Below are 72089 nucleotides of genomic sequence, written 5' to 3'. Positions count from 1 at the left end.
AAGCGAAAAGCCTAAATGGTTGGTTACAAGAGTACAAAATTCGTAACAAAACTTGGCTAAATTCGCATAAATAGGAGATTGTAAGAAGAGTTATGTATGTCAAGGCTTAGCTCTCATGTTTTGCCTTCACAGCTAAGGTCACAACTCTGAACCAAGTCGCTGCAGCCATAGCACCAAGATCAGGAACTGTTGAAAGAATCTCTCCAGAAATGTATGTTGAATGACTGGCCTGCATATGCATTGCTACCCATCAGATCCACTTATAATCACAACACCAACACATTAAAACATCCACAATCATTTTCATGCCATTTGGATTCATACTTTAGGGAAAAGGTGTCTACTCTATAGTGCATCATCTTCAAGAACATAAATACTTAAAATCCAATTAAGAATAACATTACAAATAGTGCATTAATCATATGGGAGGGTTAAAAGAAACTAAACAAGAAAAACAAAAAAATAGGCAATGTAGATCATAAACTTACTTTTTGATGTTCTCAAGAATTGCTTTTGCACCTCTAGACATCTGCAGAAGAAAATCCAACATCACATCGATAATATATATATATATATATATATATATATATATATATATATATATATATAACTGAAATATTTACATAAATTACTTTAAGAGCACAAATTGCATATACCTTATCAGTTGGTCTCACAGGCACACTACTGTCATTATTATTGTTATGGTTTGGAGGGGACTCTATTGAGAAATGAGGCATGGATGTTGATGAAGTTCCTGATGAGAGATTCACCTACATGTTAAATGTACCAATTCTGTTTTATTACAGGGGAATAGAATGTGATGAACAAATTACAAAATGAAAACCACAAAATTTCTAGTAGTCGAGGAATGCAGTGATCAATTCTTTAACCTCATAAGAAAGATTGATGCTAGTATAAGCTGGCTGGCGTAGAGTAACAGAAGAAACAGTCCCAGTTCTAGTTAAGCTGCACAAAGCCCTTGGCCTCTGCTGTGAAAATGAAAATAACTTTGCTACAATGTCCTAAAATAAAGAAAGTCTACAATCAAGTAACATTTAAATTTAAATTAATGTACAATTATAAATAAACTTGAGATTGAAAAGAAATAATTCTTGAGGGCTTGATTGATCCCTCTCATAATCTTCTATTTATAAAAAAAAATTGATACAAGAGTACATGATAATTAGGGTAACCTTAGACACAATATAATCATGATAGGGTAACCTAGACACAATATAATCATGATAAATAGGATAATCCTAAACACAATATAATCATGATAAATAGGGTAACCCTAGACATAATATAATCATGATAAATAGGGTAAATATTTTAACACTCCCCCTCAAGCTGGAGCATACAAATTGTATGTGCCATGCTTGGAATAAATAAACTCAGTCCAACAAAATCAACTTGTCTAAAATGTCGAGGCAATAGATGTGGTAACTCTGGCTTCGAATAAGATGTACATATGCTTCAGACCATCAAGAGAGAATGTTTATAAACCAAATTGGACTCACAAACCAGCATAACCAAAGAGACTCCTCATAAGCTTATGGAGAATAATATTGGACAACCACGAAACTTCATCTAGCACCATGAACCTTCAAGTAGGATGACTTTGACAAAGTTGATTTCCATCAAAAGTGAATGATGAGTGGTAGACAACGAGCCATCACTGACTGATGAGGCCTGTAGTGGCTGGAAGCGACAAAACTACAGGGAGTGCCATCTTTGACTAATTAGGGCATGCAGTGGCTGAAAGCAGGGACTGTCATATCTGACTAGTTGGGGTCTCTAACTAGTGGTTGGAAACATATTCCCCCTCACTGCAAGGACTAAATTGTCATTACTGACTGATGGGGCCTGCAGGGACTAAATTGCCATCACTGACTGATGGAGCCTATAGTGGCTGGAAACATACTCCCCCTCACTGCAGGGACTAAATTGCCATTACTAACTGATGAATCAATACCCTTGAAAACTTTGCATCGCTCATGCAATGTCACAGCCTGCATAATGGAAATTAATTAAGAATACGAATAACATAGATAGTGTAGCGATACGCATAATACTAAATTTACACAAAAATTTCTGAAGTGTAACAAGATCCGTAAGGAACATCTTCCTTTGCTTCCAACAATGCAGACATGGTTCCAAAAGGCTTTCTCGTTGTTTGTGTTGGAACAGAGCTCAAGAGATTCATCATTCCCACCCCTTGCCTTGCCTTGCCTCGCCTCACCTCCTCATACTTCACACCCTTCTCATACATTAATATCCTTAGAAAATGCAAGACTAATCAGAAACCTAAAACGTGTTTTTCTGCCGTTTCAATTCCAAGAGTAATCATAAGTTCAAACACGTAGAGTGAAAATGAAAGGAAAGAAAAACAAATGAATAAACGAAATGTAAATGAAGTGACTTACGTAGATGCGAGGAATTTCGAGAGCGAACACGACCTACGCAGCCACAACGCCTAGACGCCTCGACGAAGAACACAACGTAGGGGAAGACCAATAAGAAGATGGTGTGGGGCTTGGAGGAAAATGATTATGAGGAACTTTTGGAGGAAAATTTATGAAGGCAGAAATGAATTGAGAGAGAGTATAAAGGTTTGGGGAAAATTAGGAGCAGAAATGATGGCGTGATAGATATTTTTGAAAGGATTGTGTCAGTGAAGTATTTTAGGGGAAGAGAACGAGTCAGATAAATATTTTTGAACGATATATGGGCGGTTTCTATTGTAAACCATCGGGAATTTCCCGGGATTTACAAAACTGTAGGAAAAAACCCCTTCTAAAACTCATTATTTTTGTAGTGATTCTAGATTAATCAATCGAGAAGAAAAATAATAATTTTGAATTATACAGTTTTTCGAATTGCAGAATTTCAACATAAAATATTTACTATAAAATACATTTTTAGATTGTAAATTTAAGAGTGAAAAAAATAATTTTTAAATTTTAAAATACAAGAGTAAAAAAAATTGCGTATGTTATATGCCCCTTTTATCATCATGTCAATTTTGACCGATATTGTGTCATTTATGGTTCATGCTAACTTTTCGAATTGCATAATTTGATATTGAACAACTTAATTGTGAATCATGTAATTTAAAATGTATTTTTAGATTCCAAATTTCGTCAAAAAAATAATTTTGTTACTATGGGCTCATAACCGACCGAACGGTAAAAGTGCAGAAGAGTCAGCTCAACCGATGATACCTCTCAAGTCAGTGAACCGATCGGTTAAGTCAGCCGTTAAGGTAATTAATAGTAATAATTGTCGGGGGTTAATGAAAATAATTGTCATTTATTGACAATTAATATTGTCATTCATTGATGGTTAATGAGTCAGACCTAACGGTAAACTCATTATAATTTATAAATATTTTCATGCCAAATTTCATTTATATAAGCAAGTAAACTTTGGTTGTCATTCGTGGTTTATGTCTCTTATTCTTATCATAGTGTTGTTGTCAGTAATTTAACTATAAATTAAAAAAAAAAGATATGACTAAATTAAAAGTATTTAAAATAATGAATCTAAACTGAAAATATAGTCTTAATGGTGAAAAAAAATAAGTTTTGAAACTTAATAAAATATTTGAAAACTAAATTTTAAATCTTTATTAAAATATTTTCACAGACATATTCAGTTCATATGACATTTACATCATTATTCAAAATAATTTGATTCTATCTATCTAAAAAATTTAGTTAATATATATGTACAGATTAATTAATTAAGTAAATTCAAACAAAAAAAAATTAGTTCACATGAAATTAGTTTACCAAAGACTTAATTATAAATATATTAAAATTTAGTTAAAGTTTAAACTTAATTATTAAAAGCATTGAGGGATTAAGTAGTAATTAATAAAAATGAATTAAGAAACCATTTGCGATTGATGTGAAATATTTAGGGATAATTTTATGCTAAATAACTTTTAGATTTATAAAATTTATTTGAGTAAATGGAATTATAACAAGCTTAAGATAAAAATCCTCAAATTTTTATACGAGTAAAAGGTTAGTTAATTTCACACTTTCAAATAATTAATTTAAACAACTACACCCGTGTTACAAAAATGGGATGAACTTGACATTATGCGACTTAATTCGGTGTATGTTATGTGTACATGATTTAGCTTCTGTGATAATTTCATCATCATGAGTCTCTTTAAAGCTATTTATATATAATAGGAATTTGATGTCATTTTGATTAGGTTTAAGGAGGTTTATATTTGGTTAAGCTACAATTAAAAATAACTTATGTGAAATTACATATCATTAGCAAAAAGATTCAACTTGGCAAACCAGTACGATAGTTTTAATTTAATAATTCAACACAATTTGTTTCGTTTAACTCAACAGTTGCACAGATCAGTTTGGTCAACTCAGCCAACTAAGTAAGCTAACTCGGCCAACCTCTTTTTTCATCCTTACATATAATTATATAATTATGTATCGATAGAAAATAAAATACTCAACTAAATCAATTTTACTAAAAAAATAATATCATCTATATTTTACATATAAAACCCAAACTTGGTGCGTTCTTAAACCTATTGAATTGTGTATAATAATTCAATATTTAGTATTATTCTTAAACCTACTGAATTGTATATAATAATTCAATATTTAGTATTATTCTTGTATAAACTAATATGGAGATTTATAGAATTAGAAAATAAAACGAAACTTTCTAAACAAATTCAGGGATCAAAAGCAAAATTAAGAAGAAGAAAACAAATCAAAGTTTGAACATGAAAATCTTTGGTTATTTAAATATTCAATCCAAGTTTGAATAAATAAATCGACTATATGACTTTATACAAATTAACTCTCAATATCATTCAATCTAATTCATATACAAATATTAAATGGAGAATCAATTGATTCATCGTTTGAATTATAATTTTAGAAACGCAAAACCGAAATTAGAGAAGTAAAAAAACAAGCTTGTATAAAAAAAATCACTAAAAAAACTCAATTTCTGTTATTTAATCTTAAACACGTGAATTGATCCTCACAAGTTTAGTTCTCTATTATTCAAAAACATAAAAGACAATCAAATATAAAAGAATATGAAAAGACCAAAACGAAAATAGAGAGTAAATAGAGAAAAAGAAAAAAATTAAAATTTTGAAAGTTTGACAAATGAATTATTTTTTTAATATATGAAATTGGATTAAATATATTTATAGTTTCTAAACTTCGAAATGAAAATAAAATTTTTGGCTAAAACCTTGATGTTTGGTCTCCAAACTCTAAAAATAAATGGTCTCCTAACCTTAAAAAAATTACATGGCCTTGCAAGTTAACATGTTGAAATATTTACACCACATGTAAAAATATTAAAAAATTAAGATAATTGAGTTAATAAATATATTAATTTATTTTTAAGTTTATGTACCAAAATATATAAAAATTTAGTATAAAAATAAATTTCAAATTCAACAAACATATTTAACCTTACAAAATTTCGACAAATCAATCTCAACTTCTAAAAACAATAGAAAATCACATAAAAGTTCAAAATTAGCAAACTATATATTTATTTTAAAGTCCTATAAATTTAGAATCCAATACAACTAAAAAAAAAGAAATATCTACTGTAAGATCCCAAAAATACAGTATAAAACTATATAATAGAATAATCACATGTTAATAATACTACAGATTAGTCTTACAAAAGATAGGACATACGCTTATGGCCGAACAACCTTACAGAATAACGAGAAAGTTAAAACTGTACAAATAAGCAATCTAGACCGAACGATTTACAAAAGACCTATACCGAACGGTCATACAAAAGAAACAGGGTAAAAGATGATCGAACGGTCATCGTACAAATAAACTAACTACTGACCGAACGGTTCTACTGTTCGGTCTTAACTTCTACCTCGACCAAACTTTCTTCTTCTAGCACTTCTTCCAGCAGCTCTTCTCCTTCTGCTCACATCCACACGGATGATCATTATGACAGGACAATAACCGAACGTACAAAACGAACAAGACAGGAAAATAGGGTAAGCTTATGTAATTTAATTCATGTATCAGCATATATTTCACACAATCAACTAAACAAGATAAATCATTAACTCCTTCATGCAAAGCCAAATACTAGACTCTGATTGTCCGATTGTATGAATTCTGTGTAGCTATGACGTTCGTGCACCTGGGTGGTGTAGTAATTGGGATACCCTCAACAGCTGTCACCTGAGGTTAGTCCTATTTGTCCAAATTAACTATCAAGACTAGGACCTCCTGCCATTCCCACACATGACTTACCCTTTTCTATGTGAGAACGAGTAATCACGATATATCAGGATGAACCGCCAGCTTAGCATGCCCACATTCATACTTTACCAATTCCAATATACATTCATGAGATATTCCTCCCCGGAATACTCGTTCATAACCATACTCATTTCATCTACATCATATTCCATCATCTTTCATTTTCAAAATCTAAAATCGAATCAATTTGAATACAGATCCCATAGGATACCAAATACTGACCGTTAATCTTCAACCCCGAACGAGATCGAACACTTGGAGTGAGACCGAGAGGTCTCCAGTTCCAAAACAGATAAAAACCGAGAGAGTTACTATCAGGTTGAGAAAGAGACCGATTACAATAACATTTCTCAAAGACTAATAGAATCGAACGTTATTTACAAGGTGAGACAATTTAATGAACTGACTCAGGAGAGTTTAGACCGAACGCCAATAAGCCTAGGCCGAGTACTAAGACTCTAGGCCGAACACCATAAAAACTGATACTGTAGGACATCGAATAATAATAAGTGACGAAATTATATGAAGAAATCGAACACTATAAATACTTAGCTTATTTATGAGTTTAACATCAAGGAGAACGAGTGCTAGTCGAAGACCGAGCACTGTAGAGACCGAACGCTACTGGTTTTGGCCGAATGCTCTTATTTAAAAATTAAATTACAGAATCAAGGTCGAGTGCTTGGTTTAAGACCGAGCACCACTTAGGACGAGCACTTGGTGTAAGACCGAGCACTACTTAGTACGAGCGCTTGATGTAAGACCGAGCCCTACTAAACTTATAGAAGAAAGGCTTGATAAATGTAATAAGATACCATTTAACTAGTGTTCAAGAATGAATGAAATATACAAATCCATATAGATATACTTAAGTTTATAACAGAATACCAAGGAACGAATATCCTTGGTTAAACGCTTATATACAAATATTACTAAACGAAGACGCTCGGTCCTCAACTGGAATTCCATCCAAATGAAAGAATCTAGTTCCAACCGAGTCCACAAGAAAACTGAAAGGTCAAAGACCTTCAGTGACGAACATCAATTTTCATATGGAATTACATACTTAGAATTCTTTATATCAATTCATTTCTCAACATCTATCTTCATAATTTCATTCATCCATATCATAGTAAATATTCATACTTCATACAGTAAAAAACATAGCAACAATCATATTCATTTAGCAATTCAACGAACATGCATCCATTCAAAACGAACATAAAATCAAATTATATAAGCTTCCCTTACCTCTTAACGTGACCGAACGCTTCCAGATATGGTTATTGGTTCACTTCTATGAGTCCTTCTACCCTCAACGCTCAACAATTTCCAAAAGTAAACCAAGTAAAAACCAAAACACTATCAGAACCACTCAATTTAGAAGAGTGATCAACACATGAAACCAGAACTTGGTTTGCACGTCCAAGAAACTGCACGAATGAGTGAAGAGAATAACTTACCAGCTCAGCTTCACAAACCGATCGGTTCAATCGAAAGCCCTTGACACCGAAAGAGTGGAAATGGTGCCTGAGTGATGATCGGAAGAAGAAACGATGAGAATCCTTAGAGAGAAGTAAGAGCTTTTTAGAGAGAAGGAGGAGAGAATGGAAGTTTCAGAAATCTGGGGAAGAAGGGTGCATGCAGAAAGTGGCGTGAAATTTTGAAAACTTTGAGTTTTACTCCTACCGTCAAAGCCGAACGTCCACTCAGCTGCTCACACCTGCCTTCCACTATCTGATTTTCAGATCCCCTTCCTTGACACGTGTAATTCACTAAGAATTGGATTTTGAGTGGATTTTAATGGGCCTGACATCTACAAATGACCAAAATATTGAGCAAATGTTACATGAACTGAAATTACACAATTAAAATATCATTAAACAAAAACAATAATAAAAACTGATTTTTTATTTATTAAAAACATAACATTAATTAAGCATCATAATAATAATGATAATAATAAGGTTATAATTTTCATTTTTGTTTCTTCAATTGAAACACGTGAATTATTTTAAAAATGATCTCTTAAATAGTAATGATATTTTTAGTAATAAGCTATTTTTAACTGCAGTAGACAAAAAGTTAGAAATTCTAAAGTGATAGGTGATTTGATTTTCCAATATTATGTGTTTAACTAACCAATCTTGTAAATGACATCTATATAGACAAAAACAATCCTGTCATTCTTTTTTGTTAACTAGTAATTCGTGTTTTGTTAATAATTAGGATATTGATACCAATTCTATTTTTGTGGGTATTAAATTCTATTAAAAATACCAATAAAATGAAAATATTTTTATTTTTCTCCTTTTGGTTTCTTCCAATGAAATTGGAATGGTTTATTAATACATTCTGCTAGTTCATTTGTTGGATGCACAAACACTTTAATTAGTTATTTTCAGTTGAACTTTAATTAGCAACCAAACGTTTAATTATAGTGTGCATTCAGGGTGGAGTCATAAAGCAACATACATTTCCATTGACAAAGAAAAAACATCAGCAATGTGGTAATCTGTTCTAGCACAGAGACAACAAAAAGGCTATTTGAACTGTGCCAGCTTAAAATGTCGTGGCAATAACTTGCATGTTTTCCTGCTACATGGTTTTGTTTAAATAAGGATGCAAAAACAAATATTTCAAAGAAAATTAAAAACAAAAAGTTCAAAGAAAATTAATTAAGGCCTCGTAGAAGAAGATTGAGATGACAAGGGAAGGGAATGCTACTCTGAACTCTATCCCAGAATTTGCATGCTACAATACAACATTTGATCTTAACAACAGAATCTGGAGGAGTGATAATGTCATTTCAGAACGTGTTCCTCTTCTGTCTATTCAAATTGCCTACAATATCCTTGCATCTAGTTTTTTTCACCACATCCTCAAGCGATTCCACCTACCTCTTACGGTTGCCCAGATGCTTGTAAGTGTTCATTGTTCATATGTGTGTATACCAAATATAGCTTTTAGATGACATGTTTCAGAAAATTAAACTTTGGTATCAAATATGAGTCACTTACAATTACATAAACTTGATATTGTATATGCAGGGTGGTGTGCTTTTGAGTTCATCATTTTTGGGAAGAATCCCTGGAGTTTTTCACATGATTTACCGTCCGGAAGGAATCATGAGTGTTGAAACCTTTGCGAATGTTGGAATCATGTACTATGTGTTCCTTACTGGGTTGGAAATGAACTGCGACACCATCTTGAGATCAAGCAAGCAGGCTGTAGTCATTGCTGTTGCAAGCATTCTCATTCCAGCATTGGTTGGAGCTGGTTTTCTTGCTCTACAGCATGACTTAGCAGGCGGATCAAGCGTTGCGCTCACTGCTAAAGGGTATATGTTTTGGTGTGCAATTCTTTCTGTCACCAGTTTTCCAGTCCTTGCAAGGCTCCTATCAGATCTCAAGATCCTCTACACAAGGCTTGGAAAAGATGCCTTAACAGCAGCCATTCTAATTGATACATTTGGCTGGGTTTTGTTCTCACTCTTCATTCCCTTTTCCCACCAGGGTGGAAAACCACTCCTCTCACTAATGTGCACATTGCTGTTCATTGTGTTCTGCTTCTGCGTGGTGCGTCCAATCCTGGCTCGAGTGGTTGAACACAGAATGAGGTCTGAGTCATGGAACTCCTCAAAGTTGCTGGATGTGATGATGGGACTTTTTGTTTGTGCATACATCACAGACTTGCTTGGATCACACCATGTTGTTGGGGCCTTTGTGTATGGACTAATTTTGCCCAGCGGGAAGTTTGCTGATTTGTTGTTAGAAATGTTGGATGATTTTGTTACTGCAATTATTGTTCCTGTCTACTTTGCTAGCTTTGGCTTTAGACTAAACCTGGAGTCACTTTGGTCTGAAAACCACACAGTTTTGTTTCCTCTCTTCATGGTGTTCTTGTTAGCCATACCAAAAATTTTGAGCTCTCTGCTGGTCACTGTCTACTATGGTATGTCTTCAAGAGATGGAGTTGGCCTTGGATTGCTCCTCAACACCAAGGGCATCATGGCAGTGATTCTTATAAGCATTGCCTGGGACAAAAGTGTACTATTTTCCAACCAAACTCTTACCATATCATATCATGCTCCTCTTTCAAATTCTTGCCTGGTTACTAAAACCTTGTTTACATTAAGAAAACATCTTTTGGTTCCTAGGTTCATCAACATGTTTTCACTTTGTTTCCTGTTTTCATATACTAAAATGTTTTCACAAACCAAACAGGTTGGAAATTTGCATGCAGCAACTTAATCCATTATCTCTGAAGATCACAGTTAACAAACTCTGATGTCTTTTTCTGTTCTATTTCTTGTGTTTTCAGATTTTGGACCCATATGCTTTCACAATCATGATCCTTGCAGTACTATTCATGACTACGGTGGTATCTCCCTTTATTAATGCCATCTACAAGCCGAAACTTCGGTTCCAGCAGACCCAGCAAAGGACTGTGCAGAAACTATGGTGCGAAGCAGAACTTCGAGTTGCAGCATGTGTCCACAACTATCACCAAGCCATTGGCATGATCTATGTTCTTGAAGCCACAAATGCCACCAGAACTTCCCCTTTACATGTCTCAGTCCTTCACCTTGTGGAACTCACAAGACGCGGCACTGGCCTTCTTGTGGCACAAATCGACAACACAAATGTTCAAGGGGGATCCTCAGAGCAGTATGGATCACAAGAAGAGTTTGAGACCATATGCAATGCATTCAACGAGTTTGTGGAGGAATACAAAGCTGTGAGATTTGACACATCAGGCATTGTTGCAACCTATGAGACAATCCATCAGGACATATACAATGTCACAGAAGAGAAACGTGCAAACCTTATTCTCCTTCCATTCCACAAACAACTAAGCTCGGGAGAGTTAGAAACAACCAAAACTGCATTCTGTGACATAAACCAGAACGTGTTGCAGGCACCACCTTGTTCTGTGGGAATCCTTGTCAACCGTGGACTGAGGTCATTGTCCACTGCAACAATGAGAATCATTGTGATCTTCATCGGAGGGCCTGATGATCGGGAAGCCTTGTCGATCGCATGGAGAATGGCATCACATTCAGCCACAAAGTTGCATGTAGTTAGGCTTCTGGTGTCAGGTACTGAGGTTGCAGAAGGAAAAGCATTCCAGAATGATTCCAGTGGAGTGTTATCTACAGAGATGGACAGTGTTATGCAGAAAGAGCTAGATGATGAACACATATTTCACTTCAGGCACAAAGGGTTGCACAACTGTGACTCCATCACATACTCAGAGAGAGAACTGAGGTTAGAAACTGGTGAGGAGATTCCATCGATCCTCCATGAGATAGACCAAAAAGGGTGTGACTTGTACATTTTGGGACAAGGGAGTGGCAATAACTACACAGTTTTTAAAAGGTTGTTGGAATGGTGTGACAGCCCTGAACTTGGGGTCATGGGGGACATTGTAGCTTCATCCAGTTTTGGCACAAACTCATCACTGCTTGTTGTGCAGCAATACACCATGGAGAGAAAGTCTAAACTTCATTGTAGCAGAAAATATCACACTAGTAAGGTCTGTGATGATATTTTGTGAAGAAACAGTAACATAACACAATCTTAAGATCTCTCACGAGGAAAAAAGCAAAAGAAACTGATCAGACAGTGGTGTGGGTTAGAGAAACATCCTTTGTACTCATGAGAGCAATCCAGTTTTGGAACTGCATGTTGTCTTTTCTGTCTTTCTCACATAGGCAACGTGCTGGGCATCATTTTTTCAATGGTTTAAATATAATAATATACCAATTTTTTTTCATTTAATCCTTCTGAAATTAATTTTTAAGGTAATATTTCTATTATTTATTTATTTTAGTTTCGTGATTGTTATTTTTGTTTAAATTTTTTTAATACATTTTTTAATCCTTTCCAAATAATGGTAGGATTAAAAATAATTTTATGAAGACTAAAATATCCCTTTGGAAGTAATTATATTTTAAAGACTAAAGCAAAATAATAAGGATACAAATATTTAAACAAAACCCGAAATTACACCCGGTTATACTTAAATAAAGTAAGGAAAAAAAATATAAGACAGTTAAAAAAATAATTTTGTAAAGACATTTTCTTTATATAGATTAAAAATATATTTAAATATTTGTTATGCTTATATTATCAATTTTAATAGTAATAATTTCTATATAATTTTTTAAAATTGCATCTATTTTTAAAGGAAGAAAGTCTTACTATAAATAAGAACTCTCTCAAGTATTTGATATAATTATATAAGCTCGTTGTGAAACATTTAATATAATTAAAAAAATATTTAAATATTTTTTTTATATAGATTAAAAATATATTTAAATGCTTGTTATGCTTATATCATCAATTTTAGTAGTAATAATTTCTATATTTTTTTAAAATTACATATATTTTTAAGGGAAGAAAATCTTTCTATAAATAAGAACTCTCTCAAGTATTTGATATAATTATAAGCTCGTAGTGAAATATTTAATATAATCATAAGTTCGTAGTAGTGCAAGTCGTTAATGCGACAAGTTTTCAAAGGTGATGATAACGAAACACTAATTTTGTGTTGTATAAATAATTTCCATATTAGAAAGTTTAGCGTTTTTTTATTTGTCAGTGAAATTGAATGAAAGTGTAGCTTATTGTGTGTGTAAATTTTAAATTTTAGAGTCTCTCTTCTCTTTGTTCTATATATGTGTGTTATGAATATACATAATTTAATTGCAAAAGAACTTGTTTATCTTTTTTTATCTCTCTGCTCTGCTAGGGGTGGTGATGATGATTCACTAACGAATAAGGATATTGAATCACGACAAATGATAAGATCAACTAAGGAATAATAACGTTAATCACAACAAACTAATAATATGAAAAGAAGTCTTAAACAAAATTGTGGCAACCAAACGCAAATTATTTGGTTTATTGTCAGGTATTTGTGTGTGTGTGTGTTTTTTTTTTTAATTTGTGTTGGGTACACAAGCACACAAAGTAAATATGAGAAAAAAAAATAGACATAAAAGAAAGAAAATTGTGAAAATTTATACTAATAGAAGAAATTAAATATCCTTCTCTTTTGTCTTAAAAAGAGAAATATAAATATTAAAAATCTTTAAAGGAAACTAATATTCTTTCTTCAAATTTTCTTTCAGATATTATACAAGAGAAAGAGAAAGAGAAAGAGAATGAGATGTTTAAGGAATGACTATTAGGTTCATAATCTCACTTTAAGATTTTGAAGAAATTAATCAAATCTTCATACCATACTTTGTCATCCATGTTTCTTATTCCAATGCTCTCAACCTTCATTTGTCATGACCCTACTAACCATTTTCATTGTTTGTGCAATGTATGATCTTGTACACATCATAATAAGGTTACTCACCGTTGATGCACACGGTACTTGAGACATTTTCATCCTCTTTGCTTCACTGTTACGGCTCATACTTGAGAATAACATATAATTGATAAGAAACTTGGTAGAAATTGGCTTGCAATCTTGCATGTCAAAGCGTCGTAAGATCTTTAATAAGTAATTATTTTAAAAAAGCCAAATCTTCTTATCTTTTTTATCTCGATGAATCTGCATCCCTAAAATCTTGCTTTTCGATCCTAAGTCCTTCTTATCAAACTCCTTAGCCAATTATGCCCTCAATTTTTGATTCGAACTTGTTGGGGCCTACCATCAATATGTCATTCACATAAAATAGGAAGATGATAACATCATTCTCACCAAACCTATTACAATAAGTACAATGGTCCAAACTTTTTCTTTAGTAACCAAGGCTAACAAATGAATCAATTCTCTTGTACGAACACTTGAACATCCACTTTAAATAGTATAAAGACCTATTCAACATGCAAACCAATATTTCTTATTCTTTAGAGCTTTTTGGTTGGAGCATCATTGCATCCCTACCGACAATAACCTTGTGGATAGTAGGACCCTACTGGTGATACCCTTTCACATTATTAACATGGCCTAAGCACTTAAATTCATTTCCCAATTTCAAGTTTTACTTGTGCTTTGGATTCCTTGAATATTGGTGAAGCTATCAAATTAATACTACTTTTCAAGGCAACTTCAGTATTGCCAAGTAGTATTCAAGAAGGTAGATAGGGCTAAAGTAACCATGAGTCGTCTCCCAACGAACACAGAATTGCTTTTGAATATCTTACTCTTACGAATGTTATGCAATGCTTATGAATAAAAGTAATGTTTGGAGAATGTTTAAAGAAAATAAGAAACTTAAAAACAGTTACGATGAAATAGGCTAATTCTACTGCTTTTCCAAGATAGATTCATCATCGGTTATTCACGGATAATTGTTCAATTGATTATTGTTTAAGTTTCAAATTAATTAAAGTACATTCTTAATTAATTCGAGGGCGATCATGCATTTAACCAAAGTAAATTCTCAATCAAATGCAAAACCTTTCTAGATTATTCACAATAATTTCAACCAAAGTACATTCTCAATCAAATTCTATTGTGTTTAATCATGTCTATTCTTAAATCTCCTAACCAAATGAAAAGCTAATCAATCAAAGTAAATTCTCAATTGATTATAATTGAAATTATTACTAATCAATCAAAGTACATTCACAATTGATAGTAAAAACCATTTAATCATATGAAAGTTCCTAAATTAAATCAAAGTAGATTCTCAATTTAAACCAAGAAACCCTAAAACTCATATAATCAATATGCATGTAGATTCAAACATATTATGATGCAAAAATCTTTGCTTTTAACAAGATAGAGAGATGAAAGACATAGAGAGAACAACTTAAATCAATAATCAAAGTAAACAATTGCATTAACTGAACGTAACCTCAGAATCCGTCATGGAATTACAGCAGAATAGCCCTAGATGCTTAGCTCTCCATGAATGGAGTTGAATACAAGATGAAAGAAAAGTGAGAGGAATATGTGAAGTGAAGTCCCCCTTTCTGCCTCCCTTGGGTCTCTTTATATAGGCTTGATTGGGCTTGGACTCTGAATAGTTTGTTGATAAGATATTTTCTGTTGATATATTATATCTTTCAAATATTCATTAGATTAAATCATTTTTAAAGAATATTTGATAGATATTAACTTAATTATCTTATATCCTATATCTTCCAAATAACTAAAAGATTTAGATAATGATAAAATTATTTGGAAGATATTTTCTGTTGATATTCCCAAATTAAATTCAACAACTAGATTTTATCTTTTAGATTTTCTGACTTTCCAAAATTGCATAAATGCCCTGAAATTTCTTCTATCTGCACTTTAGCCCGTTCTGAATTTTCCAAATAAAATCTGATTTTGGGCCTTGAATTGCCATTTGGACCAATAAAACTTATATTTCGGCTGCACAAATAAACATTAGAACATCCAAGAATAATTTATGCGCTAAAACTCACTTTTTACGTCTCTTTATTTCCCAAACCCAACAATTCCAATCATCACAAATTCACTTAAAATCAACCATTTAAGCACAATTATTCCATCAAAAATTTGAATTTTAAAGCATAAATGTGGGCATAAATATGCACGCATCAATTGGTAACACATCTAACTTCCTCTTGATGAAGTAACCCATAATCTCCTAGAGTAATCATCAATCGACAGAAAATACTTTTCCCCTCCTAAGGATAATATCGATGATTCCTTTACATTAGAATGAACCAAGTCTAATATGTGTTTGCTTTTGGTAGTGCTTCTAGGAAACTTCAATCTATGTTGCTTACTTATCACACAATATTCGCAAAAAGGTAAATAAACCTCCTTGAGCCTAGGTAGGAGATTACGTTCCACAAGGTTTGTAGACCTCACTCTAACATATGCCCCAATCTACGATGCCACATCAGCATCACTTCTTCTTGACTTGTCAATGCAATTATTGCATTAACTTATTTCAATGTATCTCCCATAAGCACATACAAGTTTGCCTTGATCTTCTATGCTTTCATTACTACCAGATTCCCTCTTACCACTTTTAAGATTCCACCTTCAACATGGAACTTACACTCGATGTCATCTAATTATCCAACAGACAAAAGATTCTTCTTTAAGTCCTCCACATTTCACACCCCTTAAACTGTGCGAACAGTACCATCATAAATTTTAATTTTGATAATACCAAATCCAAAAATCTTAGGCATGACCATTTCTAATGAATATAGATCTACTTGAGAGATGTTCATAGGTATAAAACCAATCTCGGTTTGAAGTCATGTGCCAAGTTGCACCTAAATCTATTATCCACCTATCGTGTAATTGTCTTTCACCATTAGAGTTAACTACTGTTTCATTCACTAAAATATCTTTATCGTTTGAGGTACTTCCAACACAACCTTGTGAGGTCGATGCTTTACAGTTCTTTTCTCAATTCTCGATCTGCCAACAATCTTTCATGACACGTCCTTTCTTGTCACAATGGTAACATTTGAGATGCTTCCTACTTTGAGATTTTGATCTATCATGGGTTTGACTCCCACTAGATCCACATTTTATTGATCTACCTCTAGTCATCGTCAAAGCCTCTGCTTGCTTTGAATTTTCCACCCTGTCTACTTTATTTTTCCTCGTGGATTATTCTTCATGAATAACTTTGGATATATCTTTAAAGTATAGGTACCTGATGGAAACCTTCTTCAAGAAACTTGAAGGAAACTTCATGTAGAAGAAGTTCTGAACATATAAGCATGAATTGATGAAAGATAATGATGTTTGAAGAATGGGTTTGAAGTGTTTCTTGAAGAAGTTTGGACAACCATCAAGGTAAAAGGGTTATGAGAAGTTAAGAAGGTGACTAACCTAATGAACTTAGAAAAAAGGAGACTGTTAATTTTGGCAAAGGTTCTCTTCATTAATTCCAAGTTGAATGTACAAGGCTTGTGACACTCCTATTTATAGGATAAGGGTGTGAACCCATTTGAAAGAAAGTACATTGAATCAAAAAAATACATTGACCCTATAACTGCTTAAACCTTCTTCTATAGTAAATGCATTATATAGGATTCATTCACCTCTAAGCAAGGTTCCTAAGGGTTCCTTAAGACCCAAGCAAGCCCAAAACTCATTTTGGTTCGCATTCCACTCAAGAAGTAAGTTTAAAAAGCCTAACCTAACATACTATAAAAAATTGACTGGAATAATCGATTATTGGGTGAAATAATCGATTATTTCAGCGAGTGATCCAAAGAAATGGCTAAAAAACACTATCATAATCAATTATTGGGTGAAATAGTCGATTATTTATAAGACTAATCAAAGAAAATGGCTAAAAACAAGCCTAAATGAAATGAAATATTGGCCCAAATACAAGGCCTAAAGAAAAGACTTATTTACATATTTACAAGACAAGAAAAGGTAAGATAAACTAATAAATTATCCTCCACAAGAGTAGAGTTTTTTGAAGTCCTTCTTCTTCTTCTTCTAATCTCCTAACCATGACTTTTGTCAATGATCCAATGTGGCTTCCTCCAGATGGTCCTCAATCATTACCCATCAATATTGTTATTTGTTATGTTGATGACAAGTTGATCATATGAATCAGGTAGCCTGTGTAGTAGAAGCTCTACACGTTCATTTTCAACTATGTTGAAATCTGCTACTTTAAGTTGGGCAAATAACATACTCAGATTGTTGATGTGGTTCATCACTAATGTGGACTCAGCTATTCAAAGAGTATATAGTTTTTTCTTTAAAAACATTCTTGTGTAAAGTGACTTAACCTTATATAATTTGATGAGGGTATCCCAAATCTCCTTTGTCGTCGTTTTCTTCACGACATTGGATAAAACAACATCTAGCATTGCTAAGAGGCATTGCTAAGTGTCATTGCTAAGTGCAAATTTGCAATAACATTTTCATTAATTTTTTCCACCTTTGATTTGATATTTCGAAAGGGTTTTTCCCAATTGTCGCTGGACAATTGTACTTCCTTAAAATTTCCTTCATTCTCATTTTCCATGAGAAGAAATTATTCCCCTTGAACCTCTTTATCTCGTACTTCATTGTCATGTTTTAGAAAACCAACTTACATAATTCTCTTTTTGAATATCTACCGAAATAATAACAATAGATCATGAAGTCATACATTAGGTAAGTTTCCAGAAAGAGGAGGTAGGTCACTGATGTATCAAGTCTTTCCTAGTCATAACTTTTCCCAGACATACACTTCCCCACTACCAACCACAAAGCATACTTAGAATTTTACCAATAGCCCTGATACCGTTGTTGGGTATCACACAAATCACACAAGCATGCACAACTAAAGTAAAATGAGAAAAAATACCGACAACAGGAAAAAATGAAAATTTATGCGAATGAAAGAAATTACATACCTTTCTCTCTTGTCCCAAGGAGAAAAAAGAATACTAAAAGTATTTAAAGAAAACTAATATTCTCTCTCGAAATTTTCTTTCTAATACAATACAAAAGAAATAAGGAGAATGTGATGCTTAGAAGAAGCATTTGAGCTTCTTACATAATGACCAAAGTAAGCCCCTACAGAATTTCCACCAATGTGGGACTTCTTTCCTTCATAGTTTGTGTGGAAGGATTTATAGACTATAGTACTCAAAATACCTACATTGAAGAATAAGTTGCCAAAAAGCTCTCGTACAATTTCAAGATAACTCTTGACCTTATGGAAGAAAAGTAATAAGAAAGCATATGATTCAAAACAAGAAATGTAAAGAGTCTCAAAATGATATTCAATTGTGTATGGAAAGTGAGTATTTAACTTGATTTTAGAAAATGTTTTAAAGTAAACAAAACCACACTGTTTTTTATACAACTAAATCCACCAACTAAAACTTTGACTACTGGATGTTGTAGGCAAATAAGAAAACTCAAAAACAAATTTTCAATATTCCTTTTAGATTTTTTTCAAATAAAGAGTACACAAACCACAAGCAAAGAGAGGCATATTAGATTAGCAATGGATGAAATTGTTGCCAACATTTAGGGGCCATAAATTTGTGACGAAAACCAATGGTTAGCGACAATTTCTGTGACGAATTTCGAAGGGTTGCGATGAATTTACAGTTGAAAAATAAAATACAACATCTTTATAAAGGTTTGGAACAATTAAGCTTTGATAAACAATTTATAAGAACCCACTTAGGCTCTTATAGGTAGTTAGGAAAGTTCATTACAATCTACAAAGGTGCAACATAATTCACAAGATGTCAAGCTTCCAAGATGGTGCGTACATATGGTTTTCTTGGCTAAGAAAGGATGACTAAGGTTTTGGTTATATCAACGTTTAAGATATCCTTTATGGTATAGAAGATTCTTAAAAGGTTAAAGGTGATTTAAGATAGGTTCTTCAAGGAAGAAAGAGTAAAGGTTGGTGAAAGCCAAAAGGTTTAAGGTGACAGTTCTCGATTATCTTTCTTAGTTTTCTTATATGTTTCTTTGTGAGATTTTGTATAAATTAAAAGTACTTTATATCTAAATTAATTTATAATATTTTATCTAATTTGTTTAAATTTATACTTTTAATTTGTATATAAATTCATATAACTTTTTTTTTCTATAAATTAATATGTTTTCCTTTTCATTTAAAAAAAATATCTATAAAAAAATTATTCAAATATATATTTTCTATGTGTTAGAATATTTACCATATTTATTATCATTATATTGTGTTTAGGCTTACCCTATTTTTCATTATTATATTGTGTCTAGGGTTACGCTATTTATCATGTACTTTTGTATCAAAACCTTCTTATATATAGAATGAGAGTGAGGGGCATCTTTCAAGTCCTTGAGAATTATTTTTCAGTTTCAATCTGAAGTTACTATTAGAGCGGGTTGATCCTGCTCTGGTTTCTGTCTAGTCTCCAAACCCCAGTTGTTGTATGCAACTGTCTGACATCGTTTGCCACTGTCCATCGTCGTTTGTCGATGTCCACCATCGTCTGACACTATTTTGCTAATGTGAGAAGTTGTCCACTAAAGTTTGCCACCATCAACCTCTGTTCCCTGCCATTTCGACGCCGTCCGTCGCCGTCTACCATCATAGTTTTGTCCGATGACCACCAGATCTGGTTCACCTCTCTATGCGACAACCAACCTCACCGGTGTCGGAGCTCCGCTCTCCTCTATGCGTCACCATGCGCAACATCTTTGTGCGTCGCGAACAGGCACGTGCTGCTCACGCACTACCATCTGGTTGCCAGAACGCCACCGCGCTAGTGTAGAAAAGGCCTTTGACGTCACCGTTTAGACGTCCGACCCCCAAATATCAAACGTAAAAAATGACTGGTGGCATTTGTGTAATTAAAAAGAGTAAATAAACGTTTAATATTGGGGGTCTGACGTCTATAGTCTATTTAGAGGTTAGACAACTCCATTAGATGCCAAAAAGATAGGTAAAAGTAAAAGAAATGAATTTTTTATTACTATTAGACATCTGGGCTGGGGGGGTCTAACGTCTATAGTCTATTTTAAACGTCTCTTATGGGGGGAGCCGACTTCTAAATACTCAGCCCAAAAATTTAAAAAGTCACTTTTTGACTTCATTTAGACGTCTGATCCCACTACTCTGATTTCTAAAGTCATTTAGACGTCTGTTATGGGGGGAACAAACTTCTAAATACTCAGCCCAGAAATTTTAAAAGTCACTTTTTGACTCCATTTAGATGTCTGATCCCGCCACTCCGACTTATAAAGCCATTTAGATGTCTGTTATGTGGGGAACAAACTTCTAAATACTCAACCCAAAAATTTAAAAAGTCACTTTTTGACTCCATTTAGAGGTCTGATCCCACCACTCCGACTTCTAAAGTCATTTAAACGTCTCTGATGGGGGAACAAACTTCTAAATACTCAGCCCATAAATTTGAAAAATCACTTTTTGACTCCATTTAGAGGTGTGGTCCCGCCTAGAAAAGGCTTTAGATGTTTGTTATTTTGGGCTTTTTACGTCTGATCCCGACCTGACGTCTATTCGGGTGACGTTGATGGGACGTCGGACCTAGTCAAACATTTATATAGATGTCTGATCTGTACAGATCGGACGTCTATAAAAATGTTTGACCTGAACAGATCATACGTCTAAAACATCGTTGTATTTGATTGGATCTTTCTCCACTTGAGGCCTCTCGGGTTGCTTCTGGCTCATGGGGAATCGAGTTTACAACTTTATATTTTAGTTGAAGAGAATGGATTGTATGTTTTTTTTTGTATTGGATGGTTTTAAAAACATAGTGGAGGGAATTGGAGGAGTGCAAAACGCAAGAAATCGCCGCCTAAGAATGCCGCCCAAGGACATGAGCAAAACTGCACCAAAACCCAACAAAAACGCATTTTAATCGGTTCAAATGAAAGATAATTCATCAAAGAGTAATGTAATCGGAGTAAAATTAATTTAAAACGGTGCAAAAGTGAGAAAATGAACCTGAAAATCATAGCCTGTAGAGAGAAAAAGCGAGGAAGATAATGAATAGTAAGTGCGTGTAACGGCTGCCTCGCGTTCGCGGTGTTTTAATGCAGACATTTAGGAGTCGGTTCCCCCCATAACAGACGTCTAAATGGCTTTGGAAATCGGAATGATGAGATCAGATGTCTAAAAATTGAGTCAAAAAGTAACTTTTTAAATTTTTGGGCTGAGTACTTAGAAGTATGTTCCCCCCATAATAGACGTCTAAATGGCTTTAGAATTAGAGTGACGGGATCATACGTCTAAATGGATTCAAAAAGTGACTTTTTAAATTTCTAGGCTAAGTATTTAGAAGTTTATTCCCTCATAACAGACGTCTAAATGACTTTAAAAGTCGGAGTGGCGGGATCAGACGTCTAAATGGTGTCAAAAAGTGACTTTTTAAAATTTTGGGCTGAGTATTTATAAGTTTTTTCCCCCATAACAGATGTCTAAAATAGACTATAGACGTCAGACCCCCCAACCTAGACGTCTAATAGTAATAAAAAATTCATTTTTTTTACTTTTACATGTCTTTTTGGCGTCCAATGGAGATGTCTGACATCTGAATAGACTATAGACGTCAGACCCCCCAATATCAGACGTCTATTTACTCTTTTTAATTACAAAAATGTCACCGGTCATTTTTTACGTTTGATATCTGAGGGCCGGATGTCTAAACAGTGACGTCAAAGGCCTTTTCTACACTAGTGAATATCAAAAGTATCTATGGTTAAAGTCTAACAACTTGGCACAACCATCTCAATCTCCCAATACATCAATAACCTACATTTCTCAATCCATGGAAGGTCAAAATTCATGAGTAATTGACTCAGGTGCTTCTGATCACATTTCTGGTAATTCCTCTTTATTTTCATCTATTTCCTTTCGAGAAAAACCTCAATTCATAACCCTTGAAAGTGGATCTAAAACTTCCTCAAAAGGAGTCAGTCATGTTTCCTTTTCTCCCTCCCTCAATATAAACTCTTTCATTTTTGTCCCTAATTGTCCTTTTGATTTAATTTCCCTAAGTTAGTTGACTAAAATGTTAAATTGTTAGATAACCTTTGATCACAAATATTTTGTTATACAAGAGTGTGGTTCGGGGTGACAGATTGGAGAAGGATATGAAGCTGGCGGATTATACCATTTTGGATCTCGTCCAAGGGTGTGTTGTGTTGCTGCTCTTAATCCTAAAGTGCTACATGATCAACTTGGCCATCCTCATTTGTCCAAATTAAAAAAAGATGTTTCCTGAACTTAGTGGTCTCTAGACTTTAGAATGTGAGTCATGTCAACTAGGAAAACATGCTAGATATACCTTTCCTAATAGGTCTCAATCAATATGTAATTCTAGTTTTTCCATCATCCATTCTGATATATGGGGACCTAGTTGTATTGCCTCCTTTGGCTTTAGATATTTTGTTACCTTCATTGATGAATATTCAAGATGTGCTTGGGTTTATCTTATGAAAAATCGTTTTGAATTGTTAGCCATCTTTACATTCTTTTTGAATGAAATCAAGAATGAATTTGGTGAAGTAATCAAAATATTAATAAGTGATAATGCCAAAAAGTATTTCTCATCCTCATTTTCTCTCATCTTGAGTTCTCATGGTATTTCACATCAATCTACTTGTCCTCATACATCACAACAAAATGGTATCTTATATCAGTCTGCTCATACCCTTTTGCTTGGTGCCCATATTCTTGTCCATCACTAGGGGGATGTCATCTTAACTGCATGTTATCTTATTAATAGGATGTCCTCCTCCTCTCTTGATCATAAAGTCTCTTTCTTCATTCTGTTTCCTAATGATCCTTTCTTTCACACATCTCCCTAAGTGTTTGGCTACATATGTTTTGTTCATGACATGTCTCTAGGACTAGACAAACTCTCCGCTCGCGCTCTAAAATGTGTCTTCTTAGGCTATTCTCGACTCCAAAAAGGATATCAATGTTACTCTCTTGAAACTTAGAAGTATTACATGTTTGCCATGTCACATTCTTTGAATAGACTCCTTACTTCTCTTCATCTATTTAGGATGTTTCTATTCTCCAACATGTCCTTCCTATGCCAATGGTTAAGTCAAATAACTTCACTGTCTCTATCATTCCAAGTCTTGATCACAATCCTCCTACACTTGTTTCTCCACATACTGAGATAATCTCACGTAGAGTCCCAATGGATTGTCCATCTCCCCAAGAAAATGGTGAATCTCCTACTTTAGATTCTTCTCCCTCGTCAACTCCTCCCATGCCTCCTCGTGCAAATGATTCAGAATGATTTATTGCCTTAAAAAAAAGTACTCGTTCCACTCGAAAACCTCATCCCATTTATAATTTTCTTAGCTATCATTGATTGTCACCCTCCTATTTTTCTCTTTTATCCTTAGTGTCTTCATTTATTATACCCAAGATGTGAAAGAAACACTTGATCATCCTGAATAGCGACAAACTATGATTGCAGAAATGCATGCTCTTGACCACAATAATACTTGGGAGTTGGTGCCCTTTCCTCCGGGCAAAAAGGCGGTTGGTTGCCGATGGGTGTGTGCAGTGAAAGTTAGCCCTGATGGTGAAATTGATCGGCTCAAAGTCCAGCTTGTTGCAAAGGGTTACACTCAAGTTTAAGGCCTTGATTATTGTGACACTTTCTCTCCTGTATCCAAGATGACTGCTATTCACCTCTTCTTTACCATGGCCATCATTCGTCACTGGCCACTTCATCAATTGAATATCAAAAATGTCCTCCTACATGATGATGTTAAGGAAGAAGTTTATATGGAGCAACCTCTTGAGTTTGTTGCTTAGGGGGAGTCTGGTATGGTATGCAAATTGCATTAATCTCTATATGGCCTCAAGCAATCACCATGTGCTTGGTTTGGAAATTTTAGTTCTATTGTTCAAAAATTTAGGCTAAAACAGTGAAGTAGATCATTTGATTTTTTACTATCATTCTTCTCTTGGGAAATGTGTTTACTTAATAGTATATGTTGATGATATTGTCATTACAAGAAATGATGCTGTCGGAATATCTCAACTGAAAGAGTACTTGTGTAGACATTTTCAAACCAAGGATCTTGAAAGTCTCAAATACTTCTTAGGCATTAAAGTAGTGCAATCAAAAGATGGAGTTGTAATATCCCAGAGGAAGTATGCTCTTGATATATTACAAAAAACAGGCATGATTGATTGTAGACTGGTAGACAGTCCCATGGACCCAAACTAGATATTAAGGACAAAAGAAGATGAATTATTCTCAGATTTAGAGAGGTAAAGGAGGCTAGTTGGAAAACTGATTTATCTCACTATTACAAGGCCAGATATATCCTTTGTAGTTGGAGTGGCTAGTCAGTTCATGCAGGCTCCATGTGTTGACCATTGGAAAATGCTCTTATTCGCATTCTAAGGTATGTCAAAAAGGCTCTCGGGCAAGGATTGTCATATGAAGATAAAGGAAACATTTAGGTCTCTAGGTATTATGATGTAAATTGGGCAGGTTCTCCTATTGATAAACGGTCTACTACAAAATATTGTGTTTTTTAGGAGGAAACATTATTTCATGGAAAAGTGAGAAACAAAATGTAATAGCTCGAGCAACAGCTGAAGTCGAGTATAATGCGATGACGTCACTAACATGTGAACTTATATGGGCGAAACAATCTTCAAAAGCTTAACTTGTGACATCTATACTATAAAGATGTATTGCGATAATCAAACTGCTCTCCACATTGCATCAAATCCAGTGTTTCACGAGAGGACTAAACATATAAAAATTGATTGTCATTTTGTTCGTGAAAAATTGTTGACAAAAGAAATATGTACTGAGTTTGTTGGGTCAAACGATTAACTCACAAATATGTTGACCAAGTCATTAAGGGGTCTTCGAATTGAATTTATTTGTTCCAAGCTTGGTACATACAATTTGTATGTTTCAGCTTAGGAGAAGTGTTAGAATATTTACCCTATTTATCATCATTATATTATGTCTAGGATTACGCTATTTATCATGTACTTGTATCAAAACTTTCTTATATATAAAATGAGAGTGAAAGGATTCTTTCAAGCCTCGACAATTATTTTATAGTTTTAATCTCAAGTATATATAACTAATGAAAATTAATTTTTCAACTGCTTTTCACATATATTTTTATACTTTTTATATATTTTTATCTTTATCTTTAGTTTATAATTTATATAAGAATGAAACAATATTGAAATTGTTTTGTTATATGACTATATTAATTAAAAAATGTTTTTCTTATAGCTATTGTTTTATGTATTTTATATTTTAATAATTATTTTGTATTGTAATAATAATATAATTTTTAAAATTTTATCTATTATTATTATAAAACATATAGAAATACGTTTGCTTGTATAGTGTGGATTTATTTATTGGCATATAAATAGATGTTTAATCTATAAACTATTTTCAAAAATTATGTTTGGTCTTTAAATTAATTATAAACTTATTTCATTCAGATGTAAAAGTAGGTAAAATAATTTTTCTAAAAAATTAGATGTAAAATATTTTTCATGTGATAAATAAAGTTCTTAACGAATTATAATATATTTTGTATGTGTAACTTTAGAGAATTAATGTTTTACTTTACTCTTGTAATATTTAAAGTCAAAATAGATATATTATTTAATTTAAATATCAATTACATTTTTTAAAAATAATTTTAAAATAAAAAACATGTTTAACCTTCATTTATTTGTATATATATTTGAATATTAATGGAGTGGAAGGTTATTTGTGGGAAGGAAAAGACATATGCATAGTGCATCGTGTAATAAAATAAGAAACCTAACCCGTGAAGAACCAAAATAAAAAATAATATTAATTATTTTTATTATTAATATTAAAAAATTAATATTAAAAGAAATAAGATTACTCCCTTTTGTCACTGCCTGCGTGAGTGTGGATCTGGAAAGAAAGGGAAGAGAGGGAGATTGAGGATCCGAATTGCTGTTAGGGTTTTAAAGGGAGTTTTCCTTTTACTTCAATGGCCACGCCCTTTCCCATTCCAGTTACCGCAGCGCAGGTTCTTCTTTCTCTTCTTTTTCCTCTTCTTTTTCCTCTTCTTCTACTTCACATATTCATGTCAAATGGAATCACGTATTTTCTGTTTTGTGTTTTTACAGGTTGGAACATACTTCGTGGGACAGTACTACCAGGTGCTTCAGAGTCAACCAGAGTTCGTGCACCAGTTTTATTCCGATGCCAGCACCATGCTCAGGGTCGACGGCAACACCAGGGAAACAGCCGCGGCAATGCTTGTAATTTACAGCTGTCTTTTCTGTTGTTCCGTAAACACCTCTGTTTTTGGTTTGAGTTTGGTTAGTTTTTGCTGTAGTGTTGAGTGAAAAGAATTGTTTGTTAAACTGAGGAAGGAATGGTTATGTAGTTGAGTAATTTCAATTTTCAATTTTGCTAGAGGGTGTCGCTTGGATGCATAGAATTGTGAGGTGCCGTAACTTTAGTTGTGAGATGCTCAATTAGTTCCAAAGTTTAACTACTTATTCATTTTAGCGACAAATTGTACCTTCAGTCCAATTTGGGCAGTCACCCAAAAGATAAAATGTGGATGAGAAGTTTGGTGAGTTCCATTAGGAGATGGAAGTTATTGCTGAGGATGAGAAGAGGGAATTTGTGTGGCGATATTTGTATCACGGCTATGAAAGATTTTTGTGGTTATCTACATGTTAGTATAGTGATGACCCATCGGGGATCTTAAGATTATGGAGCAGATGTCTTTGAATTGGAATCATTAAATTGGGTAAGTGTGTGTGTCACGGAGAATTTGTGGTTAAACTTGATAAAAAATAGTGATTGGGAATTTGATGCATGCTGGTAGGATTTATTTATTGATGCGTCACTTTTTGAAATGATTTCGTATCTCGTTCTGGGAATCAATGTAGTCTGGTAGTGCAGTTACACTATTTTATATGATAACAAAGTTATGAATGATATGGCTGTAATGCCTGGCCTGGATTAATATGCACATGGTTCTACTTGTTGCTGCGATACCAGAAATTTTTTTCTGATAGCTTCTTTGAATATTGATGAGAGCAACCAGAGGGTGTGGAAGATGAGGGAGAAAGATTTGAAGTTGCCATAGAATTTACGAGGCTTTTGATACCATTTTAGAGAAGGAACTTAAGGAACATTGATAGAGAAAAGAGAGAAAGAATAACTCTCTAAATTCCTTGTTTTTAATATACGAGAGAGTGACTACAACATGAGAATTGGTAGAGATAATCAACAGTTATAAATACAGATGACAAGAAACTAACTAAAGTATTCTAATTACATCAAACTAAACTTTTAACTGAACTCCCTCGGAGGTAGTTGAATAACTGCTATATAAAATATTCGCAGCTCTAGTCTTGATGAATAAGAGACTGAACATGCTTAGTATTTCTAATTTGGCTTGTTTATCCACATTTTAGAGAAGGAACATAAGGAACATTGATAGAGAAAAGAGAGAAAGAATAACTCTCTAAATTCCTTGTTTTTAATATACGAGAGAGTGACTACAACATGAGAATTGGTAGAGATAATCAACAGTTATAAATACAGATGACAAGAAACTAACTAAAGTATTCTAATTACATCAAACTAAACTTTTAACTGAACTAACTCCCTCGGAGGTAGTTGAATAACTGCTATATAAAATATTCAAAGCTCTAGTCTTGATGAATAAGAGACTGAACATGCTTAGTATTTCTAATTTGGCTTGTTTATCCACATGTTATATAAGTTTTCTTCCTAATGTTAAATTAGATATTTGTGATATGAATGTATGAAACATTTTATCATTCTTAGCATTCTAGTTTATTCCTAGCATTCGATTCCATTATATTAAGTCCTTGATTGTTTGAAAGGACCTGGCATTATCTGTAATTGTTTATGGCTTATGCATGTACAATTGTTAGTATTGCTCCATTTTCCCTAGAACTAAAAAATACTTTTCCAACTGCAGCAAATTCACGCCGTAATTATGTCACTTAGTTACACTGGAATTGAAATCAAGACTGCACATTCTTTAGAGTCTTGGAGTGGTGGAGTTCTTGTGATGGTTTCTGGATCTGTGCAAATTAAGGACTACAACCAGAGGAGGAAATTTATGCAGACATTCTTCCTTGCCCCGCAAGAGAAAGGCTTTTTTGTGCTCAATGATATTTTTCATTTTGTTGAAGAGGATCAAGTTCACCAGCAACAAGCAGTTTTGCTACCTCAGAGCAATCATGATTCTCAGTTGAATACTTCAAGTGCAATCAATAAGTCAGGTAAGTTCTGTACCAGCTTGAGCTCTTGTACATGAAGGTGCTGAGTTGTAAGGGAAAAATTGCCATTCTAATGGGATAAATTTAGTGTAAGAAAAAATATCCACATGTTATTGTTTGATTTGAGAGTTAGCAGTGCAGATGTAGGAGTTTATCAGGTATTGTAGAGTGAAAAATTCTTATTGCTTAGAATTTGACTTTGAGTCTAACTCAACTTTACAAAACCATTCTGAGAGATAAAGTTTGTCCCCATTTGTGTACTCTTTGAGCCAATGTGGGATTTGAATTTTCTCCAATGTACACCCTTTCACTTCCAGCAATGTTGAGCTTGAGCTTGAACCCTGCAAAAACTGGCTTGAGAGGTTTAGGGTTTCCCCATACCTATGTACCTTTTTTTCAGGCTCTATTTGAAGCCAATGTGAGAGACTTGTGTTTTTTCCAATATGACTTATTGTGGCTATAAATGTTAGAAGTTATATCAGTTTGATGTTGTGCCTCCTAGTCTTACCTGATCTTTTATGTGAATTATAGATGAAATGATGAGATTGTTTCGAATATATGTTAAAAGTATCAGTAAAATGGTCTGTAGTTGTTTGCTTGGACAAACTCCTTCATAAAGAGTTGTAGGAGAAAAAAATAAGAAAAAATGAAATGAATTTATCCGTAAGTTAAATTTAGCTTATGAATAAGATAGTTTGTAGAAGCTCTAGGGTGTGGCTTCTCTAAAACATTTCAGTTGGAAATCCTAACTGCATAAACTATCTTTTAGACAAGCAAATCCGTTTATTATTGTCACCAATTCTATTTGCTACACTGTTATCTGTTGTCAACTGCCACAACCAGTATTATCACTTTGACCATACATAAAAGACACCTGTTCGTTCAAATTGATTGATAAAACTGTTTCTTTTCTGATTAATGTAGTTTTACTTTATAAAGTTGTCAGCTGTCAGTGAAACACCAGTACAAACCTCATTATCTTTGATGATAAATGTTTTATATCTTTGAAAAAATAAACAGGTTTTACTTTAAGAAAAAATCTGATAAGTAGACAATTTGGGTGATTATGTGATATTAATGATTCTCAAATTCATATGTTTTTAACTTTTTAGTAATTTAGAACCATGGATTTTACAGTATCCAACTACCTTCTGGGAGGAGATATTCAGGCTAGGGACTATGTTGCTACAAATGAGGTAAAAGAAAACGGTGTAGTTGATAATTATGGATTTTCAGAGAAAAGATTGCAGCGGGGCCCTGATTCTGAGCATATTAGGGAGGATACTGCTGTTGAAGAGTCAAATGGTTCACTTCAATCTTCAGTGACTGCCGTCCAAGACCATGTACCTGCTTCTCCTGATCAACCTGCTGGGGAGCCCCAAAAGCACACTTACGCTTCCATTGTACGCACTGGCTAACCATTATATTAATTTCCAAAATAATGTTTTCTTTTGGAATTCTGTTATGACATTAGAACTGACAATGTTATGGACTGTTGGAAGTTACGGGTTGCTAAAGGACAATCTACGCCATCTGTTGCTTCTCAATCCTCTCATAAGAATGTCTCCCCTTCAGAATGGGATCAAGCTCCACAGAGTAGTATTCAGCAACTTCCAACGACTGCTTTGACAAATGCATTTGAAAGGTCTGAGACTGATGCAGTGGAGGAGCTTCCCGTAACAGAAGATGAAGGTTACTGTGTGTACTTGTTGAGAATTAATTAATTATTCTGTCCAGTTATTAGTTAATTACTGGTATTCAGCACATCTTCATGGCTCATTGCTTGATAACCTAATAAGTTAGCTTGTTTAAAGACTGTTTCATGTAGTATTTATCAAGTATTCATTGGTAACTATCAATAATCTTGGTCTTCTTGGAATTGCTTTCAGATGAAATCAAGTCTGTTTATGTGAGAAACTTGTCCCCTACCGTGTCTCCTTCTGAAATTGAAGAGGAGTTCAAGAATTTTGGTAGAATCAGGCCTGATGGTGTTGTTATTAGAAGTCGCAAGGTTTATACTCCTCGTTTTCACATAACTACTAATTATGGTTGAGTCTAAACTTTTCACATGTATTCAGGATATTGGTGTTTGTTATGCATTTGTTGAATTCGAAGATATGACAGGCGTTCATAATGCAGTCAAGGTTTGGATTTGCTTTTAAATATTAAGTTTGGGATGTGCATTATTCATGAATTGTCATGGGTAATGTGCACCTTAACCCAAAATTAATACTGAACATGCTACTTTGTGTCAAAGAATCTAAAATCATGATTGTTTATATTTGCAGACAGGATCTGTTCAGATAGCAGGAAGACAAGTATACATTGAAGAAAGGAGACCAAACAGTAACATCCCTTCTCGAGGAGGAAGTATGATTTTCTTAATTTTTTAATTTTTCTTCTGTTTTTTTTTTCTTCCAAGTTCGTCATCATGAATGTCCCCAACATATTGGTTATAACATGTAGATATGGTAAAATGATGAATCTGTTTCCACTTTTGCTAATGGAGATATGAGTTGATGGTACTGGTAAAATATTCTCATGTGACTTGCCTTTTTAACAAAGGAAAATTTAGCAATGATATGCCAAAATTTTATCTCAATGACATTGGGTTCCTGTGATTTCTTATAGTCCTAATATGTCGACTCAATGTTTGGTGACTGTTTGACATTGAGAAAGATATGTTAAATTTTGTTTCGGCCAACCTCTTGTTTCACTGTGGTTCATAAATTATCACAATGATCTACACAATTTTTTACTAGCAATATTTTATGTACCAATATAGTTCCAGAGAGGTTCATTGCACCCTCCATGTTTTTTCCCCATAATTCAATATTTTTAAGCTACTTTTTTCTTCTTCTTATGTTACGTCATACCCTCTTTCAATGCATTATCTATCGTCAGGACGGGGCAGAGGCAGAGGTAGTTATCAGTCAGATGCACCAAGAGGGCGTTTCAATTCAAGGAGCTTTGGCAGAGGAAATGGTCAAGATGGTGGTGATAGGGAGTACAGCAAATCGAAAGGAAATGGTTTCTATCGACCGAATCCTCGCCAAGAGAGGGGAAATTCAGGGCATCATCACGTACCAAGAAATGGGCAGAACCTTGCTGAGTCCTGAGTCAACAGATAACTTCTGCTAGAGAGTCCAATTTTGGGTCCACATATTTCAACTAAATAGTCAACTTCAGTAGATTAGACCAAATTTGATATTTTTCATGTCTTAAATTAAGTGTTAAGGGAATATGGATGGGATAATTTCGTTTTTTATTGATAAATTTTGTTCAAGGGGCTTCGTGTTTCATTTATTTCTCCATGAATTCGATGTTTAGCTGGAAATGTGTTTAAAACATTTGACATTTATTTATTCCTAATTGAAATTTGAAATTAGTTTTGTTAACAGTTCTTTGATATGTAATCGTTTTAACAAGATTGGTGGATCAATTTTTCTTGTTTATATAGGGCTTTTAGCAACTGGCCTTTAGACTTACACTCTATTCTGATATATTATTGTCCAGGGTTTTCCTTTCTGCATTTTCATGGATTCTTCCTGCACCTTTACAGGGTTTAGGATTTACCTGGGCAATGTGAAAAGTACTCTTTCATGCGAGTCATTGGAAAGATTCTAGATTGATTGATCCGAAAGGTTCATAATACAATTCTGAAAGTTAAAATTTTGGGTATTGTATTATGAATTGCATAATGTACAACTTTTTATTTTGAATATTGTCCAACATTTTCAATTATATAATGTAGAATGTATTGTTAGATTGTATAGTCCAAAAATAATTCAGTTATAAAATTATATTTTCAAAATTGCTTGCATAATCCTAGGAACAAAAAGGGGGTAGAGTAGGTTTTTGAATAAATAATCCCTAGTGTGAAGGAACATGAACAGAAAGGGGTAAAGTTTGTAACCCTGACAATGGTTGTTGTGATAGTGTCATAGGTATGCACATTTGGGAATCTCCATCCTTTGATTCTGAGAATACCTGGTAACGGAGGGAACCATCTGCGAATCCTGGTAATTGCTCCTTTCTCCTTCCTCTCAATGCTTAGCTCAATGCATGACCCTTCATTATCACCCCTTTGTTTTTAGTTAATTCACTATCTTCTTCTGTCTTTATTCAGACTGCTAGTGACAACTAAGTGTTTATAAAGGACATAATATAATCCAAAATACAATTTTTAAAGCCAAATTTTTGGATCTTATATATAGTTGGTGTTTCATATAGCTTTGGAAAAAGTAAATTTTGAGTTAGGAAGTTTGTCGTCTTTAAATTTACACTATTAAATTAAATGTAATTTATGATTTATTTTTGTTCTCATACTAATTCTAACTTAAACAAATATAAGTATTAAAAATATATAAACTTAACATAGATTAAATGAATACTAATCTTAATATTTATTTTTGTCATCGACTGCCGACGTTAACTTACTTGCTTGTAATATATGCTAATACCGGTTAATTTATTTATTTTTAATATCTATTTAAATTAGTGTTTGTTTAATTTCCACTAACTTAATAATTTTTAATATTTATTTAGTTAAAGTCAAAATTGACTTTTTTGTTTTTAATATTTATTTTAGTTAGTATTTATTAAATTGACATTACCATAAATATTTATTTATTAAAAATTATCTATATTTTATTCCTTTTTAATAATTATTTGTGTGAAATCGATTTAACTCATTCTAAGGTACAATATGATCGACATTAATATTTAAAAACTAAATTTATGTCTTTTTTTTATTGAATTAATACTTTAATTTGAAATAAAATTATAAAAATACGAGTAACTTATTATTTTTATTATTATAATAAATTAATGCACGAATTGCTTGATGTTGAATTATGGAGATTACTTAAACTGTTTAGATATAATATAAATATTTAAAAAGAGTACGATAAATTGTTAGTATTAGATTTGTTTTTCATTGTCTAAAGCTTTATATAGAAACTAGTTTCAAAATTAGCATTAATATACAATATTACCACAATAAGTTTCATACATACATACGTTTACTATATATGTCACAAATAACACAGTTAAACACAAACTAAGTCGTAGAAAGTTGTGACATTTTTAAACACGTAAGCATGATTTGTAATGACACAATTTCAAGTCCTACAACATACCTTTTACTAACAAACTAATCCTGATATAGACCGAAATCATAAGAACAAACATTTCCAGATCATGATTCCTAAAAAAGGGAACAAATTAAGGTTGTAAAACTTTCGAGCACCACTGTGATTTGCTATGGTTAGTACAACAAAATTGTTCTCCCTTATTCACAAAATCGCTTATTTCTTTCCCATGCACCTTCACGAAACTCACTCACCATCTTCTTTCTTTCCAAAGCATTGAAGCCATAGAACGCTTCTGATAAACTCAACCACAAACACTTTCATTTCAATTTTCCCATTGATCTTGTTGATGCGATTTGATTGTCCTTGCTAACAGTGCTATCATGTCCAACATTTTAGCATGTTTCCAACTCCTAGAACTCAATGTCATATCTGCACAAGACTTGGCTCCTGCAGGTCGTTCAATGAGGACCTATGCAGTGGCATGGATTGACCCAGATCGCAAACTTTCCACTCGAGTTGATTCTCACGGCGGAACCAACCCAACTTGGAATGACAAGTTTGTCTTTCGAATTGATGAAGACTTTCTGTATGATGAAAAGTCTGTGATAACTATTGACATTTACGCTCTTCATTGGTTTCGAGACATTCATGTGGGCACTGCTCATGTTCTCTCCAGTGACATTTTTCCACCACCTTCACAACCTCAACCCCAGAGAAACACTTACACACCCACAGGAATGAGATTCATGGGGCTTCAAGTTCAAAGACCTTCAGGTCGCCCCAAAGGAATTTTGAACATTGGTGCTGCTAGAATTGACAGTTCCATGCGAAGCATGCCTCTTTACATGCAAAACTCCCCAATAGTTGGATACAGTCAAGATGATCATGATCAACCAAAACGTCAAGCCAAGCCAGAGCTTCGACGCTCAAAAAGTGATTCCAGCTCAATGCTTGGCTCAGAAGTGGTAGTTCCCGACCCTCAAGCCAAGACCAAAAGGGAGAGGGCAAGTTCTCAAGTTCTCGCTTCAGAAATAAGCTCCAAGAAGAGTAAAAAGAAAGCTAGCTCCATATTAAGTGCCACATTCATGAAGGGAACCCCAAAAGATGGCAAATTGGGTAGAAAGAAGACTAAAGCGAGAGGCCATGATTCACCAAACAACTTCAATGCAAGGGTAAATGTTGATTACCCAGTAAAGTCCACGCCCAAGCGCCAGTTTCAAAATTCTCCCTTTCCAGCCAAGTCTTATAATAACAACAACAATTACGTAGGTAGTGTGAGAGCCACTCCATTGCATGCCTTTGCGATTGCAGACACGACAATGGAATATGGAACCCCGTACCGCTCCAACTTGGGTTGTCGTCCTTTTATGACGGACTCCGAATTAGGTCCGTCAGCTTCGGAGGTGGTGGCGAGACTACCAATGGAGGAGGGGGAGAATTCTACGGAGGGAGGGTGGAGCTTCGATGACGGCGCGGAGGGCCCGCAACCTAAGGTGGAGAGGTGGCAGACGGAGTCCAATGTCACGGGGGCAAGCAGAAAAGGGAAACATTCACGAAGGCATGCAGATGGGTCAAATGGGTTGTTCTCTTGCTTCAGTGTAATATGTGGAGTTGAGTGCTCCATTGTTTGCGGTGGTGGCGGCGGCGGCAAGAAGCATCGCCGGCGGAGGGTTCAAGCAGTGGACAATGAAAGCTTTCTATCAGAAGAGGAGGCGTATTGAGGGGTGCATGCTTGCATGACTGGTCGAACATGGAGATAAGAAAATTATGTGAGAATTGAGTAAACTCAATCTTCGTAATTCATTGTACTTTTTATGTTTATTTTAACCTGATTCTTTTGTACTCCATTGTGTTTCTAATGAATTTCACGTTGCAAATCATATGATCTTTGTTTACTGATGTTGTAGAATGCATTTTTAGATTTTGATGATGGTGTTTACTTTTGGATTTTGAGGGCGGTGAATATTTTCTGAAGAAAAAGAAAGGTGATTTATTAAATCGTATTAAGTAGAACAAAACTTAGTATAAGTTATTATTGTTCTCCAATCAAATTAGATGTTTCAATTAATTTCTTTCTTCTCATATTACTAATATGAAATTCTATCTGAAAAAAAAATACCATAAGAATAAATGTTATCAAATTCGAGAATTTACGTAGATTCGTGAAAGTCGAGAACTCGATTCGTAAACTCAACTCATAAGAGTTTACTTCAGATGAAAAAAAAATATATAAATAATATTTTAATTTAAATAAGTCTACAAAATTATATAACTTTAAATAAATAAAATTTATAGTTATATTATTCATAAAAATAAATATTGTAAAACATAAATACATGAATTATTTTCATTAATTTTGATGCATTTCATTAAAAATATAACTTTCAAGCTCGCAGAATCGCTCCAAACTCGCGATTTTACACGATCCTACCGATTTCACGGTCGATTTTATTGAGTTTACGCAGAAAATGAGTTTACTTCCGAGTTAACTCGGAAGTCATGTCTGGAAACTCGAGAGTTTGATAACCATGATAAGAATCCTTCTTAATCATACAATATCTTATTTTGTCAAGTGAACAATCCAAAGATAAAACTTTCACAAAAAGTAACGAAGGAGCTTCTACTTTCAAGAACAAACTCTTAATTCAGTAAATTTCAAATTTGAACTTGTATGTTAATCTGAGTTTATCTACCCACATATATGAGTAACTATCAAGATAAACTTGGAACAAACAGAAAAGAGTTCCTAAAAGCTGGATTGACAAGAAAATCCATATGAAATCAGTCATTCTAGTAGCTGCAACAACAATGATCATGCTATACTCAACAAGCACAAGATGAGTCAATCTTCTTTGACATGTACCACAGTGCCAATTTCACAGAAGTTACATAAAATTTCTTCAGGCAAAAAATACTAATGGATTTGTGATCCTGCTGGTATTACCTCGTGGCTAGAGAATACATAACTAACCAAAGTGTATAATAGAATGAGGTGTAACAACTTCCTACTGCAAAAACTCTCTAGGATCAGTAACATAACCAGTCAATGCAGATGCAGCAGCTGTATATGGCGAAGCCAAATATATTTGACCTTCCTTGTGTCCCATTCGGCCCGGGAAGTTCCTATTTGTAGTTGAAACACAAACCTGCACAACCAGAATGTAAGCAATGGGGTAAATTATTCAGATTCTCAATATCATCACTTGGGTAGAAAGCATATAAATGCAATCATACGACAAAGGAGAAACCATTTAATCCCTTGGCATAACATAACAGTATCACTTGCTTAAATATTCAGAAGCATACAGCTTTATGATCTACAAAAATCTATAGAACTTCAAGATATATAATATGATTGCATTGCATGTACTAGATAGCCACCATAAAAATTAAAGTATATTTTAGCCTAACCATTTCAGGCTTCTCTGATACTGTGTCAAATACAATTCTAGAAAAGTTTTTTTTTTTTAAGTACCCTTTTGTAACCAAGAAAGACCAAAATAGATATTCTACCGAAGCTGATTAGAGAGACTTCTAATCTTAATGAAATGAAATTTTTTAAAAAGTTGTGTCAGATAGCCCTAACTTTATATTCTCACCCAACTTTCTTCATTATTTTCAAGCCAGAAACAAGTTTCTACTTTTACCCTTTGTTCACTTGAATGAATTTGGGGGAAAATAATTGACTGAATTTGAGAGGATTTGAAGATAAATTTTTTGGTTGTTTAATTGAGTGAATTTGGAGGTAAATGAGAGTGAATTTGGAAGCAACATTTGTGAGAATTAGTGTAGGATTTGATTGATGTGACAGATTAAAAAAATTTACTTCCAAATTGACTCTCACTTACTTCCAAATTCACTCAAATAAACAACAAAAAGAATTTATCTTCAAATCCACTCAATTACTCTCTCCCAAATCCATTCAAGTGAACAAAGCCTTAAGGAATTTGGTTTTGTTTTACAAATTACAGATTTTAAGCTAAATGTCAACTGTCAATCGATTGTAAAATAAAAATTACAAATTATTTGTAACATTGTAGTTAGTATTGCACAATTCACATGATGATTCACCCGATTCAGTGCCAAGACAGGTCAGTGCCAAGATTTTCAATTCCATCAATGTAATAAGGATAAATGTAACATGGGGAGAATTTGAACTACACTTGTCAATTGCAAGATATGGGGAAGAAGTAGGGAACTTGCCTGAGGTTCATTCATGCGTGCATAAGTATCTTTTGGGCCACCCAAACAAGCACCACAACTAGGACTAGCTGGAGTGTCACACCCAGCTTCTTCAAATATCTGTGAGCAAGTCTTACCACCAGATCCAGGAACTGGGATGCTGTATACGTCCATCCAAACCTGAAATTTCATTAATAGATACCAGTTGGAAAATAGTCATCTAGCATTATTTCCCAATAGAACTTTATTAATAACTGTACATCAACTGATGAAAATATACAAACATGAGCTTCTTTTCAGACCTTTTGGGTAGCAGGCACAAGAAACGTGGGAACTTTGACCTTTTTACCCTGCAGATTCAGACATTTTCTAAGTTAGGGGAAGTAGTTCTAGGATTCATGTTGGAAATATTAATAGTTAATGGACTTGGGAAATAATATGTTTACATATCAAAATGATAGTCCTCATGGGTACTAGTGACTAGAAAGTTACATGCAATTAACAACTGTAGCGTAAGAAATAGTCTCCACCAAGTCTATCAAAATCCTATTATATGGATATTTTGCATAACACACGTAACACATTCTATTGAATAAGCAAGCACATAATCCCATTCTAAATTATCGCTATAAAATAATATTAAGTTACCTCTATTTTCTGGTTAAATTTAAATAATTCATGGGAGAGACATAGGCACAAAGGTCACAAAAAGGCTGGTAAATTCTATAAGCAATGCAAGATAAAATACCATACAAGAAAACACGATGACCAGTCCCATACATTTTAGGATACAAATTGGTTATGCCATACTAACAAATGAAAATAATAGTAAAAAAGTCTAGGACTCAGCTAGAAAAGCTTCCAGTAATATCTTATCATAGATTATAGATATACAATAGGAAAATATGATGCTTACTGATGCCAGAAAAACTTTTGCTGCAGCCATGAAATCCTCTGTTTTCCCACCTGTACAAGATCCTATATATACTCTGTTAATCTTCACGTCCTTGCACTCTCTTGCCAGAGCACGGTTATCAGGAGAATGAGGCTGCAACATTTATAAGCATAATATTAGCAAGGGAACCTAATGGCAGCATCATATAATAACAACACAAATGCATAGAAAATAAATACAATACAAAAAACCTCACTGGAAATGCAAACAAAGACTAACCTTGGCCACCACTGGCTCCAATTTTGAGACATCAAATCTATACTCTGAGAGAAATCTAGAGAACAACAAAAAAAGGGTGTTACTAATAGATAAACCTGACTACCATTGAATACTATTTCTGCAGCTAAATCAAGTTTTTCTCCAGTACAAAGATTATAGACATTTTTTTTCCTTCCCCAAGTTTAATTCATAAGGGATGCAGGTTAAAAAATTATTTGTTAGAGATCACACATAGACTAGAGATATAATCATGTTATAAGTAGGCAAACCTCACCTACAATCCGGTTTTGTAAGGTTTAATAAGTTCACTTTCTAAAATGGTATAAAAATGCACTATGACCAGGTTTATTAAACTTATTGCGTCACCCACTTTTAGACCAATTATCGAACCACCAACAAATATCTAAACTCTCATTGCCTATCGTAAGAGACTGTGTTGTAGATCCCAAATCAATTAGGGATATAATCATATTATAGTATATAAGTAGTTCTAAGAGTGATAACAAGCAAAATTCATGCATCAAAGCTTGGTTTGATAAATTAAACCCATATGTATCTTGAGAATCCAAGGGGGTGATCATAACTAGATCTATATAGCATGCCAATTTCAATATAACATTGCCAAGAAGCAGCTATCATAATCATAACACACCGAAACATAAGGATAGCAAATAGTTAGTCTTATACTTTCTTCATGAGTACCATATCATCCTCCTCATAAGATGAAACATTTTCTTCGTAAAATCCCCAAAGTCAATATGAAATCCAAAGTTGTTCTTCCCACAAAGTAAATATCAATTCCTTTACTCATACTCCAATGACAGGATAAGAGTATGAAAATCTGTAACTATACTATACCCATATTGAAAAGTCGATATGAAACAACACAATAAGCTTTTCCTTACCATGCTGAGAAAGCGTGAAAGAAGAGACACAAACTGGCTGGAAAACCATGTGTCTCAACTACACACCAAGTCTGGTTTATATAGAAATATTGCTTTAGTATCATAATTACATGATATTTAGTTTCTCAAATAACTAACATCAAATTGATAAGTATCCAATCACTAGGAGAACCCACCCTCAAAAGTTAGCTATTAAAGGAGCAAAACCAAACACTTATGCTCTACCAAGCATCCATATTACACAATGGGGGACTTAAGCACCCCATAATACCCAAGTTCCCATCACAACAAGTCAATCTACATTATTCTAATAACTCATGAAAGAAATCTAAAGTAAATGCATAATATTTTATACTCATTCTCAGTGTCTATTTATACTGACTATGGATTTTATATAGTGCACCTTGTCCATCAAAACTTTCAACAGATAGAAAGTATCTTATTAAATACAAAGTTATACAAAAGCATTGAGCTTTCCCGACACTGAATAAAACCAGGAAAATCAAGAATTTAGAAAAGTAGAACTACCTTGCTTTCTGGTCGCTATAAACAGGCTCATATGACAGAGATGTCTTGCCCTGCAAAAAGAAATGCAAACAATATTAAAACTAATACTATAAAAGACAGTATCAAAGAGAATGCAAGATTAAATGGACACTAAATATAGCCACCCATTTCATCAATACAGCCAAACTGAATGAGATGTATAATTCAGAAGGCAAGATTAATAATTGGAAACCAAACCAATAAAAAAAGAAAAAAAGATAATACTTTCACTATCAAATGCCAATCAAGATTATCCACGATAGACAAATTACTGTACATTCCTCTCAATGATTCTGAGGTACATCATGATATTGTGATGTTTACCAGATCTTCTAACACCCTCTCAAGGCAAACCTTACTAAGCTTTTAACCTTGTAACAAAAAAAAAACTCCACAAAAGGAAATAGCATAAATACGAAGTGTGAAGTGCACCCATAAATCATAGCTAAAAGGGCAACTTGCAGATGCTAAAGCTGACCACTGCTGGAAAGATAACTCAACAATACAGATGCAATGATCATTAGCTTGATTTAAATTTCTCAGCAAGCTATAAATATGGCATGAACTAAAACTTCACCAAGATAAGTATTTGGAAACTTCAAACATCAAGAAGAAAACAAGAAAACAGAGATCTAGTAATCTTGGAAATTAAATCTTGCAAGGGCACCGTAAGTCATAGCCAACATAAGTTACCATTAGAATGATCATTAACGGAAACAGAAGTCATTTCATGCAGGTATGATTACCAGTGGGAATGGGAAGATGAGTAACACACTAAACTCAGCTGGAAAATCAAACACCCAACAAAGACCAATGGCACAACAAAGGTCAACTTTGAAGAGCCCAAGGTTTTACAAACCCCATACTTAAATCCCATACATCCAATGTGGAACTCGATCCCTCTCTTTGCAATGAAATTAGATCTTAACATTCTTATATAAATTATCTATTTAATTTGACAAACGAAATTCCAAATTTTGAAAAAACTCGACAGTTGAATGCTAACAATAGAAGTTATGGAGGATGATGTCAAGCTTAAGATAACAGGTTTAGATAAGAAAGAATATACATAAAGGAGACTCCACGTAATAAGACATTGAATTGATATAGTTAATGATGAGGCAATACACAGCAACAACCACTATTAAACTTGTGCATATTATCCTAGGCTCCCAATTCTAATCAAATAATGAAAAAGATTAGGAAATTTAATGAAATATGGAAACCACAGCAAAGTGATTATCTAAGAAAATATTTTAGGATACAATCAATATATTAAGACATTTAACATCAACCAAACGGTACTAAAATCTTTTCAGAGGCACAATATCAATTTCAGAGAATCTCAGTGGGACAAACCTCAAGATATTTAAATGTAGTACTATCAGCAGGAACAACACCATTCTTTCCACCAGCTTCGACAACCATGTTGCACAATGTCATCCGTTCTTCCATCTATCCAGGAGGAACAGGTTACCAAAATAACAATAACAATTACAACCAAAAGAAAAAGGGTTCACAGATTGAAGAAATACATAAGGCTCATTTACTTGTGTTTCTGGTTCCTGTTATAACTTTTTAATTACAAAGCCACCAACTGTTTTCAATTGTCTCTCTGTTTTCAAATATTTGTAAAAGAAACATTGAAAACGACTTTTTTTTTTCGGTTATCTGAAGAAATCTTTCAAAACAGGAAACAAACTGGGAACAATATAACAGTTTTGTAATTAAAAAGAGAAAACGAAAAAATGGAAATACAAGTAAACGAACTCTTAGTGTTAAATCATAACATGACATCTTGCTCTACATGCTTACAGTTAAACTTTCAACAGTTGTGCCAACAAACTCCATAGCTTTATATGTTGCACCAGCCACACCTATTTCACCAATAATCTGTAAGGTAAACCATTAACCAATGTAAGGATGTAAATTTTATATTTGCCAAATGAAAATAAGCTAACAGTCACAGTCACCTAGTAGTACTATGGCATGTCCAAACCAAAGTACGGGACCAAGGCACTTACTTGCAGAATTAAATCCTTTGAAAGCAAATAATCAGGCATTTCTCCATCCATTACAAATCTCAAAGTTGGGGGCACCTGCATTTTGAATACAATATATTATGGATTAAAAAATGAGTGTATCAAGTAAAGCAAATAAGTTAACAAGCTTATAAGCTAGTTTGACCAACACAAAAGTGTTTGACAAGTTACTTCAAAGTATTTTAAGAGTTTTTAACTGATAAGCTACATACAAACTATTTCCTCTAGCTTCTAGCTTGTAACATATAGCTTATTTAATTTTCTTTCTTTACTATCCCTTAGATTTTAATACATTTCTTCATTGTCCTTAATTCTTTATCCATTATTATCTATTTTCATTATAAATTGAAGTAAATAATGCTTCATTACATGAAGCTAGGTAAAAACTCACACACAATGAAAATTATATCAAAGAAACTCAATGTAAAAATAGTTTAAAATGAGAAATAAAAAATTTAAATTTCTGAAAGTAAATAAAAATTGAATTTTATTAATACTCATTAGATCAACTAGTTTAAATAAAATAATATATCCATATAAAAAAAGCATATATAACTTTTAAAACTTAAATATAAGCACAAAAGAGTTTAAAAAAGAATTTGATTATTTTTAAAAAAATCAATAATTGTAATTACATAATACATTTTTGTCTAGAAAACACAAATTTGATTTATATGATAAAACTTATGTAGTTATGTCCTTTTATGACATTTTTACATTTACCAATCAGCTAGTTGTAACAAACACTTCTAATCCAATAAAATAGCTTATCTGGTCAGAACTCTTAAGTTATGAGCTTATCAGCTCAGAACTCTTAAGTTATGAGCTTATCAGCCAGTTTTTCCAAACACACCCTATCTCTACTATTAACAAATTAAACAAAAAGGTACTATTCCATCTTTATTCTTGTCCCAAAATATTCAAAGAAATCTTTATTCTGTTTTTTATGTTTTGCTCTCATAGTATATTCAATTTTTTTTGCACTCAAAATGGGAAGATAAGTCTTGGAAATACAGAGCAGCCAAACAATATGTTCTTTCAAATATTTGAATATTATAAATTATAAATAGTTAAAAGAAAGAGACACAACAAAGTTGGCTGCAAATTCTAATCAGTAATAAGAGAAAAATGACATAAAAAGAGAAAATAAAACACATTAAACTTTTCATTCTAGAACTAGCAAAGATAAAACCTTGTGCTGGAGTTGATGATAAAGGTAAAAAAAATATATAATGGTTCTACGGAATATCTTCTATTAAAAACCAAGAGATGTGAGTCTTGAGCAGAAGCTACCTTGAGCAGAAGTTTCCCAGTTCCCAGCACAAAACCGGCATCAGTATTTCCAATCCCTGTAGCAAATTGACCAAATGCTCCAGCAGTACATGTGTGAGAATCAGTACCTAAGAGAACCTGCAGGTAACCGTGAAATTAAAAAAGCAGGAACCAAAGTTATGCTAAACAAATGAACAATACATCACCACAGTAAAATTATCTTGTTATACTAAACAAACCTCTCCTGGCCGACAATGACCTTCCTGTGCAAGAGCAACATGGCAAACACCCTTATAGTCTGGATTTGCCTGTAGTTTTATAATCTCAGAGTCAATGTTCTTGGAAATTGTGCATTACAAAGCATTTAAAGAATTGAGTCAGACAAATAAAGATTTAAATATAAAAAAAAATGCATACCTTAAAATTACTAAGATCCTTAATATCATAAAAATATTTTATATTTTGCTCCTGGCAAAAATCTCTTAATATGTCCACATTGCGATTGGCACGTTCATCACTTGTAAATATATAGTGGTCAGGTATTATTACAAGCTTTTCACGGTCCCAAACCTTTAAATGAATAACACAATCAGGAAAACACAGAAATAAAAAAACACAATCAGGAAATCACAGGCGTGAAAACACAATCAGGAAATCACAGGCGTGAAAACACAATCAGGAAATCATAGAAGTTAGGTCTCAGCATGTAACGAGATTAACTGCCAACCAGTCCTAGAAATATTAGAATCACTCTAAGAGCCACATAAGTATAAGAACACGCAAGAAAATTTCCAGCAAAGGCAACTTTCAAGGTAAAAGAATCAACCATGTAATGGACATGAAAAAGTGCACAATCAAACCAGTAATGTATTTTGAAGTTCCCACTTACAAAAGTAATAATCATTTTACATCCCTTTTCAGCACTCACAATGCTAGAACCTCTCACATGACTTCTAAACCGACAAAGTTCCCACCCAGAAAGCACAAAGCTACATTCAATAAACAGAACCTATCCCGTAGATTGTCCTTCAAAATCAATTTCACCACATGACCCCAATCCTACTTTCTTCAACAACCCTCACAATTCATCTTTTCTCGAACCGTCCTCAAAGTTCCAATAGACTTCCAATCCAACAGCACAATCAATGAAGAACCATCAGAAAAATCAAAACTCCCATAAAAGATAGTCTTGAGTAATACCAGCTAAGCCAATTAACTAACTCACCTTAGCATCCTCACCAAACTCCTTCTTGAAAATCCCAATAGAACCGGGCCCGCAAACATCATGTGTCATCAAAATATCAACATTGACCCAAACATTATCCCCAGGGCTCAACTCGGCCTTCTCAGAAGCTCTGGCCAATATCTTCTCAGTCATGGTCATTGCGGTTCTCACCTGAAACACATAAAAAAAAAGCAAAATTGACACACAAAAACTCAAAATCAACTCCAGAAATCCAAAAGGGTGCCCGAAAAACTCAACTGATCCAGTGGTAGAAGGCTGGCGCTGAGGCGCCGCCACAGAACAACGGATTCTCTTTGGAACCGCTTTGAAGCATCTCTGAGAGGAGAATGCGTAGAGAGAGAGATCCTTCAGAGAGACAAACAAAAGAAGAAAAAAGGGGTTAGTATGGGGCAAAGCTAACCCATTGGAGAAACAGGGGTGGAGAAAAATGAAGTTTTTTGAAGCATGAGAAAGAGAAGAAAGTGAATGACGACTATGCTTGGGGATTGGGAGCATAGAAGGGAATCATAGAACGAACCTTTGTGCGGAGAAAGGAAGTGAATGATGGAGAGAGAAGAGAAGAAGCCATGGATTATCGATGTTGAAGCTGTGATGAACACAAAACTAGTCAGTGGAGGCTGTCCTTTATTACCCTGTTTTGATTGAGTGTCTCCGTTTTTTTTTTTTCACAAATCTTAGGAACATATTCTGAGTGAAATTAATTAATGAATTAAATAAACTAAAAGGAGGATCGTGTGATGCACGAGTACGTATGGTCTCTAAAAACTATCAGGGAAGATTTTTTTAGTATGATATAGTTTATTAAGGTAATGAAGTAATATTTGTAATTGTCTCGACATTTAAATTATTGATAAAATTTAACCATTTAAAATAATATGGAAAATGAGATATTAATTGTAATCATGCATAGGACATAACAATTTGTTGAACGATGATCCTTCACCGTCCCATCTTCTTCACCGTCTCATCTTCTTTCTACACATTTTCAATATTTTTTAAATTCCAAATTTATTATTTTACTTTTACTTTTTACTGATTTTACTTTTTATCTTTTAAAACCTATTCCCAATTCCTCTCATTTCTTTTCACTCACAGCAAACCCCACACCCTTCCCCCGCTGTCACTTCCTCTCATCCTCTTAGTTTCCACTTCCGTTAACACAACATTCTCCATTTTTGTTTCTCCTTTCTTTTTTCTCTCCAATGGTGCGTTGGTGGTGCATCGTTCGGCGGTGGTTTGTGATGGTGGTGGTTTGTGCGTTCGTAGGTGCTTGCCTTCAACGGACATCCGACGACAGATGTGGGCTTTCATTTAAGGACAAACGGACATCCGTTGTGATCGCGGAATCGGGTTGAATAGGTTCTTATTAGGGTTTCTGCGGAAGGAATTTTAGGTTACCACCATTGTCATCGTCGTCGAGTCTGAGTGAGTTTGCGATTGTCCTTGCAAACCACGACATGGTTTGGTTTGATTGATTACAGCCTCTTACCAAATTTCGATCACCACTTCCTCCCAACTCAAGGCTCCCCTCCTTCACCGGATCAGCTCATACTCTGTCACACCGTTTCAGATTGCACAAACCAAAAATTTTTATTATTTGCGTTTAATTCTAATTTCCCATTAGCTTTTTCTAATTCATTCTTATTTCTAACTCTGCAACCTTTCTTCATTTGAAATGAGATTAAAGGCAATTTTGAAAAACATGTCATTTTTCTTTGTTAATTATGTTTACTTTACATTTCTTCACATTGTAATTAATTAAATATTTTTAATCAAACCTTAAATTAATAGATTATGCTTCAATTTAGTCAAATAAAACTTATTGAAGTTGAGACTTAGTTCAAAAGTGCTCAACCTTCTCAGTATTTCCTTTATGAATCTAACATTTATATCTTCGAAAACTTTATCATTTGAATTTTTATTATAAAACTCGTGGTGCCATTTTTAACCACAATCACGTATGAATATCAACACACAAAATATCGTGTCCCAATATTTACACAAAATAAAATTGATTGAATACACAAAGAATACAATTAAACAAACTAAAATCAAGAAATTAAAATTTTAGAGGATGAAATCTAATTTGTTTTGTATGAGAATCAAAATGGACATATTATTATTTTACCATGGTTAATGATACAGGGACTATTAATGAAAGTGGTTGATTGTTCGATGAAAACTATTAATGAAAGTGATTGATTGTTGGATAAAAATAAAAATTAAATATTACTAAAGAACAAAAATGGAATAGAGAGGTGTAGGAATAATGCGTGGTGGTGGAGGAAGTAACATTCTAATTTGTTGCAGTTAAATTTAGATTACTGCCTAAATCATGTTTATTTATTGAGAAAATTTAGACAATATCGTGTAAAATTTTAATATCGGTTTTTATAGAATATGCTATTTCATCCTTAAAAAAACTGCCAGAGTTTTCTATATCTATTACATAGTTAATGATATCTACATAATAACAAAGAAAGCTCATACATAGTATACAAATATAATAATTTTAAAACTAAAACAAAATACTCTTCATATGAAAATATAATATATATATATATATATATATATATATATATATATATATTTTGTTATTGGTTAACACTTATAAAAAGTGTCACAAAAAAGTTTACGAAGAGATTTTTGGAACACCTTTCCCTAATGTATACTTATTATTCCAAATTTGAATATATTTTTATTTTAGAAAAATTGTGAAATTAGTAATGAAATATCTGGAAATACTAGGGACTTGAATGCAAAAACAGCTTATAACGTCACGGGTTCAATGTCCAACCACTGAATAACCAATGTTAAAAATGATCGGTGACATTTTTGTAAATAAATTCGACGTATTATTTGTCAGCCAAAAGTTCCCCCTTTTTAATTTTAGCGGGAGATTGAAAATTCATTCACTTTATCTTAGCGCGCAAGACCCTCTTCTTTTCTCAAACTTTTCTCGAACGAAGTTTAACGACCATCACATGTAATCTTTCTTTCATTTGATACAAATGCATGTTAATTAACTACTTTATGTATAATTTTCGTTTGTTTTGACCGATTATTTTCGTGTTCTTGTTCTTCATAGGCGCATTCTACTTTCTCTCTCACTGGTGGAGACACTTTATTCCGACGAACCCACCTTTTGAAGGTTAGTTTTCGTTTTCGTTTTCGTTTTGAAAAACTTATTTGTTGAACTTGTTTATTGTTGTTTTTTGTTGAACTTGTTTGTTGTTGTTATTTGGTTGAACTTGTTTGTTGTTGTTATTGTTTGATTGAACTTGTTTATTGTTTGTTTTTATTGTTTGTTATTGATACTATACTACACGTTCATAGTTCATGCTTTATAAAATATCAAAAACTGAAATTTGTTGTTTTTCTGCTTTTCAGGTCTCGTAGAGTTATAAAAAAGGATTAGAATTAATTAAAAAAACCAAAAAAATTGCTTAGCGTCGAATATTAACAAAATTCGATGTCAATTTGATTAACGTCGAATTTTTTAAATTCGACATCAATTTAACGTCTCCCGATATGATATCGACCTCGAATTCGATGTGAAAGGCCAAAAAACAACGACGTTATACGATATTTTTGTACTAGTGTGTTGTAGGAAAACATTTTGTCAAAGGTAGTTTAATAACCTTGTTAAAGATTAAACACTTTATATAAGTTGTCAAACACTTAGAATTATAAAGTTTTGTTTAATGTGCAAGTTTAGAAATAAATGTTTTTCAATCGTTTAGTTAAATCTACTACAGTATTTTGAGAAAGATAACTCTTAATAAGGATAATGTTTGGTTGCAAGAGCTTATATGAAACGATTAAGTTAATAAGTAATTGCAAAGTTTATAAGAAAAACGTTTTGCAAGACTAAAGTATTAAACACACAATTATTTCATACTATTTCACTCCACCAAGCCACGTCTAGTTCTCCTCTAAGATCTCTTAGAGGATTCCACTATAATCTTCAAACAGATTACAACTAAGTATTTGCATCACTCCCAGTATCACCTAGTCAATCCTAGTAACCTCATTACTCTACTAAAACTGAGTATCACTCACTCTTGGTTGTGGAGTATTCTTCACCATTTCTGGTATCACTAGACAATCCCAATATCTTCCTGATATGTTGTCTAGTTGAGTTTCACTCACTCTTGATTTCTACTAGACAAACTCGTCTAGTTACCATTTAACCCCACCGAGTTAGTTATTAAGTATTTGTATTCTCTTCAGAATGTGCAATCAATCAGATCTGCTTACAAGTCCTTAGAAGATTACTCTCATAGAGAAGATGTGCTTACAATACAATTCAATTTTACTTACTTTTAGAGTTTTTTCTCTTTTTACAAATGTAAGCTTATAATTCTATGAAGCTTGAGAGTATTTCCTTTTTTTTTTACCTTGTTTTTCTTCTCAGATGATTTCTTTCGTATTCGTGTGCTTATTCTCTTGATCTTCTCTTCAAAGATCTTCAATTTATAGGTTTCAAGAAAATATTTGTTAGATAGTACTTGTTTTGATCTTCGGATCTTCTTAAACTTTTCGTAGGTAACGATCGTAGGTTAAAGTCAACTTGTGAGAGTAGACATGTTTTTTCAGTACTTTATGAAAAGTAGGTTGTACTAACTCTTTGGCGCAACTTTTGATAAAGAGAACATTCCATAAATGTCTTATTTGTCTCTAACGTCCACTTCTGACTTGTATATGATAGAGCAGGTGGATACTTGACATAAGTAATTTCCAAAGAGTAGAGTAGATATACATGCAGACATATATGTTCTTTTTCTAATCACTTTTGTTGTTTTGAAACGTTGAACATTTAATGCTCTTTAATGCATGTTCATTTTAATGTGTGCTCAAAAGAACTATAAGTTTTTCAAATTTTCTATTGCTCAAGCAAAATTTGATTATTTAAGCATTTCTGTAGAGATTCCAATCAGTTCATAAAGGTTTCATCGTTGGACGAAAACGTCGTTTGGTACAAGGTATTGTTTGGCCTATAAGGAGTTTCCTAACAACTCTTTGTTTAATGATCTTCGTTTGGTTTAAGAATGCGTTTAGCAAGATGTCTTTCAATGCATGCTTTTGGAGCAATGTTTATATCTTTTAGCGTGTTTATCAAAAACATTATTTTGCTCATTATTGTGAGAGTTCGTCTAGCTTGTTCAGCAAAGTATAACAAGATCGCGTTTAGAAAGACTCTCATATAGCACATTGACACATTTTGTGAGGAAATCGTTTAGTAGTGTATCTACTAAGATATTAGTGTGTTTACTAAGGCTTTTCATAAAACATTTAGATTTCATAAAGGTTTTTCACAAAACACTTATCTTCCAACTATATTACTTTTCCAAATATAATACTTTGTCATATGTTCATTTTCTTTATTGTTGTTTATTAAACTTCAAAACATATTAAGACGTTAGACGGTCCAGTCTTATAAACGATCTTGTCTTACAAGTAAAGATATTGGCAAGTTGGACATTGTATGGAAAAAAGATGGAGGAGATTAGCTTAATTTCATTGTGCTTAGTTCTTTAATGAAAATTCATATTGTGAGCTATATTAGGAGTTATTTGATTTTCATAGTAGTAATTTGAAGATCTTGAAAAAGTAATTTATCTATTATAATGCATAATTAGCAGTGGCTAGAACTCAATACTTCATTTATGAAGAAGTGCGAGAAACCATGGTCTTATATAAGCTTCAAGAGTTTGAGCATAATGAATTGAGTTTGAGTGTTTTAAAGTCAAAGTACAAAAAGGAAAAAAGAAAAACAAGAGAAGTCAAAGTATTCATTAGAAGATAAGGTAGAGAAATTGTTAGAATTATTAGTGTAAATCTAAGTCCCACATTGGATAGAAATGAGAAAGTAGAGCATTATATAAAGGGGAAGACTCATTAACCTATTGCCTTAAGGTTCTAAGATTTTGGGTAAAGAGTAATATCAATCTCTAATGTAAATGGACTCAGATCTCGTTGATGTTGTATGTTTGAATCAGATTAATATCTTATTTCTTTGAGTTACCAATCAAAAAGGTATCTTGAAAATATTTTATACCTGAAAACCCTTTAGCTTAACAATAATTTTTTTAAACTAATATTCTTTTGTTTACTGAAATTCAAAGGTTAAAATTGATTCATAAAAATATTAATGTTAAAATGAAAATTTCTTGATGTACTTAAATTAATTTTGAACTAAAAAAAGAAATTAAATATTATTAGACATAAATACTAAAATGAAAATGCAGGATAATAAGCCACAACTAAAAATTAATAATTAAAATAACATATAACATTTAACTTTTCATTTATGTACCTATAAAATGAATTATTATAAAAAAGACTTATATGATAAAAAATATTATGCTATAAAATTAATATTTCAAATCAAGCGGGGCAAGATAATTTTTTTTCTTAGGACAAACAACGATAAATGAATGTAGAGGTGATGACTTATTGTTTTTTTTTCATAATAGAAGAAAGAATACAAATAGTGAATACCTTAAGTTTGTTTTTCCTTTATAATATTTAATGTTAATTACTTTACATTATCGGTTGAAGTGCACGTCAAGTAATTTGGATTTCGTTCTCTTTAAAAATAATCAGATTAAATAATTTTTCTGAAAGTTGTTGTCCTATAAAAAAAAGAAAATCTCATGTAAAGGGATAGAAAATCAATATTCGATAACTCTTCTATTATTTCAGTTTAGTTATATATTTTTTAATTTATTTGTAAAATTTGTGTGATTTGAATAATTTTTATGATTTTGTTCTTAAAACCCAAAAATTCTTATAAGACCTTTTATTTTCTTAAATTTAGTTATGATATTTCTTATCATTTTACTTTTATTTATGTTTTTCATCTGAGTTCCATGAGTCCTTAATCAATATATATTAAAAAAATAAAAAATATATATTTACTCTTTATTCGTTAAATGATTGAAAATGTTGCTTTTATTTTAATTTCTCATTCAAAACTTTTATAATTAATCTTTATTCTGATTAAATAATTGCATAAACTAATGATATTATAATAAGGGTGAATAGTTAGTTTGAATTTAGGTTTAAATTCTTGTTAGTCCTTATATTAGTTTTAAAATCTTAATTCAATATTCAGACTTTGAATAATCTTAATTGATTTTTTTAAAAATATATAATAAATAGACCATTTTAGTTAGTTTTACTAAAACGGGATGAATTTTGATGAACATTAATAATTAATTAATTACTTATCATTTTGATTACTAAAACGGCTATCACTAAGCTTTATGGTGCAAAAACAGTTTTTTGTGAATTCAGAGAAGGAAGAGGAGAAGGGAGATTGGTGACAAAATGGTGAAGATAATCATAAGACGTAAGAGAGCGAAAATGTTAACGAGGTCACCTCCGACCACCGTACCTTGTCGTCGACTCCTCCCTTTTTGAATTCCAATGACGTGCCCATTGTCAACCTCCTCGACGCTAATGACACCCATTACAACATGTCATTATCTCATTAGAAACCTTTATTGGATCTTGTAGTAATTGAAAGAAATTAGGTGATAGATAGAACACTTAATGATTAATCAATCTATTTCTTACTTCAATACGTTAATTTTTAAAAAATGCCAACAAACACATACAAAATATTTTCACCGTTTCGTGACTCTTTGCTTAACTGAGAGCAATGAGTATAATGAAACCTAATTTAGAAATTGATTTGATTGTATATTTCTTGCTTTTCGGACTAAATTGATGAGAAAATGTTTGGAGAACCATGAGTTGTGAAAAACATATAAGAGACCATGACACTGCCTTTAGATCAAAATCTTAAGACATTGAATTTGTGGATCTTTTCATTTTATATGTTTTGCTCTTATTGCTCAATTTCATTCCATACGAGACATTTACCTTGCATTTGGCTCTAGCAAAGTATATTGTCAATTACTTTCAAGAATATTGAAACATGATTACATTGATTGTGAGTTAACCTTCTTGTTGAAAAACCAAGAGAATTCGGAAAAAAAAATGGTAGAACAGTGTTGATAAATGATATGTAACATGAACATGCTAAAGACTTATTTGAATTTGTAAGACTTTGTTGTAAATAAGAATGAGAAGTTGTATTATTTTCTACAATACTAATTGAACCATATTTTTTTCAATATGATTTTACATGATAGATGGTTTTGTGTTGAAAGTGGGAGCGCTGATAATCCACCAGTGAAACTAATCCATGGTTTCCTTCACATAGGATTAGGGATGACAAAAAAATCCGCAGACACGAGTATTTGCGGATAAAATCTACGACTGATATTTACTATTCGCGGGTAACGGGTAGCGGGTATTTTAATACCCGCTTTTAAACGGGTTGGGTATGGGTAGTATACTACCCGACCCACGGATACCCGTTACCTATAAAAAATAATAAAAATTAATTTATATATATTTTTAATTAAATTTAATTAAAAATAAAATAAAATTATATTTTATTAGGTTAAATTTAATTAAAATTAAATTTTAATTTGTGAGAACCTAAAAAACAAGACAGTAGAGTGAGTAGAGTTATTATGGGTTAGGCTACCGAAAAGCAAATGCATTTTGGTGATATGAGTAGCCAAATTAATTCCTTTAAGCTATCCTTCAACTGTATAGTCTCATACTTATACAGTCTCTAGAACCCTCTCATTCAGGTGCATGTTTGATTCTTCCATGTGTCCCTCCCACTGGAAGCCTGCCAGGAGCCGCTCTTTGTTTGTGCCTCTTGCACTTCGTGCCTCTTGCATCCGCGATCACTCCCCGCCCTCGTCAGTGCCCGGGTGTCACATGCCCACTAACTTCCGCTTGGTTCGTCCTCGAACCACACCGTACTGGGAGAGGCTAGGCTTTGATACCACTTGTAACACCCCTAACAGAGTGCCACTAGAAAATAACAGAAAACCAAAATTTACGCCAGTTTTTTTTTCTTTTAAAGATAACATCGCAGAAAGAAAACCTCAGAAGTCTAAGCGTCTTACAACATAAGGTTCAAACCTTACAAATATCAAATTCATTATTCAAAAACATAAAATAACTTTAAACACATGATAAATTCCCCATAGCTATTCTCATATCTCTCGTCGTGCTACTCCATCTCTGCCTTCTGCAACGCCATCTACTCCTGTAGAAGTACGATCATCGTAGGTGGAACCACAACCACAAAAGGAAAGGGTGAGTAACTAAGAACCTAACATAACATAATTTCAATGTCAAAACATCATAACATAGACGATCCTAGTCATAACCTTACAATACATCGCATTATTCAACTCATAACCCAAATCATCACCACCCAGACTATCATAGTCATAACATCACAATACATCACAGTATTCGAAACAATGACTCAGATCATTATCACAAGCTTCTGTTGTTTCCTTGAATTTTGTCGTACCAAACCTGTTTTGCAAAACAGGGCGATTCGAGTCGTCTTCCATCGCAACTTCAGACCTATCTCCCCGACTCCTCAAGGAATTACAAGTAAAAACTTCGGTTAGGCGCACCCACCGAGCACTATACTCACATGAGCCAAAATAAAGACCAAACGCACACCCCTCCCATGCACGCACACAACAACCACTAGACCATACTCCATCCACTGATATAATAGCACAAAAAATATATATTTAAATACTTTTTCAACCTTTTTCGAAAATTAATATAAAACCAATATTAATTTGATTTTCTTTCCTTCCTTAACTATTTCTTAACATGGTCTCACATCACAATTCATTATGTAATACCACAAAATAAAATACTTAAAGTAAGAAATCATTTTATTTATACGGGTCTTAGATTCTCCCCTACTCCAAAAATTTTCGTCCTCGAAAATTAAGGCTACTATGCGAACAAATGCGGGTATTCTTTTCTCATAAACTCTTCAAGCTCCCAAGTCATCTCTTGAGTTTCCTCGTTCCACAATACCTTCACCGTGCGAATTTCCTTTCCCCTCAGATTTTTCGTCTGCACCCCCAACACCCTGACTAGCCGAGCTTTGATTGTAAGATCTTCATGAACTTGTATATCATCAACCTCTAACACATGCATAGGATCTGGAATGTATTTCCTCAGTTGAGACACGTGAAACACGTTATGCAGGTTTGCCAACTGCGGCGATAACGCTATCTCATACGTTACTGGTCCAATCCGCCTAAGAATCTCATAAGGACCGAGAAACTTAGGTGACAACTTCCTCGCCTTGATAGCCCTACCCACACCTACCATCGGCGTCACACGTAGGAACACATGATCCCCTTCATTGAACTCAAGCGACCTTCTTCTCCAATCAGCGTACAATTTCTATCTACTATGTGTTGCTCTCATTCTTTCTTAAATCAACTTCACCTTTTCAGTAGTTTGTTGCAACAACTCCGGACCTACTGATACTGCTTCCCCATCTTGAAACCAACAGAGAGGAGTTCGACATCTTCGCCTATACAAGGCTTCGAAAGGAGCCATCCCAATGCTAGAATGATAACTATTGTTATATGTGAATTCCACTAACAGTAATATCTCACTTCAATCTTTGCCTTCTGACATACCAAACAGGAAGCTACGAACTCTGCAACATCCTTCTTCATTCCGCTCCACCAAAAAGATTCTTTTAGGTCTTTATACATCTTAGTCATTCCCGGATGTATACTAAGATTACTCTTATGCCCTTCCTCCAATATCAACCTTCGCAAATTTGTTGTTGTCGGCACACACACTCTTCCTCGAAACCGAAGAACACCATTCCAACACAAAACAAAATCTTTGGCTTGATCAGTTCCTAACAACCCCACAATTCGTTGCAGCTCTAGATCAGTTTCTTGTTCTGACTTCACTTGCTCCAAGAAACTACTCGTAATTGTCAGATGACTACACCATATGTGTTCCTGACCCAAATGAACACCGAGATTCATGTCCCTCAACTTCTTAATCAAGTCTAACTGTTTGATCATCAGAGCTGACATTTGAACCCGCTTTCTACTCAAAGCATCCGCCACGACATTTGCCTTTCCTGGATGATAAAGCAACTCAAAGTCGTAGTCCTTCAAATATTCCTGAAAACCTGATGTTCAACTCTTGCCTCCATTGCCTCATGTTCAACTCTTTCTGATCAAACAGGTATTTCAGACTTTTGTGGTCACTGAAAACCTAAAACTTCGCTCCATACAAATAGTGACGTCAAGTCTTCAAAGCAAACACTACAGCTGCCAACTCAATGTCATGCGTTGGATAATTTCGCTCGTGTATCTTCAACTGACGAGAAGCATATGCCACTGGTCTTCTGTTTTGCATTAATACGCATCCCAACCCTTGATATGATGCATCATAATATACCTCAAACGCATTGTCTATATCTGGAATAATTAGCACTAGAGCGGTTGTCAACCTTTTCTTCATATCTTCAAAGCTTGCTTCACACAGATCAGTACAGACAAACGGTTGGTCCTTCCGCGTCAACTGAGTTAGAAGACCTACTATCTTGGAGAAACTCTCTACAAATCTCTGAATAGTAACCTGCTAGTCCAATAAAACTCCTTACCTCCGACACCGATGTAGGACGCTCCCACTTCAACACAGCTTCCACCTTGGCTGGATCAACTGATATTCCTTGAGCAGATATCACATGACCAAGGAATTGAACTTCATCCAACCAAAACTCACATTTTGACAGCTTGCCATACAATTGGTACGCCCTTAAAATCTCCAACGCTATTCTCAGATGTTCAGCATGTTCCTCTTGTTTCTTCGAGTAGATAAGAATATCGTCAATGAATACAATGACAAACTTATCCAAACAAGAACGAAAGATACGATTCATGTAATCCATGAATATAGATGGAGCATTCGTCACACCGAAAGGCATTACAACATACTCGTAGTGCCCATAGCGTGAGCGAAACGCTGTCTTCTGCATATCATCAGGCTTGACAAGAATTTGATGATATCCTGACCGTAGATCAATCTTTGAAAACACTCCAGATCCTTTCAACTGGTCTAAGAGATCATCAATTCTTGGCAATGGGTACCTGTTATTGATAGTGACTTTATTAAGCTACCGGTAATCCACACATAACCTTAAGCTTCCGTCTTTCTTTTTCACTAGCAACACCGGCGCACCCCATGGAGACACACTTGATCTGATGAACTTTTTCTCTAACAAATCTTCAATCTGCTTCTTCAACTCTACTAACTCCGCTGGAGCCATACGATATGGAGCTACAGATACTGGCCCTGCACCGGGCATCGGATCTATTGCAAAGTCCACTTCACGACTCAGCGGCAAACCTGATACCTCCTTAGGAAAAACATCATCATATTCCTCCACTACTAGTATTCCACTGATCTGCTCGTCTATGCTCTTCTTCTGTCTTTCACTATCAACATAAAGCAAACAGCTCTACTCTTGAGATCTTGTACCACTTCCTTTGATGTTGACATTTTAATGCCTTCTGGTTCCTGGAAGACTACCCTCTGACGTCCACAGTTAATCATCACATGGTTATCAGCTAACCAATCCATCCTCAAGATCACGTCCAGACCTCCAAGCGGTAAGCACACCAAGTTAACTCTGGACTTGTGACTTGCCACTTCGATCGGACACCCAACACAGATTGAACTGGTTGAAACTTGTCCAGATGTTGGAGTAGAGACAACAAGCTCGCACCCCAAGTCAAACATAGAGAGTTCAAGATTCTCCACACAAAAAAATGATATAAACGAGTGCGTCGCACTCGAATAAAACAGGACATGCACATTTCTACCAAACAAAGAATAAGTATCAAGTATCAGGTTACCTGACTTCTCGGCTTCTGCTCCCGTCATGGCAAACACTTTACCCGCAGCCTGCGACTTTCCACCATTAGCTAACTTCTGAGGCGTTCCACCAAATGACCTCTTCTGAGGACAATTAAGAGAGATATGCCCAGGCTTATTACATGTGAAACACGTCCTCACCTCCTTCTTGATGTCACTCAGCTTTGGACAATTTCTTCGGATGTGATCTTCGCCGCACTCAAAGCACTTCAACAAACCTAACCTAAACTGTTGCGGCCTCTCGTACGGTTTCTTCTGCTACTTGCCCTTGGAAAAGCTTCCCTTCTGATTCCTCATCACACGCCCAGACTCATCCAACCTCTCATCTATTGTGGCCTGCTCCACTAACTCTGGAAATTCATTAATCTTCAGGTGAACAAGTGCCTTCAAAAGATGGTGGCGCAATCCCTTCTCAAACCTCCTACACTTCCAATCCTCGACTGAGTATAGAAACGAGCCAAATACTTGAATCTCTCATTGTAGTCTTGCACATACATACTTCCCTGCTGAAGAGCCAGAAACTACGACTCTCGTTGCTGCTTAGCTCTAGTCGGAAAGTAACGCTCCAAGAATCTAGCTCTGAAATCTTCCCAAGTAGCAACTTCCCCTCGGGTATCCATGCCCCTCCGCATCCCACGCCACCAGTACTCAGCTTCCCCTGCCAACATATATGTAGCAAACACTAACTTTTGCCCCTCAATGCACTCGATCGCTTCAAATATCTTCTCAAGGTTGCAAATTCAGTCATCCGCTTCATATAGAGTTGCCTTGCCATTGAACTTCGCAGGACTGTGATGTAGAAATTTGTTCATACCCACTCTCGGCCTGGGTGCCTGCTCAGCCTGTTGTTCTTGCAAAACCTGAGCAATCTGTCGCATTGCTTGCGCCAGCTCCGCAGTAGCATTGATTGGAGTAGGATTTCTTGGTCGTCCCGACATCCTTATCATTTATAATGTAAAAAGATAAGCAAGGAAAAATAACCACACAAAAGAAGAAAAAAAAACATCAAAATTACGCCACCGAACTAGTCGAGCTCATCCCTAAATTAGTCCAGGCTAAGCACGCTTAACCATGGAGTTATTATGGGTTAGGCTACCGAAAAGCAAATACATTTTGGTGATATGAGTAGCCAAATCAATTACTTTAAGCTATAATTCAACTGTATAGTCCCATACCTATACAGTCTCTAGAACCCTCTCATTCTGGTGTATGTTCGATTCTTCCATGTGTCCCTTCCACTGGAAGCTTGCCAGGAGCCGCTCTTTGTTTGTGCCTTTTGCACTTCGTGCCTCTTGCACTTCAAGTCTCTTACACCGGCGACCACCCACCCTCGTCACTGCCTGGGTGTCACAACCAACACCATTGACAGTATTGTTCAATTTCTTTTACTTGGACTGTGTATGAATGATAGGATTATTACGTGCTTTGTTGGATTATAATTTTCCTTGGCCTTTTCAGAGTTTTGATGATGGTGATTAGAAGAAAATGAAAGCATAGATCTAGAAGATGTTGAGCTTGCCAAAAAGTATCAATCCAATCTTCTGGTCGATGAAGTGCGATTGTCCAATCTCGGTGCTCTTTTCCTTGCTTGTTTTAGTTCTCTACTTGATTATATTTAATTTTGTTGTTTGTTTGTTTTACAAGAGATGGTGAAACCACCAAGCAGGGAAGGATGAATTTTTCTTCCAGAAGTGGTGGAATAAAGACGAATAGTAGATCAAAAAGTGTCTCCCTGAAGTCTAGTAAAAGGTCCAAAGATGGAAACAAATTGAAAGATTCTAAGACAAATAGCAAATCTGAGGATGTAGTTAATAAAAAATCTAAGGAAGACACTCCTAAAAGTTCTAGCAGTAAATCCATTGTTGCTACTAAAATACTTAGTAAGAAATCGAAAAATACTGATACTACTTCTACTAAAATATGTTGTTTTCCAATTTTCTTTGTAGCTTCTCTTTAACTTGAATTTCATTACTCTCTCCAACCACCTTCACCTCTATTGTCTATTTCATTTTATGCAGACTTCACACCATTTAGAGAGACCACACCAAAGGTTGTAATCTGACAAAGGTTGGTGTCTTTTACTTTCCAAGGCTATATTATAGCAGAAGTTGAGCCATTACATCTTTAAATTGTTATTGCTATGCTATGTTTTCTTTATTTACTTATATTATGAATATGAAGTTATTAACAAGTGAATTGTGATAAGGTTTGGGGTTCCTGAGTACATGGGTTGTGCAAGTGATATGTATAACTTTTCCAAATTTGATTGGAAAAGAAACAGAGGGTTTTCATGGACATGTAATTACTTGAAATCTGCCGTTAAGACAAAATTCTATTTTATTAAGAAGAAATAATTGTGATGAAACTCTTATTTGAGAATCTACCAGGTAAAGTAGAAATTAGATTGTATCACTTTTGTGGATCCTAAATTGTCATCTGTGGTATGTCTAATTTCTAGAAAGTGGAGGAAATTCTTGAACTTGTGAAGTCAACATGGAGAGTTTTAGGAATCACAGAGACAATCCATCACCATCAACATGGAGAGTTTTATTAATCTATTTTATTTTGGATGTTTACCTCTTTAATTTTTAATATGCATGTGGTTCTTTCATTTACTTGATTTCATCAAGACAAAGAAGTCATTTTGTTTGATAGTAATCAAGATTAAGGTTGCGTTGTTAAAATTCCACTCATTGGGATATATTGATTATTAGGCATTTAGTGCATTTTTCATTGTTGTTTAGCTTTTTTTTTTCTTTTTGTGATACTGTACTATTTGACTAATTAATATTTTTCGAATAATGGGACACAACTATTTCTTTAATCATTATTTAATGTTGAATTACATTGCTTTTTCATTATGGGGATGCAGTGTGTTATCTCACAAGGGAGCATGGGTTTTATTGCATGCACTTGATAAATTAAATAAAATACCTAATAGTAATTCATCCAGAACTTCCCCTTCAAGGCTTGAAGATGTTGAATTTGTTAATAGCTTACTTGCTTCAAAAAATGACAACCTTGAAGATGAAGGTCTGGAAATGCAATTCCAATATCTTTATTTTTGCATATACATTTACTTTTTATTTAATAGTAAAATTATTCGTTCCAGTTACATCTCCAAGCTTAGAGGTTATATCATTAAAGCCATCCAATGATGTTGTGGTGGACCAAAAACAGAGTGGGAAGGTTTCCCATGAAGTAAAGGAGACAATAGCAAAGGAAAATGGTGACACGGGTCGTGTAAAGATGCAGCATTTTCAGAAGGTTGTTGGTAGTGGAAGTTCAAGCACGATTCACGTGCTGAGATCAGTGGAAGACGAAAATCTTGATTATGACAACAATGCTAGCTCGTCGAGTTTTGAGTTTGATAAAGGCGAGAGACCAAGGAACAATCCTGCCACTAGATCTCTATTCAGACTTATTCCTTCCAGATGAGCTTTTGAGATCTGTGTAAACATTTTCTTGATGTATAAACCTTGTATTTCTTCAAGAGAAAAAAAAAACAACTTCATTGGGATCACTGGATATGACAGAATTATGTCACAATATTTCCTAAAACTATTATAAATAGTTTGATTTGATATTAACTAATCTTATTTTTTTTATTGAATTTTCCATGCGATGGACTAGTTTCTTTAGTTAATTTTTCTTTGATTGCAGAAAGGTTGGAGAAATAAAATATCCTTCTACTACCTCGGTTCAATTTCAAACCGAGGCATAAAACTCTCTCTACTTCTTCGATTCACTAGCAATCGAGGCCAAAAGTCTGGCAAAAGAAAAGTAAAAAAAGGAACACCTTCTACTACTTCGGTTGTATTTGAACCGAGGTAAAAGCATACACCTTTTTGTCTCAGTTTAGAACCGAGATAAAAAGTGGTAGACTTTTTGTCTCGCCTGTATATACCTCGGTTGTGGAATCGCTGCGAATAGGCAAAAATTATCGTTGTCGTTTCCCTTTAATGCACTAGTTAAGTTAATGAAACCAGAATTTTTTTTCTTAAAAACACATTTCAGAACATCCTGGTTCATTAACCAAACCCTACTATCTCTCTAGAACTCAGTTCTTCCAAGTTCTCTGCCTTCTCTATACCAAATCTCTTTTCTGAACCATTTGATTTCCGATCAGGTGGTGTCCAAGCATCCACAACGTAGAAACCTTCAAAACCAACCGATCAATTTCGGGTCTTAGTCGGGTAAGTGGCTCTATCCAGTTCTTCTTCTTGAACTAGGACATGCAACCCTTGCTGGGTGCATGTGTCTTGTGCTTTCCTCTTTTTCATTTTCCACTCCATTCTAGCTCTAAGAGTTGTTCCTATCACCAATGTGGTGGTCTGTAGGGTTTAATTGAGTACTTGCTGCGAAAGGTACAGTTGAGGTGTTCTTGTGAGCTAGTTAGTTTGTACTCGAGGTAAGGGGAGCTAGTTAGTTTGTACTTGAGGTAAGGGGAGCAAGGTTGATAACTTTTTGGCAAGTATACCAAATCGTTTCAAGTAATACAGTGGATAAGTAAAAATGTATCGTTCTCCCAAGGGAATTTGAGTTACCTTAATCAATTAAAATTATTTATCAAGATCAATTACTGATGATATTTGTGATTTCAATTGGGATTTAAACATGAAATTAACAACGTAAACAAAAATAAGATTTGAAAAATGCGATAAAAGATCACTGGAATTGGTCTTTGACTAACATTACAGTAAGATCCTGGACAACATATATTCTCTGTTCAAGCATTCACATGAGAGTATCTTGTTTCAATTCCTTAAAAACAAGTTCTAAAATTATCTATTGAATTATTAATTCCTTAATTAAGTCATCAGATAATTTTGCATTAAGTTCAGATGTCAGAATGACCAAAAGCACAGAAGCTATTCCTAGCGTAATTTACTTTTAGTTTCTTTTCTTACGTTTCTGGTTCTAAAAATACTTTCCAGTACAAAAGAACTTTTAAAGAGATTATTACTTCCGTATAATCAAAAGCAAGTCAAGAAAAGAACATGAACAAAAACATATATTGCACAGGAATTTTACATCAATGTTTCGTCATACAACCAATTCCAATGAACAGAAAATTTAGCCTATCCTAGACATCTCAAACGTACTCTTTACAGCAATTCCTTGCATAAAGTGAAGTCTTGATGTCTTGACAGGTCTCTTGATCGTCTCCTGAATTCTCTAGTCTTTCTCTGGCTATTTTCGTGTGTCAGAAGATCGTTTTTGCCTTTCTGTCACGTCTTTTAAAACCAATAACTTCATTAATTCGCACAGCGCACAGATGTGTGTGCGCTATGCGAATTTCGTGTAACCGCTGCCTCTCAACTGATGTTATTCACACAGCACACAAGTAATGGTGCGCTATGTGAATTTCCATTTCCTGGCAGTGCGAGCTTTGGCTTGCGCTATGCGAGAATTAGCTGACAGACTCCCAATTATACATCCTTTCCTGTACAATAATTTACAAACAATCTACTTCCTATTACAACATTTCACTGAGTAATAACATGAATAATTAGAAGATTGAGATCATTTATAAGTGTAAAAACAACTCTTTTTCACACTTATCATAGGTCTTTCTTAAAATTTATTTTATGAAATGTGTAGTTGTGCTGAACTTTGTGTGACCATGCTGTTTGGGTTGAACTTATGTTTTAAAAAGATTTTCTGTATGAATTGAACTGCATGCTGAAAATTGTGATTGTGGATTTGGTTGGACTGAAGTGATATTTGAAATCTAATATGTTTGAGGTATGGGTTCTGTTAAATGAGGGTTCAGATGGAAGGTGAGGAAGTATACACTGTGTTGAGTGAACTATTAGGGTTTTAGGCCACTTCGAGAGGAAGTGAGGTAGTGATTTTGAGCATTGGAGGTCTTGAGTGAAATTGGGCTGTTTGGGTAGCTTAGATAGGTTAATTTTGACTTGTTAGGAACATCAAACTGGTCTAAAACGAGTTACAAGTGGTAAAATTGAATTTGGGTCACTAAGTTGTTGATTTTGGTGTTCTAGAGTAGAAATTGAGTCTAAATCACTTTAGAATTGTAGTAGGAACGTTTATAATCATCTAGACAAGTTTAATTAGGTGTAAAACATGAATTAGAGGTGTTAGAAATTTGAGAAAATGCCTAGAAATGGTAAGGGTTTGTGTGAGTGACTAATTGTGTAGAGTTTGCGTTTTGCAGATGATGCAGAGTCACTATGCGAATTGTTTTGCATAGCGAGTCCCTATAGAGGGTGCTCTTTGTTTGAGGCGTTCGTTGTGCGAGCTGATGCGTTGTGCGAATGACTGAAGGGTGTTGCACTCTGTATAGTGATTCGCATAGCGAATCTGGTTGCTGTGCAACTGGTGGTGGCCTGGAGTCATTGCCAGTTTAATTCGAAAGGCGAATTGGGCGCGAAACGAGAGTTTTTAAGGGGGTTGGTCTCTATCCGAGCTCTCGCATAGCGACTAGGGTGCACTATGCGAGAGACATGAGGTCTGGCACCTCAGCGAGTTAATTCGCCTTGCGAGTGAGGGTGCGCTGTGCGAGGAGATCCTGTCTCACCTTGCGAATGGTGTGTGCTAAGCGAATTCTCTGAGTCGAGATTTCTCTTTTGCTCTTTCTTTGGTTGAATTAAGTGTATGGAATGATTGGAATGCATAGTATGATGGTGGTAATGTTATTACATTGAAAGTATGTGAATGTGTGAGACATATTTGGTGGTTGAATGTAACAAAGTATTGGTTGATGGACGTAATTTCATGGATCTCAAAGGGAGGTTACATGGTGGTGTCCTATGTTATGGACGTAATTCCATGGATCTCAAAGGGAGGTTACATGGTGGTGCCCTATGTTATAGACGTAATTCCATGGACCTCACAGGGAGGTTACATGGTGGTGCCTTATGTTGTGATCCAAAGTGAATTCTCTTGTTGAGATTTGAGTATATTTAGAATGAATGCAAGAGCTAAGTCTTGGGGGTTATCCTGAAACTCCAATGGTCTTTCATTCTCAAGTAGAGAGGATTGATCCATGTCGTGAGGAGTAGCAGGAGGTCCTAGTCTTGGGTGCTTCCAGTATGGCCCAAGGTGAGTGATAATGGACTAACATCGTGAGTGTGGTAGGGTGAAACCCATTGGCAATGACTTTGCAAAGCAGTAGAAGCCACCACGAGTGCACAACCCGTCATAGCTCGACAATCATTCTAAGTCCGAACGAGTCAAGTTTAAAGTATAACATGTTAGGATGTCTGATCCAATTTACTTGAATCAAACATGAATGTTGTGTGTTATTGTAATAGTATGATCTTTGTATATCTAGCTCACCCTTGCTTCTGTGTTTATCTGTCTGTGTATTGTTTTCTCTTTTGCGATGATCACCTTAATGATGTGAGCTTGGTGTGAGCTTAGGAAGACATCTGTTTCAGTTACTTCAGCGATAAGGGTTCGAGAGGATTCAGTAAAGAAGTCAGAAGAATCTACAGGTGTAGATATTGTCTTTCGCAGGTTTGTTTCTTATATTAGTTAAATTTATCATACATGTAATATTCATTTTAGTAGTATTTTACTATTAAAGATGGGATGTTACACAATTTATATTATATTATATATATTTTTTGTAATTTGATTTAAATTTTATTTTAAAAATGTATAAAAAAATTTATTTATTTTTTGCGGATATCCATAGGTACCCGCATATATTTTCTAAACAGGTACTCGTACGGGTAACAGATCAGGTAACAGATACAATTTTTTCCGGTGGGTCAGGTTACGGGTAGGCACTATTCGTGCCCGACCCGACCTGTTGTCATCCCTACACAGGACCTCTTGGATTGCGTTATTATATGAAATTTCAACCCATGCTTTCTTAATTTTAAATTATGATGATGCAATAATCATATTAGTTTGCTTTCTTTTCTTTGTTTTTTTAACAGATAATTGTAATCAAGGCATGTTTCTGTTTTGTCCACAAACAATATTTTGATTTGAATTCTATGAGAAATTGAATGCATGGTCATGTATGTGTGAAACAATTGTAAAGAGAAGATGCAAACATTAAAAGCTAGAGACAAATTCTTCCTGAATTTGTTTTATGCTTTTAAATAGTGGTTATAATAAAAGTCTATTCATCAAAAGACAAAGCTTGATACATTAGCAAAGTTTAACATATTAGTAACCTACATTTATGATGGAGTTCATAACTGTTTGTGCATTATGATTGCTTCCAAAATTGGAAAATGTTTTTCTCGTCTTAGTGTTTGAATTTAGGATAATGATATTTGACAACATTTTTTTGACAATATTTATGTGTCATTTTGTGATTGATCCATGTTGGTGTTTATGATTATTATTATTGATTGTGGACTAAGTTTGGACTAATCACAGAATGACATGTAGATAATGTTATGTTGTCAAAAAAATGTTGTTAAAGTATCATTATCCTTGAATTTATATGATGAAAGTCACTTACTCTTTTTGTTTGTGTGGTTTCAAAACTGTCAAACTATGATATAATATTTAAACTTGTGGTTGCTTCTGATATGGATTAAAGGAGATAAACTGAACACTATTATATCATCATGTTGAGCAGCAATTGAGGTAATATTGTTAACTTCCTACAATTTGTTGCAATGGCAACAAAAAGAAATGTTGTGTCACTTCTTTTCGCTATATTGGTGTTGAAGTGCAAATCATTCTTCCTTTCCATTATCTCTTTCTTGTTTTTCCACTGAGATAAAACTTCTGCCATTATTCTTAGTCCCAAAAGCAAGAAAAATGCAATCAAATCAATTCCTAAATTAGGGTTTCATTACACTTGTTGCTTTCAGTCAAACAAAGAGTGACAAAATGGTGAAGATATTTGGTGTGCTTGTTAGCATTTTTCTTAAAATTAACATACTGAAGTACAAAATAGATTGATTAACCATTAAGTGTTCTATCTACCACTTAATTTCTTTAAAATCTATTAGATCCAATAAAGGTTTCTAATAAGATAATAATATTGTAATGAGTGTCATCACATTGACGCTTTATTGAGTAAAATTAACAGAAAGACTCTGTTTATTACATTTTTTCAAAAATAAAATTCAATTCAAACTACTCGAAGAAAGAATTAAGATTTTGGAATAAATGTAAGGATTATTCCAAAGTTTAAACCTTCAGTTTATTATATTAATGAGTATCTTAGAGTTAACTTTTATAGAACATTTTTGTTTTATTATCTAAACCCAATTAAATAATTTAATTAAGATAAATATCATAAAGGTACCCCGACAGTGAGATGCAAAATATTGTCTTCATATTCATACTCAGAGAAAAGTATTGAAAGCCATGAAGAAGAGAAAACATGTATATTTCTAATGAATGTAGGGGTATTTACAAAAAGATATAAGCCAATGCCTATATATATACAAAAGAAAGGAAAATAACGGAAGCGGTTGAGCAGTCAGGCGATGGTAGTTAGGATTGAGATCTAACAGTTAAGCGGTGAAAGATTGGATCGATCGGTGAAAGGTAGGCCCAAGTGATGGAATGTAGAATCGAGCGATAAGGTGGAACCAAGTGGAACCGAGTAGTAAGTGGAACCGAGCGGTAAGGTGGAACCGAGCGGTAGGAATTTAAGATTTTGAGTTTTGACAGCCCCCCTCAAGCTTGGCATGGATGTTCATGGTGCTAAGCTTGGAATTAATGTGGTGGAAGGAAGAAGGAGAAAGAGGCTTTGTTAGGATATTTGCAAGTTGAAGAGTGGAAGGAACAGGAAGCAGTTTGACGATTCCTTGCTGGACTTTCTCACGGATGAGGTGACAGTCGATCTCGATATGTTTGGTTCGTTCGTGGAAGACTTGATTAGTGGCAATCTTGATGGCAGACTGGTTATCACAAAAAATGGTGGCAGGTTGTGAGAAATGAAGATGAAGATCGTTCATGAGATGGCTTAGCCATTGAATTTCGCAAACAGTTTGAGCAAGGGCACGATATTCTGCTTCAGAGGAGCTTCGGGAGACAATGGATTGTTTCTTAGATTTCCAGGAAATAGGTGAATCACCAAGGTACACAATGTAACCAGTTGTGGATTTTCTTGAGTCAGGGTAGCCCGCCTAGTCAGAGTCGCTGTAAGCTTTGAGTGTGAGGGGGCTGGTGGCATTGAGAAAGATAACTTGTCCAGGAGTGATTTTGATGTTACGTAGAATGCGAAAGGCGACTTGGTGATGAGCTTGAGTTGGTGAGGCAACATACTGACTGAGATAATGAACAACATAAGGGATGTCAGGATGTTTGTTCGTGAGATAAATGAGGCGCCCAATCAAACGACGAAAAACAGTGGGATCCTCAAGCGATTGGCCTTCAGAGGAGCCTTTTGTAGAGAAATTCATGGGTGTACTAACAGGGGTAGCATCAAGCATCCCAGTTTCTTTAAGAAGATCCAATGCATATTTGCGTTGTGAAAGGTGAATTCCTGCAGAGTTGCGAGCAACCTCGAAACCCAAAAAGTAAGACAAGTTACCCATGTTTTTTATTTTGAATTGCTTATTTAGGAGATGAGTGATATGATCAATAGCAAGCATATTATTGCCAGTAAGAATGATGTCGTCAATGTAAATTAAAAGGATGGTGTTGGTGTTACCTTTATGGGAAGTAAATAAAGAATGATCACTAGATGTTTGAGTAAATTCATGAGAGATAATAAAAGAGGAGAGCTTTTCATACCATTGTCGGCTTGCTTGTTTTAGGCCATAGAGTGATTTATGTAGGAGACAAACTTGGTTAGGATTAGAGAGAATGAGTCCCCGTGGTGGTTGCATGCAGACTTCCTCATGTAAATCTTCATGTAAAAAGGCATTGTTAACGTCTAGTTGCCTTAGATTCCAATTCTTTGTAGCCACTAATGAGAGGATTAACCGAATAGTTGTGAATTTGGCAATTGGTGAGAAGGTGTCGAAATAATCAATACCTTCCAATTATGTATATCCTTTGACAACAAGACGAGCCTTGAATCTATCAATGGTGTTGTCGGCTTTGTGCTTGGTCTTATGAACCCATTTACAACCTATTGCTCTCTTGTGGGAAGGAAGAGTAGTGAGAGTCCAAGTCTTATTGTGGTCAAGAGCAACGAGTTCAGCTTGCATAACATCACGCCAATGTCCATGTTGGATGGCTTCTTTATAGTCAATAGGATCATGGATGCTGTCTATAGAAGAAATAAAATGTCTATATGTAGGAGATAATTTATCAAAACTAAGCACATGCTCAATAGGATATTTGTTATTAAGAGTACTATAAGATGATATTTGAAAATCTTTAAGGTAATCAAACATAGTTATAGTGCGAGTAGACCGCCTAGCAGAAATAAAAGTATTGTCTAAACGCTCTTCATTGTTAAGAGAAGAAGAATTATGAGGGCCAGGGGGAGTGAGCTGATCATTATCATGCATAATGTTGTTATGATGTAAAGGTAAAGGTAAAGCAGAATGTGATGAAGTATTGGATGCCATGTCAGGAAATTCATTTTCATAGAAAACAAAATTTCTAGATATTTGAATGTCATTAGTTGCAAGACTATATGTTATGTATCCTTTAGTGGTGGGATGAAGACCAAGGAAAAGACCAGCAGTAGCACGCGGATCAAGTTTCTTTCTATGAGATTGAAGAGTGTTGGTGTAGCAGAGACAACCAAAAACTTTAAGTCTAGTGATATCAAAAGCTGTGTTATAAAGTTTGTCATGTGGAGAGTCGTTATTGAGAAGGGGAGTAGGCATGATATTTATGAGAAGAGTGGCATAATTAAGTGCATATGTCCAAAATTGGTTAGAAAGTTTTGAATGAAAAAGTAAAGCCCTGGTGACATTTAAAAAGTGTTGGTGTTTTCTTTCAACAATCCCATTTTGTTGAGGAGTTTCATTACAAGAGGTTTGGTGGATAATCTCTTGAGAACTAAAATAATCATGCATAGCAAATTCAGGCCCATTATCAGATCTTATGATTTTAATAGTGGTTTGAAACTGGTTTTTAACATAAGATATGAAATGCAGAATGTGATTTCTTATTTCAGATTTGGCATGCATTAAATGAACCCATGTGTATCTAGTATGATCATCAACAATTGTTAAAAAATATCGATGAGAGTGAATGGATGCATTGAAGCAGGGTCCCCAAATATCTATATGTATAATATCAAAAGCATGTAAAGCAATAGAGTTATGAGCAGTAAAGGGTAATTTCTTTTGTTTGGAAATGTGATAGGCATTACAATTGTCTGATTTATAGTCAATGCACGGATATTTTTGTTTAAGAACCTCCAATCTCTTATCAGATAAATGGCCCAAGCGGTTGTGCCAAATGTTGTTGTTGATAGCAAGGAGTGATTTTTGTGAACTGACAGAGTGCACACAAGGAGCAACGTGAAGGACATACAGACCTGCTTGAAGATTAGCTAAACCAATCTTGTGGTGTGTTGTTAAGTCCTGGATAAAACATTGGGAATTAGTGAAGGTCATGTAAACATTATTATGCAAAACCATTTTGGATATAGAGATGAGATTATAGGAGAAATCTGGAATGTAAAGAACATCAGTTAGGCAAAGTATATCATAAAGTTTTATGTTTCCTTTATGAGTTGCTTTAGTGGTGATGTCATTGGGAAGATTAATAGTGACATACAAAATTTTATCATAGGAATGAAAGTGCTTGAGGGAGGAAACAACATGGTTAGTAGCACCATAGTCTAAAATCCATGTTGTGATACCTGTTGCTGTAGCACTGTCAAAAGTTAAAATGGTTTTACCTGGGTCTTGAGAACTAGATATCATGGAACCGATTTGGGGGTTGGAGGCATTGTCCGCAGTAGGGTTGATGAGAACTATGAGGGCCTGATATTATTGCTTTGTAAGGTGCACTTCAGGGTCAGAATTGTCTCCTGGACTGTTAGTGATAGGTTCTTGGCTTCTTGAGAGGAGACTTTTACCATTGTAGAATGTGTGTCCGGGTGGGTAACCATGTTTCCTATAGCAAACATCAACTGTATGTCCAGTGTTACCATAGTGAGAGCAAGATTTCTTGTTTGGAATGGGTTTTGCAAGAAACCCATGTTTCTTGAAACACACAGAGTCAGTGTGGCCATTCTTGCCACAAAAAGAACAAACAACAATGCCTATAGTAGCATTGATAGTTTTGGGTTCAATGATATTTAGGAAATTATTGTTCATTAACTGTTCTCTCCTATTGCATGACATAGGAAAAAATCTCCGAAATGGGGGTATAGGATCCAGTAAGAGAACATGAGATTGGATATTACCATACTGCTCATTCAGGCCACGAAGGAATTGCAATGCTCGGTCTTCATGTTTCCTTTGCGAAATCGTTGAAAGCATTTTGCAAGAACACTGGACGTCACAGGTGCATGTTGGATCAAGGCAAAAATTCTCCAGCTCATCCCATATGATGCGCAATTTAGTGTAAAACTCACTGACAGTGGATGTTCCTTGCTTCAGGAAGGAGGCATCTCTTTGCAGCTCGGAGATGCACAACAAATCTCCCTGGAAGAATCTTGATTTGAGATCTTTCCAAATTGCTTGAGCATCTTCCATCCAAAGAATGCTATGCCTGATTTTTGGTGACACCAAGTGGACCAACCAAGAAACCACCATGTTGTTGCATCTTTTCCAGGCGTTGTGAGAGGAATCTCCACGAGGTGGCTCTTCAGCAGTTCCATCAATGAATTGAGATTTGTTCTTGGCGCTCAACGCAGTCACCATGGACTTGCTCCATGCGTGATAATTGGTTGAATCAAGAAGCGGTGAGACCAAGGAG

General features: G+C 34.3%; 4 protein-coding genes and 1 pseudogene across 7 annotated transcripts; 3 read left to right on the top strand and 2 right to left on the bottom strand.

Moving 5' to 3' along the window:
• Window positions 1–8873: 8873 nt before the first annotated feature.
• On the top strand, window positions 8874–11864 carry LOC124841044 (cation/H(+) antiporter 15 pseudogene; annotated as a pseudogene).
• A 14749-nt stretch (window positions 11865–26613) lies between these two features.
• Window positions 26614–32416, top strand: LOC148197248 (nuclear transport factor 2-like). Of its 2 annotated transcripts, none has more exons than XM_088092876.1 (9): window positions 26614–26771; window positions 26872–27006; window positions 28713–29019; window positions 30154–30419; window positions 30519–30708; window positions 30906–31027; window positions 31095–31160; window positions 31305–31386; window positions 31921–32416. In XM_088092876.1, exons 1-9 carry the CDS (start codon window positions 26733–26735, stop codon window positions 32133–32135), a joined length of 1422 nt encoding a protein of 473 aa, XP_087949002.1. In that variant the 5' UTR covers window positions 26614–26732; the 3' UTR covers window positions 32136–32416. The 2 variants fall into 2 exon arrangements, with proteins under 2 accessions (XP_087949002.1, XP_087949001.1); XM_088092875.1 differs by having other exon boundaries at window positions 30519–30714.
• Window positions 32417–32557: 141 nt separating this feature from the next.
• LOC124847240 (uncharacterized) lies at window positions 32558–35992 on the top strand. Of its 2 annotated transcripts, XM_088092878.1 has the most exons (2): window positions 32558–33038; window positions 34566–35992. In XM_088092878.1, exon 2 carries the CDS (start codon window positions 34574–34576, stop codon window positions 35831–35833), a length of 1260 nt encoding a protein of 419 aa, XP_087949004.1. In that variant the 5' UTR covers window positions 32558–33038; window positions 34566–34573; the 3' UTR covers window positions 35834–35992. The 2 variants fall into 2 exon arrangements, with proteins under 2 accessions (XP_087949004.1, XP_087949003.1); XM_088092877.1 differs by lacking the exon at window positions 32558–33038 and having other exon boundaries at window positions 33946–35992.
• An 878-nt stretch (window positions 35993–36870) lies between these two features.
• On the bottom strand, window positions 36871–46154 carry LOC124847241 (3-isopropylmalate dehydratase large subunit, chloroplastic-like). Of its 2 annotated transcripts, XM_047324682.2 has the most exons (15): window positions 45997–46154; window positions 45717–45824; window positions 45459–45629; window positions 44651–44803; window positions 44473–44541; window positions 44255–44371; window positions 42944–43018; window positions 42735–42812; window positions 42279–42374; window positions 40902–40951; window positions 39469–39523; window positions 39211–39342; window positions 38597–38644; window positions 38316–38474; window positions 36871–37258 (listed from the first exon to the last, which is right to left on the bottom strand). In XM_047324682.2, exons 1-15 carry the CDS (start codon window positions 46045–46047, stop codon window positions 37118–37120), a joined length of 1503 nt encoding a protein of 500 aa, XP_047180638.1. In that variant the 5' UTR covers window positions 46048–46154; the 3' UTR covers window positions 36871–37117. The 2 variants fall into 2 exon arrangements, with proteins under 2 accessions (XP_047180638.1, XP_087949058.1); XM_088092932.1 differs by lacking the exon at window positions 44651–44803.
• A 9722-nt stretch (window positions 46155–55876) lies between these two features.
• On the bottom strand, window positions 55877–59242 carry LOC148197247 (uncharacterized). The gene is made up of 8 exons (XM_088093644.1): window positions 59072–59242; window positions 58800–58962; window positions 58605–58744; window positions 58003–58388; window positions 57566–57865; window positions 57006–57517; window positions 56042–56502; window positions 55877–55942 (listed from the first exon to the last, which is right to left on the bottom strand). Exons 1-8 carry the CDS (start codon window positions 59240–59242, stop codon window positions 55877–55879), a joined length of 2199 nt encoding a protein of 732 aa, XP_087949770.1.
• Between the last annotated feature and the right edge of the window lie 12847 nt (window positions 59243–72089).

The sequence above is a fragment of the Vigna umbellata genome, chromosome 6, assembly GCF_029865625.1.
Source record: "Vigna umbellata cultivar VRB3 chromosome 6, Vumbellata_1.0, whole genome shotgun sequence".
Taxonomy (NCBI): Eukaryota; Viridiplantae; Streptophyta; class Magnoliopsida; order Fabales; family Fabaceae; genus Vigna; species Vigna umbellata.
Note: the sequence above shows the minus strand (reverse complement) of the source record. Positions and strands in the feature narration are given on the sequence as shown.

Bases quoted from the DNA above. Each gene is read 5' to 3' on its own strand.
- LOC148197248 (XM_088092875.1), top strand. From the start codon at position 26,733: ATGGCCACGCCCTTTCCCATTCCAGTTACCGCAGCGCAG. The intron at 31,028-31,094 runs GTTTATACTCCT...ACATGTATTCAG, and splicing joins TTGTTATTAGAAGTCGCAAG to GATATTGGTGTTTGTTATGC. The intron at 31,387-31,920 runs GTATGATTTTCT...ATCTATCGTCAG, and splicing joins CATCCCTTCTCGAGGAGGAA to GACGGGGCAGAGGCAGAGGT.
- LOC124847240 (XM_088092877.1), top strand. From the start codon at position 34,493: ATGTCCAACATTTTAGCATGTTTCCAACTCCTAGAACTCAATGTCATA.
- LOC124847241 (XM_047324682.2), bottom strand. From the start codon at position 46,047: ATGGCTTCTTCTCTTCTCTCTCCATCATTCACTTCCTTTCTCCGCACA. The intron at 44,372-44,472 runs GTTTGTTTAGTA...GGTTACCTGCAG, and splicing joins GTCATTGTCGGCCAGGAGAG to GTTCTCTTAGGTACTGATTC. The intron at 39,524-40,901 runs GTAGTTCTACTT...GTTGTTCTCTAG, and splicing joins TATAGCGACCAGAAAGCAAG to ATTTCTCTCAGAGTATAGAT.
- LOC148197247 (XM_088093644.1), bottom strand. From the start codon at position 59,242: ATGTCGGGACGACCAAGAAATCCTACTCCAATCAATGCTACTGCGGAG. The intron at 58,963-59,071 runs GCAACTCTATAT...ATATGTTGGCAG, and splicing joins CTGCGAAGTTCAATGGCAAG to GGGAAGCTGAGTACTGGTGG. The intron at 56,503-57,005 runs GTTACTATTCAG...TTTATCATCCAG, and splicing joins GAGTTTTATTGGACTAGCAG to GAAAGGCAAATGTCGTGGCG.